This window comes from Dendropsophus ebraccatus, chromosome 8, assembly GCF_027789765.1.
Source record: "Dendropsophus ebraccatus isolate aDenEbr1 chromosome 8, aDenEbr1.pat, whole genome shotgun sequence".
Lineage (NCBI taxonomy): Eukaryota > Metazoa > Chordata > Amphibia > Anura > Hylidae > Dendropsophus > Dendropsophus ebraccatus.
In genome coordinates this window covers 5689735-5761823 of record NC_091461.1, presented here as the reverse complement: position 1 = coordinate 5761823, position 72089 = coordinate 5689735, and the positions used below count along the sequence as shown (strand labels likewise).

The 72089-nt window shown below is 46.0% G+C and overlaps 1 protein-coding gene across 1 annotated transcript; it reads left to right on the top strand.

Moving 5' to 3' along the window:
• Window positions 1-44056: 44056 nt before the first annotated feature.
• Window positions 44057-65092, top strand: EMX2 (empty spiracles homeobox 2). Its single transcript, XM_069979681.1, has 3 exons — window positions 44057-44572; window positions 59704-59888; window positions 64484-65092. The coding sequence occupies exons 1-3, from the start codon at window positions 44182-44184 to the stop codon at window positions 64649-64651; spliced, it is 744 nt and encodes a 247-aa protein (XP_069835782.1). The 5' UTR covers window positions 44057-44181; the 3' UTR covers window positions 64652-65092.
• Window positions 65093-72089: the final 6997 nt, after the last annotated feature.

Below are 72089 nucleotides of genomic sequence, written 5' to 3'. Positions count from 1 at the left end.
TCTGTGTAACCTGCATATGGTTGTGTTCAGACTGACCTATAGAGTAATAGTATCATGTCGCTGTTACCATATAGTGTATTACGTAGACACAGAAACCCCCCAAACGTTACCATATTGCATTCTTTTTTACGATTTTACCTATTTATCTTCATAAATAATATATTTGGAATTCCATCATACATGTTATGGTAAAATGAATGACGCCATTACACAGTACAACTATTCCTGTAACAAACAAGCACTTACATGGCTTGTAGATAGAAAACTGAGAGTGCTAGAGCTCTTAGAAAGGGGGGAGGGAAAAACGAAAACACTAAGATCAAAATTTGCGCGGTCCACTGGGTCATTTTGGGCCTGGTCCTCAAAGGGTTAAAGGGGTTATCCAGTGCTACAAAAACATGGCCACTTTTGCACCACTCTTGTCTCCAGATTGGGTGGGGTTTGAAACTCAGTTCCACTGAAGTAAATGGAGCTTAATTGCAAACCACACCTGAACTGGAGACAAGAGTGGAGCAAAAGTGGCCATGTTTTTGTGGCACTGGATAACCCCTTTAATGCCCCTCCCCCCAATAGTACAGATTTATCCATCTGCCTGATTTGCCCATAGTGACCAATCACAGCTCAGCTTCTGTTTTTAGACATTGCTAAGAGCAGTTTTACAATGCTCCAGATGTAGTAGTGACATGTACCAGTGTCCCTGCAAAAGATTCATGTAAGGTAAAGAGGAGTGTACGACCTATCCAGCAGGACCTGTTACACAGTCTACTCCTGTCCGGCCTAGTTTTGTCTTGTATAACTTTATTACAGTATTACTAGATCTGCCTCATTGTCTGTCACCATGTTAAGGACAATAAGGGTAACAAAGGTAAAGAGAAGAAAAGAATTGCATACAGGACATAGGACCAATGTAATTCAATGGCCCCGTCCACAGGTCCGTACATAGGACCTGCTGTGCACTCCACTGTTGTCCTGCTGTACACACTCTCCAGAAAGGAGAATGTCACTGGTTTTCTGCTGTACACACTCCAGGAAGGAGCTAGAAACTGGTGTCCTGCTAAACACTCCTCATAAAGGAGTGTGCTACTGGTGTCCTGCTGTACACACTATCCAGGAAGGAGCACGCCACTGGTGTCCTGCTGTACACACTCTTCAGAAGGGAGAATGTCACTGGTTTTCTGCTGTACACACTCTCCAGGAAGGAGTGCCACTTGTGTCCTGCCGTACACACTCTCCAGGAAGGAGCGAGACACTGGTGTCCTGCTGTACACTCCACTGTTGTCCCGCTGTGCACACTATCCAGGAAGGAGCGTGCCACTGGTGTCTTGCTGTACACACTTTTCAGGAAGTAGAGTGCCACTGGTGTCCTGCTGTACACACTCCCCAGGCACACATCGTTTGAATGCTCTCCAATTGTTTCTTCTTCTGCATCCACAGCCCAGCAGGCCTCCAGGTTGTCCTCAGGTTCCCTAGTACTTCCTGCTGTCTTTTAGGTCTAGCTGGATATCCATTTTCACTAGTCTCAAAGTTGTCTGATCAGACATGGGGGCAGATTATTTGGATCTTCAGGAACCATAAAGATTTATTCAGATAAAGGTAAATGAACGGATCTCATTTAACACAAACATTTTGTTACCAATTTCTTCTGGGATGTTATTTACCCGTGTGTTCTAGGATATCTTGTGTGTGAGTGCTGTACAGAGACCGTGAAGATTTTCCACATCTTTTCTTCTCTTTTTTTCTTAATGTAATGGACAGAAAGACTACAGTAGATCCTCAGCAGTTTCTTTGGACTTATGCCAACAATTCTCAAGACAACTAGCTGGATCTGTTCTCCAGCCATTGTTTGTCTATAACAACCATGTCTCTGTCTTCTCCAGTAAGATTCCTTTTATTACAGTCTACAGCCGAGGTCTGAATGCCCTCCTTCTGATCTTGACACAATCCCAGGTGCCCACTGTTGTGAAAGTCTAACATGATGTTCAGGACATCTGGATGGAAGTTCCCAAGTCTGGACACGACTGATGTTAGTGCCAAGATGATACTTACAGAAAGTGATGCCTGGGTCCCAAACCCAGCTCATGGTTCCATTGAGCAATACTAAGTGCTGAGTCAGATTAATGACACCACCCACATTCCCAGCTCTATTTCTATATCTTCCTCTTGCACACTCATGGATCCTGACCTTGACCTGATCCTGACTCCATTCCCGATTTCCTGGACAGTCCATGGCTGTTGCTAAACTTACCTATGTCCCTATAGCTCTACCCTCACTGATCGTTGCAGTCTTTTGTCTTTCAAACATGTTGAAAAACAAACGACTGTGATAGCAGCGATCTGCTGCCATCGCTCCGTAGAATAGGAGTGGCGGCAGCAGACTGCCGCTATCCTCTATGGGCTGCCCGGACGATCTAGTGATCACCCGGGCAGCCAACCCACCCCCCACCACAAACGCTCCCTGTTGCACATTCCGCACTCACCCGTCTCACCTGGTTATGGACGACTGGTCACTTGCAAGATGGTGATGAGTGACGCCACTGATGTAGTGGTTGGTCGGGATATAGCTCAGCAGATGATAGTTTGTGAAGGCACACCTGCTTTTAGTTTAGGGGGCTGCCTATATCCTTTTCCCTGTGGTCGGTGACCTGCCGGGCTGTGAGGGGGTCCCTTGGGTACATATCATGGTGGTCCGGAGGGGAGCTGTTACCCACCCAGACTATCGGCACTGCCACCCACAGAAAGGGGAGATGACTCAAGCATAGAGTAGTGGCTGTGTAGGTGCCAGAACAATAATCACTGAGTCCTGTTATCATGAATAAAATCTTCTTTACTGTGATAATACTTTGTACAATAGCTGATCACGACTGTAGACGTGACAGGAACAGAATCTGCGCTAAGAGCTATTGGAGTAGAAGAGCTGAGCTGACTTGGTTGTGTGCTAAGAAGTAGAGTGAGCTGAAAAGAGTAGAGAGGAGTTTGTGCTGCAAGTTCAGAGCATAGGAGAGGAGTTTGTGCCAAGAGTCCCAACCAAAGGTAGAAATGTGCTCTGCCGGAACTTTAGAAGAAGAAGAAAGAGAATACTGAAGAGTACTTGAAAATACAAGTATACTTGTGCCCGTGTTTCGTCCTTTGCTCTCGTGATACCACCTGTTGCCCTACATTGTCGGGTGACTCGTCCTATTAGGGTGACACAAGCCCCAGACCTTGTTACCTGAGTTGAGCAAAGTGGCCAAGTTTACCTGGTTACACCTGCGCTGCGAGATAGAGTGCGTAGGCTTGTAGCAACTTTGCTCTATGAGGAAACTGTCCTGCCCTTTTTTAAGTGTTCACGGCGTGGTTGGAGTGTTCTCTGACTTGTCCTCTCCTGAGTGGCTTAGCACTGCATACTAGGAATAGGTGTAGCTTTTGAAGAAAAAGTCTTGGTGTCTCTATCCACTATCCACTACCACACACTAGACTAGACTACACTGGACTGGTTCTTCTGTCCCTGACAGAGCAAGCATAAGCCAGCGCCCAGCTGGACTACAGCAGGGATTGTCTCGTCTTGCGTCCTCTCTCCACCAAGACTTAGATAAGATTCACTAAGTGTAGGCGTGTACTTTCTCTTCCCATGTGACAACTTCCTAAAGGAGATGTATTGTCCCCTGTGAGTGGTGGAGAAGAAAGTGTAAAGAGAATAGGAGAATCGAGATAGGTGGAAATGAGAAGAGGGCTCTCATTGGTGCGCAAATTATGACAATCCCCTTGTTCACTACAACTGTGCAATATAAAAGTGCATATACAGATAATAGTGACAAAACTTAGGTACTACTTCATTACCACGTTTACTTGAAGTACAGACTTTTGCGAGGGGTGTAAAAACTAATAACACCCGTGGTGGGACACTACAAGTGACCGATATCATAAACAGGCGAAGGGTCAGGGCATTTGACTGTAGAGGCAGGTCAGACAGTAGTTGGTAGCAGGAAAGGCAAATGTCAGGCAGACAGTTGTCAGGCAGGAAATGTAATCCTAAGAACAGGCACGGGTCAGGATACACAGGAATTCAGCAGACAGACACCTTCATAAACTCCAAAGTGTGACCGCTCTTACAGTATAGACTTCATAGTGTGACTGCTCTTACAGTATAAACTCCATAGTGTGACCGCTCTTACAGTATAGACTCCATAGTGTGACCGCTCTTACAGTATAGACTCCATAGTGTGACCGCTCTTACAGTACAGACTTCATAGTGTGACAGCTCTTACAGTATAGACTCCATAGTGTGACCGCTCTTACAGTACAGACCCCATAGTGTTACCTCTCTTACAGCATAGACTCCATAGTCTGACCGCTCTTACAGTATAGACTCCATAGTGTTACCACTCTTACAGTATAGACTCCATAGTGAGACCGCTCTTACAGTATATACACCATAGTGTGACCGCTCTTACAGTATACATTCAAGGCCAAAAGTTTGGAGAATGATACAAATATTAATTTTTACAGTCTACTGCTTCAGTTTTTAAAATGGCAATTTGCATATACTCCAGAATGTGAGAGTGATCAGCTTAACAGCAATTACTTGCAAAGTCAATATTTGCCTAGAAAATGAACTTTATCCCCCCAAACACATTTCAACATCATTGCAGCCCTGCCTTAAAAGGACCAGCTAACATTGTTTCAGTGATTGCTCCATTAACATAGGTGTCGGTGTTGATGAGGACAGGGCAGGATATCATTCTGTCATGATTAAGTAAGAATGACACCACTGGACACTTTAAGAGGAGGCTGGTGCTTGGCATCATTGTTTCTCTTCTGTTAACCATGGTTATCGCTAAAGAAACACGTGCAGTCATCATTGCACTGCAAAAAAATGGCCTAACAGGGAAGAGTATCGCAGCTAGAAAGATTGCACCTCAGTCAACAATCTATGGCATCATCAAGAACTTCAAGGAGAGAGGTTCCATTGTTGCCAAAAAGGCTCCAGGGCGCCCAAGAAAGACCAGCAAGTGCCAGGACCATCTCTTAAACGTGTGGTCAGCTGCGGGATGGGGCTACCAGCAGTGCAGAGCTTGGTCAAGAATGGCAGCAGGCAGGTGTGAGGGCATCTGCACTGTGAGACTGCAGAGACTCTTGGAGCAAGGCCTGGTCTCAAGGAGGGCAGCAAAGAAGCCACTTCTCCCCAGAAAAAAACATCAGGGACAGACTGATATTCTGCAAAAGGTCCAGGGAGTGGACTGCTGAGGACTGGGGGAAAGTCATTTTCTCTGATGAATCTCCTTTTCGATTGTTTGGGACATCTGGAAAACAGCTTATTCGAAGAAGACGAGGTGAGCGCTACCACCAGTCTTGTCTCATGCCAACTGTAAAACATCCTGAAACCATTCTTGTGTGGGGTTGCTTCTCAGCCAGGGGAATCGGCTCTCTCACAGTCTTGCCTAAAAACACAGTCATGAATAAAGAATGGTACCAGAATGTCCACCAAGAGCAACTTCTCCCAAACGTCCAAGAGCAGTTTGGCAATTAACAATGCCTTTTCCAGCATGATGGAGCACCTGGCCATAAAGCAAAGGTGATAACTAAATGGCTCAGGGAACAAAACATAAAGATTTTGGTTCCATGTCCTGGAAACTCCCCAGATCTTAATCCCATTGAGAACTTGTGGTCAATCATCAAGAGACGGGTGGACAAACAAAAACCAACAAATTCTGACAAAATGCAAGCATTGATTGTGAAAGAATGGACGGCTATCAGTCAGGATTTGGTCCAGAGGTTGATTGAGAGCAGCCGGGGAGAATTACAGAGGTCCTGAAGAAGAAGGCGAAACACTGCAAATATTGACTTGCTGCAGTAAAGGGGTTATCCAGCGCTACAAAAACATGGCCACTTTCCCCCTACTGTTGTCTCTAGTTTGGGTGTGGTTTTGAAACTCAGTTCCATTGAAGTAAATGGAGCTTAATTGCAAACCACACCTGAACTGGAGACAACAGTAGGGGGAAAAGTGGCCATGTTTTTGTAGCGCTGGATAACCCCTTTAACTCATTCTATCTGTCAGTATAAGCTTTTGTTACTCATGATTGCAATTATATTTCTGTATGTGATAAAAACATCTGACAAACACACATAAAAACCAGAGGGCAGCAGATCATGTGAAATTATAATATTTGTGTCATTATCAAAACTTTTGCCCATGACTGTAGACTCCATAGTGTGACCGCTCTTACATTAGAGACTCCATGGTGTGAGTGCTCTTACAGTACAGACTCTATAGTGTGACCGCTCTTACAGTATAGACACCATAGTGTGACCGCTCTTACAGTATAGACACCATAGTGTGACCGCTCTTACAGTACAGACTCCATAGTGTGATCGCTCTTACAGTATAGACTCCATAGTGTGACCGCTCTTACAGTATAGACTCCATAGTGTGATCGCTCTTACAGTATATACCCCATAGTGTGACCGCTCTTACAGTATATACCCCATAGGGTGACCGCTCTTACAGTATAGACTCCATAGTGTGACCGCTCTTACAGTATAGACTCCATAGTGTGACCGCTCTTACAGTAGAGACTCCATAGTGTGACCGCTCTTACAGTACAGACTCCATAGTGTGACCGCTCTTACAGTATATACACCATAGTGTGACCGCTCTTACAGTAGAGACTCCATAGTGTGACCGCTCTTACAGTATATACACCATAGTGTGACCGCTCTTACAGTAGAGACCTCATAGTGTGACCGCTCTTACAGTATATACACCATAGTGTGACCGCTCTTACAGTAGAGACCTCATAGTGTGACCGCTCTTACAGTATATACACCATAGTGTGACCGCTCTTACAGTATAGACACCATAGTGTGACCGCTCTTACAGTATATACACCATAGTGTGACCGCTCTTACAGTATATACACCATAGTGTGACCGCTCTTACAGTATATACACCATAGTGTGACCGCTCTTACAGTATATACACCATAGTGTGACTGCTCTTACAGTATAGACTCCATAGTGTGACCGCTCTTACAGTATATACCCCATAGTGTGACCGCTCTTAGGGTATGTTCACACTGATTAAAAGTAGCGGAACTCCGCTCAGAATCCCGCCTGCCTCAGTTTGTCAGTGTGATGCCTTGCGCACACCTCTACTCTCTGCCACTCTCCGCTCAAAGAATTGACATGGGAATTCTTTGAGCAGAGAGTGATGTAGCGCACAAGGCATCGCATTGACAAACTGAGGCAGGCGGGTTTCCAAGCGGAGTCTGTGGCAGGGGCCCCGTGTAGAATTCCGCTGCTTTTACTCAGTGTGACCAGAACCTTACAGTGTAGACAAACCCTCAGTTGTGAGCTGGTCAGAACAGGATGTACACAGCAATGCTTCGACTCACTGACAGCAAGCAGAGATCTTACAAATAATGGGAATAAAGACACAAAGTAGAACTGGCAGAACTTTCCCTTCTGCAGCATCTGGCACAGACCTGGTTTTCGCGTGGGGGGGGGGGGGGGGGGCACTTACTTTTCTGGTATCTCCTGGCACTGAGGAGTTACTGGGTGCAGCAGGGATGTCAGGTCCTGGCATTACATGTAATCCTACTGCTCCGAAGCCAATAATGCTGTGGCTGGCGGGATAATCCGGGGTTATTAAAGTGACATCGGGGAATGGCCGTGCTTGACCTCTGACCTCCCGGGGGCTCCTGTGCCCCTGAGTCTTCAGCAGTTATCTCCTATGTAATGACACTATATCCAGCAGCCCAGAGTCTAAATCCTCCCGGAGATTGGCACTCGCACATGTCCTGAGCGCCGGCGCTCTTAATAGCTTCAGAGCAGATGTTCAGGAGATTTCAGCCATTTATCCCCCAACCAAGTCTCCTGGACATGTTATGGGTCAGAACAAAGTGATGAAAAGACGAGAGATCAAAGTAATCCACCAAATCCAGAGAGTGACAGCATTAACCCAATCATAACCAGCACCCCCAAGAAGACAACTTACCCTATACCCTACTGGAGTGACCTTTACCTGCAGTCCTATGTAACACCACAGATAACATAATGATAACTCTGAGTACAGATAATGTAGTATATGTGGCATGCAGTCCTATGTAACACCACAGAAAACACAGTGATATCTCTCTGAGTACAGATAATGTAGTAGATGTCACCTGCAGTCCTATGTAACACCACAGATAAGACAGTGATATCTCTGAGTACAGATATTGTAGTATATGTGACCTGCAGTCCTATGTAACACAGATAACACAGTGATATCTCTGAGTACAGATAATGTAGTAGATGTCACCTGCAATCCTTTGTAACACCATAGATAACACAGTGATAACTCTGAGTACAGATAATGGAGTAGATGTGTGGTATCCCACCACAGGTGTTGCTATTGGTTACTCCCTTCGCAAAAGTCTGTACTTAAAGGGTAAGTGGTAATGTAGCAGTACCAAAGTTTTACCACTAGATGTTGTTGTTACGAGTAATTTTGTCCAGATTTTGCACAGCTGTAGTAACTAAAGGCTTATTGTTTTTCTTATGTACCACATGGATCTGTACACCAATGAAAGTTCTTTCTTCAAACGTATCACCTTTCTCTTTACATCTTACACACGCACTCCTCACCCACTCACAGCACAGTTTACACATGCTGTAGGAAGGAAGTCACATGGGTAGAGGAAGTGTGAGATCTTGTTGCCTTGGATTCTGTAGAGGAAGGACGCAAGATAGGACGCTCCCTATAGCAGTCAAGTTGGGCCCTGGCTCCTGCCAGGTCCCCAGTCCATAGTGTGTAGTCTATACGTTGAGCAGAGCACATGTATATGCGAGACCTAGACAGTTTTCCCTCAAGCAACCTTATTACACACTATGCAGTGTTAAGTCACTACTAGAGCGGACAAGTCAGGGATCATCTCAACCCATGCCGTGGGCATCACACCACAGTGCAGGACAGTATGTACAAGAAGTAAAGGAACTGATCCGGATAGAGCAAAGTTGCTAGAAGACTATGAACTCTATCTCGCAGTGCGGGTGTAAGCAGGGAACCCGCAACATTCTGCTCATCCCAGGTAACAAGATCTGAGGCTTGAGTCACCCTCTAGGATGGGTCACTGGTGGGCAATAGGTGGTGCAAACACCAAAGAGTCAAAACGCAGGCACAAGTATTCTCTTTCTCTTCTAAAGTATTCTTCTATTTCTACATCCGAAGTTCCGGCAGAGCACAGTTCTACAGTGGGTTGGGACTCTCGACAGCCTCCTCTCTACTCCTCTGATTTTCTCTATTACTTCTCATCACGCAACTCAGTCACCCCTTAAAATAAAAGCAGGTGTGCCACCATACCTGTGTGGCCAACCGGCACTGGTGTCACGACACAACATCACTGGGCAAAGCTATATCTCGGCCAACCACCAAAGAAGTGGTGTCACACCTAACTATCTACCAAGTGACCGGCCACACCTCCTCCATACCACCGGAGGGATACACCACATTTGTATAACAGACATTTCCAAATCAGTCAGTAGTATTATATATCCAAATCAGTCAGTCAGTATTATATATATATTTTATGTATGGACAGTGCATTATGTGTCGTGTGTGTGTGCATTTATATATATATATATATATATATATATATATATATATATATATATATATATTATGTATGGACAGTGCATTACATGTCTTTCTACTTCTGATAAGTTGGACGATTGAGCATTTGTTTTGTTATAGACTGATCACTGTCAGCACTGCTGCATTACTGGATGATACGTTTATTCTATGAAGGATTACGATACATTTGTTAAATTTAATTTATTTATTAAAGGATTCTGTAAGCATCTTGTGACATCATATTCAGTTTGTGTACTGTAAACAGAAGCTAAACATTTTATAGTTGTCACTCTGTAAAGTTTACTACCAGAGGAGATGCCTAACATGGGTATGCTGGTAACTGGGAGGGGGTGTCAACTAACAGGGAGGAGTACCTGCAGGGGGATGCCTACATCAGAAATACTACATACCTTTAGGCTAGGGGCGTAGCTAGGGGTTCAGCCTGGGGGGGGGGGGGGGCGAGTGAGTCTCAGTGAGCCCCCAACCGATTGTGTTACCCTTAGGGAACCTCAGCAGATGACAATGCTTTCCAAATAATAAAGGGTATTTTCTACTACATTATTCATAGTTAACAGGGACTGAGAACAGTGGAAAAGACTTTCTACATTTCACATATATAACCATGTAAAAATTAAAGGGGTTATCCAGCATTGCAAAAACATAGCTGCCTTTTTTCCAGAAACAGGGCCAGTTCTCCTCCAAAGCTTGGATGTGGTAGTGCAGCTCAGTTCCACTAAAAGAGAATGGAACCAAGTTGTAATACCACAAACAACATGGAGGAAGCTATGGCGCTGTTTCTGTTTTCTATCTAGTCATCCATCCATTCTTCTATCTCTTTATCTCTGATCTATCTGTCTAATATCTATTGGGCAGCATGAGGACTACACCATAGCTAATGGTCAATGACCAAATTAGCAACACCCGAAGGGTATACCCGCAGTACCAATAGAGTAAATGTACAGTACAAATGCTGGGTAATAACAATAAATAGTCCCATGGAGTTCAAGGCAACTATACTAAATAAGCTATATACAAAAAAGCCAGACTACAGCAACATAACTAAATGGAATAATTACTTTATTAATTCATAGAAACAATACATGAAAAATGTAGGAGAAATCAGCACCGATAATCATGGTGTACAGGCTACATATGAGAGCAGCCAATTTATGCCTCCATGTAGTATTTAGACCCAATTTTAGCCCTCATATAGTTCCCAGGGTCTCTCTATGCTCTTATATAGTAAAAAGGCCACCATCTATACCCTAACATAGTAGATTTTCCCCCTTGTTCCTCCATATAGAAGATAGACCCTCCCAGTGCACCCCCGATATAGTAGTCAGGCCCCTCTGTACCTTCATGTTGAAGTTTAGATTCTCTGTGCATCCATATGGTAGTTAGGCCTTCTGTGCCCCAATATAGTAATTATTTCCCTCCGTTTCCATGTAGTAGTAGTTAGGGCCCTCTGTGCCCTCATATAGAAGTTAGACTCCCCTCTGTGCATCTATCTAGCATTAAGACCTCTCTGTGGAGGCCAAAAGGTAGTATCCTCCATTAGGCATCCCCTCAAGCACCATCTCATGTAGGTAATCCCCCCTGGTATGTATTCCTCATGCATCACCCCCTTCCCCAGCAGTATTTTCCTTGGTAATCCTCCTGGTGGTTAGACACCACCCCCACCCCCACCACTGTGAGTAGACTGTACCTCCAAATTAGGTAACCCCTTTTCAGTTAGCCAGCACATCCCATACCCCAACCCCCATGGATAACATCCTTCCGAGGAGTTAGCCCCACCCACCCACATAGATGACATACTTCCCAGGAGTTAGCCCCACCCACCCCTATAGGTCTCCTCTATAACGAAGGGAAAAAAAGCCATACTTACCTGATGTGCGGTTGCAGTACTGTAGTCTTCTGATGTCAGCTCTGTGAGCACACGAGTGACATCACTCATGTCCTGCAGCTCTAAGGGAGGGAACAGCCTCTTGTGGCCACAGAAGTTATTGGCAGGCTGGAGAGCCAATGCTCTCCTCGCCTTGTCAATCACCCTGCTGCATTCAACTGCATGTTTTCCTCGCATACAAGCTTATACAGCTAAATGGTCAGACACAACATTCGGTAGCTGTGTGGGCCCCCCAGGAGCCCTGGTTGCTCGCCAGGGGCCACCTACAGCCAAAAGACATTTGTTAAGTCTGTCTGCAAACAGCATTACCTGGCAAAATCTACATCGGGCCCCCTGCCTGTGTGGGCCCGGGAGCCGCCGCCCCCTCTGCCCCCACCAAATTACGCTACTGCTTTGGGCTTAGTACAAGGGGGTGAATAGGTACATGGGGGACACTTGTGGCCGCTCTCGCCTGTTTTAGTGCCCAACCTAGGGTGGGTGTTATGTCGGTGGTTGGAATATAGCTCAGCCAGTGATGGTACTGTTGTGATGGTATACCTGCTTTGTTTAGTGGCTAGCTATAATAATACCTAATGGTCTGTAACCTGCCGGGTTGTGATTGTTCCCTTGAACTCTTATCATGGTGGTCCGGAGTGAGAAGTTGACCCACCCAGACTGTTGGTACTGCCAGCCACAGAAAGGGGAGATGACCCAAGGATGGCGTAGCCGCTGTGTTTAGGTGCTGGTGCAATGATCACAGTCCCAGTAGAATAATTAAAGTGGTTTTACTAAAAGTCTCTTACAATACTGAGTAACTCTTCACTAGGAGACTTCTGTGATACAGACTCAAGCTCACTGAATCTGTGCTGGGAGATGCTTAAATGCTGAAGTGGAGTAGCACTGCTGTTTCGGTTTAGTGCTAATAAGAGTAGAAGAGCTTACAGAAGTTGAGAGGAGTTTGTCAGGAGAATAGAGGAATTTATCGGGAGAGCCCCAACCCAGTGTAGTAATGTGCTCTGCCACAACTTGTGAAGAAACACTTGAAGAAGAATACTTGAGAAGAGAATACTTGTGCCCGTGTGTCGACCTAACTGTCACTAGAACCACCTTCTGCCCTGCAGTGTCGGGTTACCCATCCTACATAAGCCCCAGTCTTGGTTACCTGAGAGTAGCTAAGTGTCCGAATTCATCCAGTGTCACCTGCGCTGCGAGATAAGAGTATGTAGACCTTTATATGGTTGCTTTGCTCTATACGGGTCAGTTCCTCTGTCTAGGATACCACCCTGCTCCGTTAAGAGAGAGGTTCTCGGCTTGGGCGATCTCTGACTTGTCCTCTTTTAGCTGCTTAGCACTGCATAGTGTCTGTAGGTATAGTTGGTTGAAAGAAAGTCTCTGTGTTCTCCATACACGTGTGTCTGTCCACTACCACAGCTGGTCTTTCCCAGACAGGGAACATGGCAGAGCCAGGCCCTGGCTAAGTACAGCAGGGATGCCTGGTCTTTGTGTTTCCTACTCTTCAGAGAATCAGAGGGAAACTGTCTAAGTGACGCTACACTTCCTCTCCTCATGTGACCTCTTCCTACAGGGTGTGTAAGGATCCCTGTGAGTGGTGGAGAAGAGAGTGTGCAGAGGAAGGAGGATAGAGATAGGTAGAAGAGAAAGAGCATCTTCCATTGGTTCACAAAATCATATAACTAGTTAGTAACCCTATAGTGACTACAGCTGTGCAATACATACAAAGTTATACATAGTGACATCTGGTGGCGAAACTCATATACAACCTCATCACCACTCCACTTTAGAGTACAAGGCTTTTGCAAAAGGTGTTCTGACTAGAAACACCTGTAGTGGGAGACCACACACTAACTCCTGTATGGATGCACAGAGGGGGGCCTTACTATGATTTAGATGCACAGAGAAGGCCTAACTACTAAATCTGGGCACAAAGGGGCCTAACTGTTATATGAATGCACAGAGAAGGCCTAACTACTATATGGCATAGAGGAGGCCTAATAAATGGGGGGACAGAGGTGCTATATAGAAACTAAGTCATTTAACTACTATATTAAGGCACAGAGAAGCCTAACTATTATATGGAAAAAAGAGGGTTCTAAGTGCTGTATGGGAGAGAGAATGGCTTTACTATTATATGGGGGGGGGGGGGATAGGGAGGCCTAGCTACTACATGGGAAAGACAAGGGGGTCTAACTACTGTATGAAGGCACAGAAGGGGCTTATCTACTATATGAGGGCATAGAGGGGCCTAAGTACTATTTGAGGGTCCACAGTGTGCCTAAACACTACGTGGTAGCATACAGTGAGCACTGTTACAGTTTAGAGTAATATAGAATAGAAAAAGTGAGCAATTCAGTTCAGATCAGTATGGGGAGATACTGGTCTTTGTATAGTGGGTGTTATGTAGTAATGGTATGGGAGTATAAATCACTATGTGGTGATAATATTTTATTCTTATATAATGGTAATAGGTGATGTGAATATGGGGGCATGACTATAGGGGGCGTGGTGCATTGCCGTGAATGTCCCTCTTTCCTTCCAGCAAAAGTTGGGAGTTATGCATTAGGTACCGCGATGAGATCCTCAGAGCCCTTGTGAGACCATATGCTGGTGCAGTTGGGGTTCCTCCTAATGCAGGACAATGCTAGACCTCATGTGGCTGGAGTGTGTCAGCAGTTCCTGCAAGATGGAGGCAGTGAAGCTACAGACCGCCCATTTCCCAGACCTGAATCCCATTGAGCACATCAGGGACATCTTGTCTCCTCCATCCACCAACATCAAGTTTCAGCACAGACTGTCCAGGAGTTGTCGGATGCTTTAGTCCAGATCTGGGAGGAGGTCCCTCAGGAGACCATCAAGAGCATGCCCAGGCCTTGTAGGGAGGTCATACAGGCACGTGGAGGCCAAACACATTACATATATAATATATACAGTATATAAGGACATTACAGCAAAGTTGGATCAGCCTGGAGGGTGTTTTTCCACCATTGGGTAATACATGGGATTTCCAGTGATGATATGTATGGGATTTTGTTGGCAGCACATTCAGATTTGTACAGAACAAAGTATCACTTAGAAGATTTCATTCATTCAGATCTAGGATGTGTTGTTTGAGGGTTCCCTTTATTTTTTGTGCAGTGTAAATATATAGACACCATGTTGTATAGAGTACATGATGACATTTACCTATGTGATATATGGTAATATAAGTACATGATATACATAATGTACATGATGGTATAGATACCATGTACATTATGACATTTATTTATGTGATATATGATAATGTTCAGATACTGTGTAGTATAGAGAATATGATGACACGTACATCTCCTCTTTCTTTTGTCATTGTTCTGTCACATTTAGTGGTTATTATTACTATTTGTTGCACTTTATGAAGTGCTCCTGGCAGCAGTACATGCTATTGTACACTAGGTGGCACTCCAGACACACAGACTGCTCTCACTGATTCTGATAGATGCTTCCTCAACAGTGCAGCTACAGGAGCTCTAGGAGCGCAGCAAACGCTGAAAGCCAAGTTCCCACAAAGTATTTTTGCTCAGTAATCAGGAGTAGATTGAAAAAAGGCAATGTTCATGTTCACTTACCGTTAAAATTTAGTTGATGGCCGTCATTTGCCAAATACTGAGCAAAAATACTGTGTGGCAACATAACCTAAATGTGTATGATCCTGTGTATCTGGATAGGGGAAGGTCTGGTAGGTAAGGACAGTGACATAGGAGAAGGTTTGGTAGGTAAGGATAGTGACATAGGAGAAGGGTTGGTAGGTAAGGATAGTGACATAGGAGAAGGGTTGGTAGGTATGGATAGTGACATAGGAGAAGGTCTGGTAGGTAAGGATAGTGATATAGGAGAAGGGTTGGTAGGTAAGGATAGTGACATAGGAGAAGGGTTGGTAGGTATGGATAGTGACATAGGAGAAGGGTTGGTAAGTAAGGACAGTGACATAGGAGAAGGTCTGGTAGGTAAGGATAGTGACATAGGAGAAGGGTTGGTAGGTAAGGATAGTGACAGGAGAAGGTTTGGTAGGTAAGGATAGTGATATAGGAGAAGGGTTGGTAGGTAAGGATAGTGACATAGGAGAAGGGTTGGTAGGTAAGGATAGTGACATAGGAGAAGGTCTGGTAGGTAAGGACAGTGACACAGGAGAAGGGTTGGTAGGTAAGGATAGTGACACAGGAGAAGGGTTGGTAGGTAAGGATAGTGACATAGGAGACGGGTTGGTAGGTAAGGAGAGTGATATAGGAGAAGGGTTGGTAGGTAAGGATGGTGACATAGGAGAAGAGTTGGTAGGTAAGGATAGTGACATAGGAGAAGGGTTGGTGGGTAAGGATAGTGACATAGGAGAAGGGTTGGTAGGTAAGGATAGTGACACAGGAGAAGGGTTGGTAGGTAAGGATAGTGACATAGGAGAAGGGTTGGTAGGTAAGGATAGTGACACAGGAGAAGGGTTGGTAGGTAAGGATAGTGACATAGGAGAAGGGTTAATAGGTAAGGGTAGTGACATAGGAGAAGGTTTGGTGGGTAAGGATAGTGACATAGGAGAAGGGTTGGTAGGTAAGGATAGTGACAGGAGAAGGTTTGGTAGGTAAGGATAGTGATATAGGAGAAGGGTTGGTAGGTAAGGATAGTGACATAGGAGAAGGTTTGGTAGGTAAGGATAGTGACATAGGAGAAGGGTTGGTAGGTATGGATAGTGACATAGGAGAAGGTCTGGTAGGTAAGGATAGTGATATAGGAGAAGGGTTGGTAGGTAAGGATAGTGACATAGAAGAAGGGTTGGTAGGTAAGGATAGTGATATAGGAGAAGGGTTGGTAGGTAAGGATAGTTACATAGGAGTTTTGTCTGTTGCTGATTCCAAAATAGAGCAAGGTTACTTACCAAGAAAAATTATGATTTTGGGATGCCACCTAGGTTTTTTTAAACAAACCAAAATGTCTCACAAGGATAGAAAAAGCATATATGTGGTTCACCCTCAATTAATACAACTATATCACAGTAAATCAAATCTTATTAAAGAAAACATATGAAAAACAATTTTACAAAACACACTAGAGAAGCTTAAAAACACTTAAAACACCCAAACTGGGTAAACCATTACTGGGAAGCAGTGAAGGTCCACATACTTCCCACCGGAGAGCTGTCCATAAGCACTCAATGTTCCAGAGATCTCATGCTATGCAAATATACGATAAACACCACACATATTGTACAAAAAATCCTAATGATCCTAATACATGTATATACAACCCAAATATAAATATTTATGCAATTCAATAAGTGTGCAAAGTGCAACTAATTCTAATTAATATATATACACCTAAAACATAAATATATGTGCAATGCAAATATATAAACAATAATGTCAAATGATCCAAAATAGCAAAATGCCAATACAGATCTGACATAAATAATATAAGCCAAGCCTGTAAAAAGTGAATCCTTTCGCACTCCTAGCCTAGATCACACACTAATAAACCTCCAGGGGAAAGAGTAAGCTAATATGATATACAAAAAAGGTATCACCCAGGGCTCTGTCAGGTCACTCCGGTCTAGACCCTAAGTGTACCGTCACACCCAAATCAGTGACTTCTTCAGGGGAAATGGTTCCTATCTTTTGCCTAGCTTATATTCAACAAGTTTCGGAAATACTTTAAACACTAACAAACTAATAATTAATCACCTGTATGGTCAGAGGGAAACTGTTCTGTACATCCATCATGGCGCTTGCTGGCATGCGCTCCAGTTGAGCACATATGCGTTCCAAAGACTGAAACTTATTCTAGTATCCATTCCCCCCTTTATCGTGCATGCGCTGACCGCTTCACAAACCAGCGGTATGCTTCCGCCCAGCCCTCTCACTACAGCGCATGCGCTTACACATTGCGTTCCATACATGCGCTTAACCGTAACTGTCCCTCACAGACCAATATCCATCCACGCATGCGCTAAAATGCACAATAAACCATGACATCCATCTATCTTATAGTTAATTAAAGCTCATCTGTATTAACCAAATAATATAAAATATAGATAATAAATAAGCAAGTAAATGCAGGAACAAAAGTAGGATTATTCGTATAGTAAAACGCATCAATCATATGGTCCCAAACCGCACAATATGGATTGGGACTAGAGATGAGCGAACCTGGAGCATGCTGGAGTCCATCTGAACCTGAACGTTCGGCATTTGATTAGCTGGGGCTGCTGAACTTGGATAAAGCTCTAAGGTTGTCTGGAAAACATGGATACAGCCAATGACTATAGCCATGTTTGCCACATAGCCTTAGGGCTTTATCCAACTTCAGCAGCCACCGCTAATCAAATGCCGAACGTTCAGGTTCAGATGGACTCCAGCATGCTCCAGGTTCGCTCATCTCTAATTGGGACCAAACTCAGCATATGAGCAGGTAAGCACAGAGGCAAGATCAGTCCCAAAACATATATCATTATAGCCCACCTCATATAGCATATAGACCTGTGCTCACATGTCAGTACCTCATGTTTTTCCCATTGTCTGCAGCAGTGGTGGTGAGTGTAATACCATGTTCATACTTGTGTTGTTTGGGGGCAGCCTTCTCCGCCTGTGGTACCTGCTGGGTATTGGTGGGTCATTTTGGGTTTGGTCCTGTGACATTTGGGTTGCAGGGCCATTCCATGGCCTCCCTTCCCTGCATGTGCACGCTTTGCGGGGTTGGCAGTCGCTGACCAACACGGTGTGGAGTTAGCGTAGGGACCCGTGTGGACCAGAGGACCTGCACGGTGGTACATGGGGCAATATGGTTTGATCAAATTATATACCAACATCCTGGTGTTGGTTTTTAAAATTAGCCGAGCGGCATTAGTATGAGCCATAGGTGTGATGTGCAGTAGCACTCTTCTATCCATGTCTCATTTTTAGCATATAGACTGTTGTACTACCATTACTATTAGGTCTCAATCGCAAAATATCGTAGGTTATTACTTCAGTGTAACCACACTGGGAATAACCCCTCGGGTTCACCCATGCAAGCCCCCAGGTTAATAAGCATGCTTATTAATTACCAACAGTATAACCAATTCAGTATAAACAGTGTAAGCAATTATTACAAAGTGTCCATACATACCTGTGAATATTTAGAGTATACCTTGCTGATACTTAGCATTTGTGTCACCTTTTTTTTTTTTACCTCTGCGTTTACATGTCACATGCAATATCACATGTTCTACCACACAATGTCCAACATGACAGTTACAGAATCAGTGTTCTTCCGTGCATACCACATATAGGAATAATGTCACTTATGACCCTACGACGAATACCTAGTAAATATATAAAATGGTATGATGGGCTGTATATTTATACTACCATTCAAAAGTTTGGGGTCACCCAAACAATTTAGTGTTTTCCATGAAAAGTCACACTTCTTTACCACCATACATTGTGAAATGAATAAAAAATAGAGACAAGACATTGACAAGGTTAGAAATAATGATTTGTATATGAAATAACATTGTTCTTCCATCAGACTTTGCTTCCGTCCCAGAATCCTCCTTTTGCAGCAATTCCAGCATTGCACACCTTTGGCATTCTAGCTATTAATCTGTTGGGGTAAGCTGGAGAAATTGCCCCCCCACACTTCTAGAAGCAGCTCCCACAAGTTGGATTGGTTGGATGGGCACTTCTGGCGTACCATACGGTCCAGCTGCTTCCACAACAGCTCAATGGGGTGGTGATCTGGTGACTGCGCTGGCCCCTCCATTACCTATGATAGAATACCAGCTGCTGCTTCTGCTGTAAATAGTTCTTGCACAATTTGGAGGTGTGTTTAGGGTCATTGTCCTGTTGTAGGATGAAATTGGCTCCAACCAAGCGCTGTCCACTGGGTATGGCATGGCGGTGCAGAGTGATCGCCTTCCTTATTCACAATCCCTTTTACCCTGTACAAATCTCCCACCTTACCAGCACCAACCCCAGACCATCACATGATCTCCACCATGTATAACAGATGGCGTCAGGCATTCTTCCAGCATCTTCTCATTTCTTCTGCATCTCACAAACGTTCTTCTTTGTCATCCAAACACCTCAAACTTGGATTCATCCGTCCACAACACTTTTTTCCAGTCTTCCTCTGTCCAATGTCTGTGTTCTTTTGCCCATCTTAATCTTTTTCTTTTATTGGCCAGTCTCACATATGGCTTTTTCTTTGCCACTCTGCCCTGAAGCCCAAAATCCGGCAGCCGCCTCTTCACTGTAGATGGTGACACTGGTGTTTTGCGGGTACTATTTAATGAAGATGCCAGTTGGGGACCTGTGAGGCGTCTGTTTCTCAAACTAGAGACTCTAATGTGCTTATCTTCTTGCTTAGTTGTGCAACGCGGCCTCCCACTTCTTTTTCTACTCTGGTTAGAGCCTGTTTGTGCTGTCCTCTGAAGGGAGTAGTACACACCGTTGTAGGAAATCTTCAATTTCTTAGCAATTTCTCGCATGGAATAGCCTTCATTTCTAAGAACAAGAATAGACTGTCGAGTTTCAGATGAAAGTTCTCTTTTTCTGGCCATTTTGAGCGTTTAATTGACCCCACATATGTGATGCTCCAGAAACACAATCTGCTCAAAGGAAGGTCAGTTTTGTAGCTTCTGAAACGAGCTAGACTGTTTTCAGATGTGTGAACATGATTGCACAAGGGTTTTCTAATCATCAATTAGCCTTCTGAGCCAATGAATAAACACATTGTACCATTAGAACACTGGAGTGATAGTTGCTGGAAATGGGCCTCTATACACCTATGTAGATATTGCACTAAAAACCCGACATTTGCAGCTAGAATAGTCACTTACCACATTAGCAATGTATAGAGTGGATTGGTTTAAAGTTAGGACTAGTTTAAAGTGAGCCCCTGCACCTGTGGGTTGCTGTTGTACCTTCTGTTTTTTTGTTTGTCTAAATAAAAAAAATTATATATAATGGTATGCTGGGGTGTATATATATATATCTATATATATATATATATATATATATATATATATATATATATATATATAATGGTATATATATATATATATATATATATATATATATAATGGTATGGTTGTGTGGCGTGCTGCTCGGCCGGCTGGTACAGCCTTGCCCTTTGGTTCTTTGTTATGATGCCAGTGCTGTTTGGGTACACAGGTATGTGGAAACACCTGCTTTTATTTTGAGCGGTGCAGGCTATACCTTTTTCCCCTGTGGACAGTGTCCTGCCGGGTGTGGGGGTCCCTTGGGCAATTATCAAGGTGATCCGGAGTGGAGTGGTACAACATCCAGACTCATGGTACTGCCACCCACAGAATGGGGAGATAACCCAAGGAAGTGAATACTGTGTCTGTGTTTGGTGAAAAACCACAGAGTTCCGTTATAATTTTGTTTACTGTGAAGATACTTTATACAGGAGAATATAGTGTACTTTTGTCTTGTTAAGTTACTTTACACTCAATAAACCAAATTTGTACTAAAGGAGTGACACAGCTGTGCTGGCTGGGTTGTGTGCTGAGAGATAGAATATGATCAGAAGAGTAGAGAGGAGGAGAGGTCGAGAGAGTCCCAACCCAAGTAGTACTGTACTCTGCCGGAACTTCAGAGGTAGAATAAGTAGAATACTTGTGCCCGTGTTTTGACTCTTTTGGTCTTTGCACCACCTATTGCCCACTAGTGTCAGGTGACCCATCCTAGATGGTAACACAAGCCCCACACCTTGTTACCTGGGATGAGCAGAGTGGTGAGAGTTCTCTGATTACACCCAAGCTGCGAGATAGAGTACATAGGCTTCTAGCAACTTGTCTCTATCCGGATCAGATCCTTTACTTCTTTGTGGATACTGTCCTGCACTGTGTTCCTCTTTGTCCACAGTGTGGGTTAGGATGATCCCTGACTTGTCTTTTCTAGTAGTGGCTTAACACTGCATAGTGTATAGTGAGGTTGCTTGAAGAGAGACTGTGTCTAGGTACATTTGCTCTATACAACGTCTAGACAACAACTTAGACCAGGGATCCTGGCAGGAGCCAGGGCCCAACTTGACTGCTGTAGGGAGCATTCTAGCTTGCATCCTTCCTCTACAGAATCCAAGGCTAAAGACCCTACACTTCCTTTACCCATGTGACTTCCTTCCTACAGTATGTGTAAAGTGTGCTGTGAGTGGGTGAGGAGTGCATGTAAAGAAGTAAAGAGAGAGATGATAGGTTAAGAGAAGAAAGAACTCTCATCGGTGTACAGATTCATGTGATACATAAACAAACAATAACCCTTTAGCTCCTACAGCTGTGCAATATCTGGATATACATACTTATAACAACTACACCTAGTGATAAAACTCTGGTACTGCTACATTACCACTTACACTTAAAAGTACAGGCTTTTGTGAAGGGTGTAACCAATAGCAACACCCATGGTGGGAAACCACATTTGGCTGTGTATACATATATATATATATAATGGTATGCTGAGCTCTATATAATGGTATGCTGGGGTGTATATATATATAATGGTATGCCCTGCTGTATATATATAATGGTATGCCCTGCTGTATATATATAATGGTATGCTGGGCTCTATAAATAATGGTATGCCGGGCTATCAGGAAAGACTTAAAGGACAACTCCCGCGGGACCCCCAAAAAAAAAAAAAAACACAGACACACACAGACACCATACTCACCATCTCTCCGGTGACGATCGCCACTCGATTCGCCCGCCGTCCACCTCTCCGTCGCCGCCGTCCGCCATCCAGCGATGTCTCCGACTTCCGGGTCCAGGGGATGGAAAAGGCTGAGCAAGCTGGAAGCCATGTGATGCGCTCCAGCCAATGAAAAGGCTGCTGGTGCGCATGTGCACCAGCAGCCTTTTCATCCCCATTCACTTTGCATGAAGACGCCGAGGAGGAAGAAGACCCGGACCGCCCCTCGGCTCTGACGTCGTCGTCACCAGATGCCGCCCCGGAGAAGAGGACCGTGACGATCGTAATAGGTAATGTATACATTCTTTAACTTCCGGGGTGGGGGGTCGGGGGTCCGAAAGTGGGGGAAGGGGGCCAGGCCGGGTATTTAACCACATTACAAAGTTATATAACTTTGTAATGTGTGTTAAATGAGCAAAAAAAAATTTTTGTGGGAGTTGTCCTTTAAGGATCTTAATCTGTGTGTGTATATTATATATACAGCCTAGCATATCATAATTACACAGCGCTCCACCATCTGTTACACAGCCCTCCATCATTCTTTGCACAGTGCTCCACTATCTATTACACAACCCTCCACCATCTATTACCCAGCGCTCCCCCATCTATTACACAGCGCTCCCCCATCTATTACACACAGCTACACCTTATATTACACAGCGCTCCACCATCTATTACACCAGTATTACACAGCACTTTACCATCTCTTACACAGCACTCCACAATCTATTACACAGCACTCCAACATCTAATACTCTTCGCTCAACCATCTATTACACAGCGCTCCACCATCTTTTACACAGCACTTTTACACACTGTCTATTACAGATTGCTCAACTATCTAAAACACAATTCTCCACCGTCTATTACACAGTGCTCCACCGTTTATTACACATCGCTCCATCATCTATGACACAGCGCTCCACAATCTATTATATATTGCTCCACCATCTATGACACAGTTCTCCACCATCTATTACAAAGCACTCCAACATCTTTTACACAGCCCTCCACCATCTATTACACCAGTATTACACAGCACTTTACCATCTATTACACCGCACTCCAACATCTAATACTCTGCCCTCCACCAACTATTACACAGCACTCCACCATCTATTACTCAGCACTCCAACATCTAATACTCTGCCCTCCACCAACTATTACACAGCACTCCACCATCTATTACTCAGCGCTCCACAGTTTATTACACAGTGCTCCATTTATTACACAGCACTCCACCATCCATTACACAGCACTCCACAAACTATTCCACAGCACTCCACCATCCATTACACAGCACTCCACAAACTATTCCACAGCACTCCACCGTCCATTACAAAGCACTCCACAAACTATTCCACAGCACTCCACCGTCCATTACACAGCACTCCACCGTCCATTACACAGCACTCCACAAACTATTAAACAGCACTCCGACATCTAAAACTCTGCGCTCAACCATCTATTACGCAGCACTCCACCATCTATTACGCATCTATGATTTCATGTGGTGAAAGTGAAGACAATGGACGAGTAGGAGACAAATATCCTATTTGTTGCAAAAATATAAGCAACCCATAAGGACATGTTTCAGCCTCTCACTGGCTCGAAAATGGCTGCAAGAAGGCAGTGAGACGTCCCTTTATGTTCTGCTGTATGATGGAATTAAAGACATTCACTTTTTTCCCAATTTGAGTGCTGCAGGGTTTTTTTGTATAGATAAATATGAGTTAGATACAATGAGGCGAATAAGTATCTGATCCGCTGCCGACCACCTACATAGAATGGAGCTGGGAGTAATATGGTCGTTAACTTCACCTGTGAGAGAGAGAATCTATAGAACATTCCAGATAATCACATTGTAGGATTTATAATTATTCGCCATTTTATTCCATGAAATAAGGATGTGATACAATAGAAGGAGAGAAGTTTCTATTTGGTGCAGAAATCTTTGCAGTTACAGAGGTCGGACGTTTCCTGGAGGTCTTGGCCAGGTTTGCAGACCCTGCAGCAGGGATTGTGTCCCCCTCCCCCATACACATCTTCTCTACACCTTTCAGGTTTCGGGGCTGTTACTGGGGGCAAAACTGAGATTCAGCTCCTCCAAAGATTTTTTTATTGGGTTCAGGTGTGGAGACTGGCGGCCGCTCCAGGACCCTGAAATGCTTCTTAGTGCTTCTTAGTTGTCCCAGCTGTGTGTTTCCTCCTTAGTTGTCCCGGCTGTGGGTTTCCTCCTTAGTTGTCCCGGCTGTGTGTTTCCTCCTTAGTTGTCCTGGCTGGGGGTTTCCTCCTTAGTTGTCCCGGCTGTGGGTTTCCTCCTTAGTTGTCCCAGCTGTGTGTTTCCTCCTTAGTTGTCCCGGCTGTGGGTCTCCTCCTTAGTTGTCCTAGCTGTGTGTTTCCTCCTTAGTTGTCCCGGCTGTGGGTCTCCTCCTTAGTTGTCCCGGCTGTGTGTTTCCTCCTTAGTTGTCCCAGCTGTGTGTTTCCTCCTTAGTTGTCCCAGCTGTGTGTTTCCTCCTTAGTTGTCCTAGCTGTGTGTTTCCTCCTTAGTTGTCCCGGCTGTGGGTCTCCTCCTTAGTTGTCCCGGCTGTGGGTTTCCTCCTTAGTTGTCCCGGCTGTGGGTCTCCTCCTTAGTTGTCCCGGCTGTGGGTCTCCTCCTTAGTTGTCCCGGCTGTGGGTCTCCTCCTTAGTTGTCCCGGTTGTGAGTTCCCTCCTTAGTTGTCCCGGCTGTGGGTTCCCTCCTTAGTTGTCCCGGCTGTGTGTCTCCTCCTTAGTTGTCCCGGCTATGTGTTTCCTCCTTAGTTGTCCCGGCTGTGGGTTTCCTCCTTAGTTGTCCCGACTGTGTGTTTCCTCCTTAGTTGTCCCGGCTGTGTGTTTCCTCCTTAGTTGTCCCAGCTGTGTGTTTCCTTCTTAGTTGTCCCAGCTGTGTGTTTCCTCCTTAGTTGTCCCGGCTGTGGGTCTCCTCCTTAGTTGTCCCGGCTGTGGGTCTCCTCCTCAGTTGTCCCGGTTGTGAGTTTCCTCCTTGGTTGTCCCGGCTCTGTGTTTCCTCCTTAGTTGTCGCGGCTGTGGGTTTCCTCCATAGTTGTCCCGGCTGTGTGTCTCCTCCTTAGTTGTCTCGGCTGTGTGTCTCCTCCTTAGTTGTCCCGGCTGTGGGTCTCCTCCTTAGTTGTCCTGTGTGTCTCCTCCTTAGTTGTCCCGGCTGGGTGTCTCCTCCTTAGTTGTCCCGGCTGTATGTCTCCTCCTTAGTTGTCCCGGCTGTGGGTTTCCTCCTTAGTTGTCCCGGCTGTGTGTTTCCTCCTTAGTTGTCCCGGCTGTGGGTCTCCTCCTTTGTTGTCCCGGCTGTGGGTCTCCTCCTTTGTTGTCCCGGCTGTGGGTCTCCTCCTTTGTTGTCCCGGCTGTGGGTCTCCTCCTTTGTTGTCCCGGCTGTGGGTCTCCTCCTTTGTTGTCCCGGCTGTGGGTCTCCTCCTTTGTTGTCCCGGCTGTGGGTCTCCTCCTTAGTTGTCCCGGCTGGGGGTTTCCCCCTTAGTTGTCCCAGCTGGGGGCTTCCCCCTTAGTTGTCCCGCTGTATGTCTCCTCCTTAGTTGCCCCGGCGGTGGGTTTCCTCCTTAGTTGTCCCGGCTGTGTGTTTCCTCCTTAGTTGTCCCGGCTGTGTCTCCTCCTTAGTTGTCCCAGCTGTGGGTCTCCTCCTTAGTTGTCCCGGCTGTGGGTCTCCTCCTTAGTTGTCCCGGCTGGGGGTTTCCTCCTTAGTTGTCCCGGCTGGGGGTCTCCTCCTTAGTTGTCCCGCTGTATGTCTCCTCCTTAGTTGTCCCGGCTGGGGGTCTCCTCCTTAGTTGTCCCGGCTGTGGGTTTCCTCCTTAGTTGTCCCGGCTGTGGGTTTCCTCCTTAGTTGTCCCGGCTGTGTCTCCTCCTTAGTTGTCCCGGCTGTGGGTCTCCTCCTTAGTTGTCCCGGCTGTGGGTCTCCTCCTTAGTTGTCCCGGCTGTGGGTTTCCTCCTTAGTTGTCCCGGCTGTGGGTTTCCTCCTTAGTTGTCCCGGCTGTGACAGGGCAGGACACAGGACTTGTTAAAGCTAGCATCGGCATGCCCAGACCTTATGCTGGTAAATTATTACATTGGTCTTATCTCATACCCTAGATGCATGCTGTTTATGCTGCCAATGCAGCGACACAGCACAGCCCTAATACAGGTCATAGGAACACACAGTGAATAACCCACCAGGGATTTTATTATTATCATACAACAACTTTGTACCTGCTGGTAAAACTGTGTATTATTATTTTAATTACAGCGTCTCATGTGCACTTACACCCCACATGGTACTAACAAGGGCCAGTGAGTAGCCGCATAACACACTGCCAAGCCCTTACTATTCACAATACTATACCCTGTTAAAATAGGCACATATACACATATAAGTGTGCAGTGTAGAGATGAGAGAATACGATTCGATCGAGTAGGTATTCGATCGAATATTGCAGTATTCGAAAGATTTAAATTCAATCAAGTTATACGCAGGAAACATTCGAAAGCCCTCCCATCGCAGTTGGCGCTTTTTTTAATCCAATGACCACGCAGGGAGGCCGTGAGGGACCCTGGGAGGACGCACGCAGCTCGTAAATGGCGTCTACCCTCATTGGACGGCTGAACCACATGACCTCGAATCTTAAATACTCGGCTCCCGCCCAGTGTCGGACTGGGGTACCTGGGGCCCACCAGAGGAAATGATCCTTGGGGCCCACCAAAGAAGAATCGGTAAAAAGCGATATATTGACCCCGCCCTATCCTGGAATAATCTGGATCTGCGACAACTTCCTTGTGAATGACATGTTTTCAGTCGAACTATAACTCTCAGAATACCCTACAATTATGAAGCTTTAATGAAGGGTATGTTGGGAGTTGTAGTTTCAGACAGAACAAACCTTTAATAATTGATTGTTGTGCAGAAGCTTCTGGTGGCCGTAATCTGTTACAACCATCAGCCCTAAAGGTCCAGCACTATATGTCTCTACAGTGGCAGCTCATATGTACTACAACTCCAAGCATATCTTGAGGGATGCAGACTATCAGTAAATGCTGGGAGTTGCAGTGCTTTCAGCTGTTGTACCTGGAGGATTCTTGGTGTATTGTATACTGGAGGCTTTGTGGGAGATCAGAATACAGAGTTATGTGGGGGCTCAGTGTGTGGAAGTGACCCCAGAACAGCACTAATATATATATTATCACCATACTGTACCTCTCAACATACTATCACACTATTACTGACCAAATCATCCATCATCATACTACTACCCCCTTGATCCTCCTGCACCTCCATCATCATACTACTACTCCTTCATCCTCCTGCACCTCCATCATCATACTATTACCTCCTTCATCATCCTCCTGCACCTCCATCATCATAGTACTACCCATCTCATCCTCCTGCACCTCCATCATCATACTATTACTTCCTTCATCATCCTCCTGCACCTCCATCATCATAGTACTACCCCTCTCATCCTCCTGTACCTCCATCATCATACTATTACCTCCTTCATCATCCTCCTGCACCTCCATCATCATAGTACTACCCCTCTCATCCTCCTGTACCTCCATCATCATACTATTACCTCCTTCATCATCCTCCTGCACCTCCATCATCATAGTACTACCCCTCTCATCCTCCTGCACCTCCATCATCATACTATTACCTCCTTCATCATCCTCCTGCACCTCCATCATCATAGTACTACCCCTCTCATCCTCCTGTACCTCCATCATCATACTATTACCTCCTTCATCATCCTCCTGCACCTCCATCATCATAGTACTACCCCTCTCATCCTCCTGTACCTCCATCATCATACTATTACCTCCTTCATCATCCTCCTGCACCTCCATCATCATAGTACTACCCCTCTCATCCTCTTGCTCCTCCATCATCATACTACTACCCCTCTCATCCTCCTGCTCCTCCATCATCATTTTCCTGCACATCCAAAATCATACTACTACCCATTCATCTTTCTGCCCCTCCATCATCATCATACTACGCCCTTTATCATCATACTACTACCCCTTCATCCTCCTGCCCCTCGATCATATTACTACCCCTCCATCATCCTCCTACCCCATCATACTACTACCCCCTTCATCCTCCTGCCCTTCCATCATCATAGTAGTACCCCCTCATCCTTTTGCCCTTCCATCATCATAGTAGTACCCCCTCATCCTTTTGCCCTTCCATCATCATAGTAGTACCCCCTCATCCTTTTGTCCTTCCATCATCATAGTAGTACCCCCTCATCCTTTTGCCCCTCATCAGCATACCAGTACCTCCCTCATCATTTTCCTGCCACTCCATCTATATTTAAAACAACAAACAGCTATACTACCTCACCTGTAAGGTTCCTCTTGTGCCCCAGCGACTCCTCTCCCCGCTCTGCTTGAGGGAGAACGATCGCCGAAGGGGGCGCAGCTTCCTGCGACGTGGGCGGAGATTCCCGGGACTACCCAGGACATGGTTTTGCCGGAGCTGTCTCCTCAGAGTCGGGCAGACCCGGCAAAACCATATATGTATCCTGCTGCAGCTGGGGGCCCACTGAGGACAGGCAGCATCATCCTATAGCTGTCTGGGGACCCCAGCTGCTGGACAAGCAGGGAGTGGGGGAGGGGCCCACCGGAGGATCCTCTGGTCCTCCGGTGGCCCAGTCCGACACTGCTCCCGCCTCTCGACCACAGATGCACTTTCAACCTAGCCAGGGAGAGATCTTGTAGCAGGGAGAGAGGTTTTAGTAGCGTTTTGGTTAGGCAGGCTTACTGTAGAACCCAAAAGTCCTTTTCAGGGCTAAAATCCAGCGAAAATGTCATCTCTGAATCCAAAGCTTCTCAGTGCTAAGAAATAGATAATATAACAGCAGCATCAGCAGGTGTATTCATTCCAGTACCCTGTGTGTACAAGTGACTTATAGTGTCCCTGGTTTAGTCCACTAAGGGCACGTTATACATATTGTTCCAGTAGCCCAGTAAGGGCACTTGATATATACTGTTCCAGTAGCCCAGTAAAAGGCACGTGATACATACTGTTCCAGTAGCCCAGAAAAAGGCACGTCATACATACTGTTCCAGTAACGTTCGTACAGCATTACGTGTGATACGCGCGAATAACATGACGCTCTACGGACGCACATTGGAATCATGTAACACTGCGCAAGAAATACGAACGAAATGTGTGAACATTGCCATAAATGTTCGTAAAGCGTTCACAAATATTTTTCCTTCGCAATTGCAGAGAATGCCATTATACTGCGATTTTGGGGTGTTGGGTGTACCCGGCATGCTCCCCCTAATGTCCCAGTGTCATTCCGGAGGTGTTTGCATTGTTTAGGGAGGTTTCATGGGGGACTTGGTCACCTTCAAGTGGTCGAATTTTGATTTCCAAGTGCCGCAAATTTTTTTCCTATAGACTATAATGGGATTGAATAGTCGAATATCGGTGCCTATTCGATTCGAATTCTTGAAAGTCAAATATTCCACTACTCTCTCATCTCTAGTGCAGTGTAACCAATAGTGGGTAAAATTGTGTTATTATTTATAAGCATTATGTGTATCCACTGTATGTGGCATTTTGCTGGTTTCACTCCCCTGATGACGCCACAGTGACCAGTGGCAGAAACACGTTGGAAGATCACAGCTTATATTTGGATACTGATCTGGGGCAGATTGGCCTCAGTATTTTATAATATAATTTTAAAAGAATTTTTTGGTATTGCACACATTCCGGATGTGCGACGATCCAAATAAGATCGTTAATATTAGTAGCTTTGGTGTTGGGTAACTGTCATTGGTGTATCTTAACTGTATCTATTAAAAGTTACGTTTGAGGCACTATTCCTTTCTTTTCATATATTATTATTTGCAGAGATAGACTCTTGGCCTTTTCCCCATATTGTACAGCCACATAATACAGGTAGACTGCTCAGTGTGTGGATACTGTGTCCAAGTAGAGTGGCCAGTCTGTGGATACTGTGTCAAAGTAGAGTGCCCAGTCTGTGCATATTGTGTTCAGATAAAGTGCCCAGTATGGGTGTAGTGCCCAGATAGAGTGCCTAGTTAGTGGATACTGTGTCCAGGTAGACTGCCCAGTCTTTGGATGCTGTGTCCAAGTAGAGTGCCCAATATGTGCAAATAGGGGGGGATTTATGAAGACCGTCATACAAGTACGCCGGTCTTATATTAGGCCCTGCCCCCTTTTCCCCGGCAGGATTCACTAAGAGGCGCATGCCTCTTAGTGAATCCGGCCAGCCGGGCACCCAAACCTGCGCCCGGTGTACTAAACCTACACCTTCTTCCAGCAGGTGTAGATTTGGATTATGATTTACGTCTGCGAGCAGGCGTAAATCATCATAAATGAGGCGCAGGAGGAGGACAAGCTCCCCCAGCCCGCTTATGGGGTCAGCGGGGTGTACGGAAGGCGTACGCCAGGGAGAAGGTGCGAATCTGCACCTTCTCCCTGGCATATGCCTCGGGCGGACATTTCATAAATGTCCCCCATTGTGTTCAGATAAAGTGTCCAGCATGTGGGTGTAGTGTCCAGGTAGACTGTCCAGTCTGTGGATACTGTGTCCAAGTAGAGTGCCCAGTGTGTGGCTACTGTGTCCAAGTAGAGTGCCTAGTCTGTGCATATTGTGTTCAGATAAAGTGCCCAGTCTGTGGGTGTAGTGCCCAGGTAGAGTGCCCAGTGTGTGCTCTGCCAAGATAAAGTACTCTGGGTGTAGTGTATAGGTAGAGTGCTCAGTTTGTGGGTGTATTGCCCAGACAGAGTGATCAGTGTGTTTGATCAGAGTGCCATTGTGTGTGCTGTGCCCAGTCTGTGAGTGTAGTGCTCAGGTAACGTGCTCAATGTGGTTGTAGTGCCCAGGTAGAGTGATCAGTGTGTGGGTGTAGTGCCCAGGTAGAGTTTCCAGTGTGTGGGTGTAGTGCCCTGGTAGAGTGCTCAGTGTGTGGGAGCAGTGCTCAGGTACAGTGCCCGGAGTGTGCTGTGTCCAGGTAGAGTGCAAAGTGTGTGAGAGCAGTGCCCAGGTAGAGTGCTCAGTGTGTGCTGTGCCAAGTCTGTAAGTGTAGTGCCCAGGTAGTGCTCAATGTGTGGGTGCTTTGCCCAGTCAGAGTGCACAGTCTGTGGGTGTAGTGCCCAGGTAGAGTGCTCAGTGTGTGGTTGCCCAGTTTGTGGGTGTAGTGTCCAGGTAGATTTCTTAGTCATTAGGTGTAATGCCCAGGTAGAGTGCTCAGTGTGTGGGTGCTGTGTCCAGGGAGAGTGCTCAGTGTGTGGGTGCTCAGTGTGTACTTTGCCCAGGTAGAGTGCCCAGTCTGTAGGTGTAGTGTCCAGGTAACATGCTTAGTGTGTGGGTGTAGTGCCCAGGTAGAGTGTGTGTGAGTGTGAACTGTGTCCAGGTAGAGTGCTCAGTGTTTAGGTGCAGTGCCCTGGTAGAAAGCCTGGTGTGTGTTCTGTGCCCAGGTAGAGTTCTCAGTCTGTGGGTGTAGTGCCCAGGTAGAGTGCTCAGTGTTTTGGTGTAGTGCCTGGTGTGCTGGGTCCTGGCAGAATGCTCAATGTTTGTGTGTGCTGTGCTCAGTGTGTGGGTGCAGCGCTCAGTTACAGTGCCCAGAGTGTGGGTGTAGTGCCCATGTAGAGTGTTCAATGTGTGGGAGCAGTGCCCAGGTAGAGTGTTCAGTGTGTGGGAGCGGTGCCCGGGTAGAGTTCTCAGTGTGTACTTTGCCCAGGTAGAGTTTCCAGTGTGTGGGTGGAGTGCCCTGTTACAGTGCTCAGTGTGTGGGAGCAGTGCTCAGGTACAGTGCCCGGAGTGTGCTGTGTCCAGGTACAGTGCAAAGTGTGTGGGTGCAGTGTCCAGGTAGAGTGCTCAGTGTGTACTTTGCCCAGGTAGAGTGCCCAGTCTGTAGGTGTAGTGTCCAGGTAACATACTTAGTGTGTGTTTGTAGTGCCCAGGTAGAGTGTGCGTGAGTGTGATCTGTGTCCAGGTAGAGTGCTCAGTGTGTGCTATGCTCAGGTAGAGTTCTTAGTCTGTGGGTGTAGTGCCCAGGTAGAGTGCTGTGTTTTGGTGTTTTGTAGTGCCTGGATAGAGTGTCTGGTATGCTGGGTCCTGGCAGAATGCTCAATGTTTGTGTGTGTGTGTGTGTGCTGTGCTCAGTGTGTGGGTGCAGTGCTCAGTTACAGTGCCCGGAGTGTGGGTGTAGTGCCCAAGTAGAGTCTTCAATGTGTGGGAGCAGTGACCAGGTAGAGTGTTCAGTGTGTGGGAGCAGTGCCCAGGTAGAGTGTTCTGTGTGTGGGTGCAGTGCCTTAGTAGACTGCCTGGTATGTGTGCTGTGCCCAGGTTAAGTGCCCAATTTGTGAGTGTAGTGCTCAGGTAGAGTGCTTGGTGTGTGGGAGCAGTGCCAAGGTAGAGTGCCTGGTGTGTGTGCTGTGACCAGGTAGAGTGTTCAGTGTTTGAGTGGAGTGCCCATGTAGAGTGTCTAGTGTGTGCTGAGTCCAGGCAGAGTACTGTGTGAGTGTGGGTGCGCTGTGCTCTGTGTGTGCTGTGCCCAAGTAGAATGCTCAGTTTGTGTATGTGTGCTGTGCCCAGGTAAAATGCTCAGTGTGTGGTTGCAGTGCCCACATAGAGTGCTCAGTGTGTGGGTGTAGTGGCCAGGTAGAGTGCTCAGTGTGTGCTTTGCCCAGGTAGAGTGCCCAGTCTGTAGGTGTAGTGCCCAGGTAGAGTGCCCAGTCTGTGGGTGTAGTGGCCAGGTAGAGTGCTCAGTGTGTGCTTTGCCCAGGTAGAGTGCCCAGTCTGTAGGTGTAGTGCCCAGGTAGAGTGCTCAGTGTATGGGTGCAGCGCTAAGGGGTGCAGTGCCAAAAGTGTGCTGTGTCCAGGTAGACTGCTTAATGTAGGGTTGTAGTGCCCAGGTACAGTTTCCTTCGTGTGTGCTGTGCCCAGGAAGAGTGTCCAGTCTGTAGGTGCAGTGCCCAGGTAGAGTGCTCAGTGTGTGGGTGCAGTGCCTAGACAGAGTGTCTGATATGTGTGCTGTGCCCAGGTAGAGCTCTCAGTCTTTGGTGTAGTGTCCAGGTAGAGTGCTCAGTGTGTGCCCAGGTAGAGTGCCCAGTCTGTAAGTGGTGTGCCCAGGTAGAGTGCTCATTGTGTATGTGCTGTGCCCAGTCTGTCGGTAAAGTGCCCAGGTACAGCACTCCATGTGTACTTTGCCCAGGTAGAGTGCCCAGTCTGTAGGTGTAGTGCCCAGTGTTTGTGTGTGTGTGCTGTGCCCAGCTACAGTGGTCAGTGTGTGCTGTGGGTGTAGTGCCCAGGTAGAGTGCTCAGTGTGTGGGTGCAGTGCCCAGGTAGAAAGCCTGGTGTGTGTTCTGTGCCCAAGTAGAGTGCCCAGTTTCTGAGTGTAGTGCCCAGGTAGAGTGCCCGGTGTGTGCTTGATGCAGGCAGAGTGCTCAGTGTGTGCGTGTGTGTGCTGTGTCCAGGCAGAGTGGTTAGTTTGTGTGTGTGTGTGTGTGTGTGTGTGTGTGTGTGTGTGTGTGTGTGTGCGCGCCCAGGTAAAGTGCTCAGTGTGTGAGTGTAGCACCCAGGTAGAGTGCTCAGTGTGTTGGAACAGTGCCCACGTAGAGTGCTCAGTGTGTGCTGTGCCCAAGTAGGGTTCTCAGTCTGTAGGTGTAGTGTCCAGGTAGAGTTTCCAGTGTGTAGGTGGAGTGCCCAGCTAGAGTGTTCAGTGTGTGCTGTGCCCAGGTAGAGTGCTTAGTGTGTGGGTGCAGCATTCAGTAGAGTGCCTATTGTGTGTGCTGTGCCTAGTCTGTGAGGATAGTGTTCAGGCAGAGTGTGTGTGTGTGTGTGTGTGTGTGTGTGTGAGCAGTGCCCAGGTAGAATGCTCAGTGTGTGGGAGCAGTGCCCAGGCAGAATGTCCATTGTGCTGGGTCCAGGCAGAGTGCGCAGTGTGTGTGTGCTGTGCCCAGGTAGAGTGCTCAGTGTGTGAGTGCAGTGCCTAGGTAGAGTGCCCAGTGTGTGCTGTGCCCAGGTACAGTGCTCAGTGTGTTGATGTAGTGCCCAGGTAGAGTGTCCATTGTGCTGGGCCCAGGCAGAGTGCTCGGGGTGGGGGGGGGGGTGCGCTGTGACCAGGTAGAGTGCTCAGTGTGTGGGTGCAGGGCCCAGGTAGAGTGCTCAGTGTGTGTGTGTGTGTGTGTGTAAGGCTCAGTGTGTGCTGTGCCTGGGTAAAGTGTCGAGTCGTGGGTGTACTGCCCAGGAATTGTGCTTAGTTTGTGGGTGTGGTTCCCAGGTATAGTGCCCAATGTGTGCTGGGTCCAGGCAGAGTGCTCGGGGTGGGGTGGGGGGGGTGCGCTGTGACCAGGTAGAGTGCTCAGTGTGTGGGTGCAGGGCCCAGGTAGAGTGCTCAGTGTGTGTGTGTGTGTGTGTGTGTGTGTGTGTGTGTGTAAGGCTCAGTGTGTGCTGTGCCTGGGTAAAGTGTCCAGTCGTGGGTGTACTGCCCAGGAATTGTGCTTAATTTGTGGGTGTGGTTCCCAGGTATAGTGCCCAATGTGTGCTGGGTCCAGGCAGAGTACTCAGAGTGCGTGTGTGCGCTTGCGCGTGCGCGCTTCGATCAGAGAGAGCGTTCAGTGTGTGGGTGCAGTGTCCAGGTAGAGTGCTTGGTGTGCTGTGCCCAGGTAGAGTGCTCAGTCTGTGAGTGTAAAGCTCAGGTAGAGTGCTCAGTGTTTGGGTATAGGGCCCAGGTAGAGTGTCCGGTGTGTGCTGGGTCCAGGCAGAGTGCTCAGTGTTTGTGTGTGTTTGTACTGTGTCTGAGTAGAGTGCTCAGTTTGTGTGTGTCTGTTGTGCCCAGGTAAAGTGCTTAGTGTGTGAGTGCCCATTGTGTGTGCTGTGCCAAGTCTGTGAGCATAGTGTTCAGGTAGAGTGCCTGGTGTGTGTGCTGGGTCCAGGCAGAGTGCTCAGTGTGTGTGTGTGTGTGTGTGTGTGTGCTGTGCCCAGGTAGAGTGCTCAGTGTGTGAGTGCAGTGCCTAGGTAGAGTGCCCGGTGTGTGCTGTGCCCAAGTACAGTGCTCAGTGTGTGGGTATTGTGCCCAGGTAGAGTGTCCATTGTGCTGGGTCCAGTCAGAGTGCTCTGTGTGTGTGTGTGTGTGTGTGTGCTGTGCCCAGGTAGAGTGCTCTGTGTGTGTGTGGTGCTCAGAAATAGTGCTCAGTGTGTGCTGTGCCCAAGTACAGTGCTCAGTGTGTGAGTATAGTGCCCAGGTAGAGTGTCCATTGTGCTGGGTCCAGTCAGAGTGCTGTGTGTGTGTGTGTGTGTGTGTGTGTGTGTGTGTGTTGTGCTGTGCCCAGGTAGAGTGCTCAGTGTGTGTGTGGTACTCAGGTATAGTGCTCAGTATGTGCTGTGCCTGGGTAGAGTGCCCAGTCTGTGAGTGTAATGCTCAGGTAGAGTGCTCAGTGTTTGGGTGTAGTGCCCAGGTAGAGTGTCCGGTGTGTGCTGGGTCCAGGGTGCTCAGTGTTTGTGTGTGCTGTGTCTGAGTAGAGTGCTCAGTTTGTTTGTTTGTGTGTATCTGTTATGCCCAGGTAAAGTGCTCAGTGTGTGGGTGTACCGCCCAGTTAGAGTGCTTAGAATATTGGAACAGTGCCCTAGTAGAGTGCTCAGTGTGTGCTGTGCCCAGGTAGGGTTCTCAGTCTGTAGGTGTAGTGTCCAGGTAGAGTTTCCAGTGTGTAGGTGGAGTGTCCATCTAGATTGTTCAGTGTGTGCTGTGCCCAAGTAGATTGGCCAGTGTGTGCTGTGCCCCGGTAGAGTGCTCAGACTGTGTGCAGTGCTCATTCTGTGTGATGTGCCCAGGTAGAGTGCTCAGTGTGTGTGTGGTGCTCAGGTAGAGTGCTCAGTGAGTGTGCTGTGCTTGGGTAGAGTGCCCAGTCTGTGGGTGTAGTGCTTAGGAATTGTGCTTAGTTTGTGGGGGTGGTTCCCATTTATAGTGCCCGATGTGTGCTGGGTCCAGGCAGAGTGCTGTGTGTGTGTGTGTGTGTGTGTGTGTGTGTGTGTGTGTGTGTGTGTGTGCACACGTGCGTGTGCTGTGATCAGATAGAGTGTTCAGTGTGGGGGTGCAGTGTCCAGGTAGAATGCTCAGTCTGTGTGCTGTGCCTAGATAGAGTGCTCAATATGTGTGCTGTGTCCAGGTAGAGTGCTCAGTCTGTGTGCTGTGCCCAGGTGGAGTGCTGAGTCTCTGTGCTGTGCCCAGGTGGAGTGCTGAGTCTGTGTGCTGTGCCCAGGTGGAGTGCTGAGTCTGTGTGCTGTGCCCAGGTGGAGTGCTCAGTCTGTGTGCTGTGCCCAGGTGGAGTGCTCAGTCTGTGTGCTGTGCCCAGATGGAGTGCTCAGTCTGTGTGCTGTGCCCAGGTGGAGTGCTGAGTCTGTGTGCTGTGCCCAGGTGGAGTGCTGAGTCTGTGTGCTGTGCCCAGGTGGAGTGCTGAGTCTGTGTGCTGTGCCCAGGTGGAGTGCTCAGTCTGTGTGCTGTGCCCAGGTGGAGTGCTGAGTCTGTGTGCTGTGCCCAGGTGGAGTGCTCAGTCTGTGTGCTGTGCCCAGGTGGAGTGCTCAGTCTGTGTGCTGTGCCCAGGTGGAGTGCTCTGTCTGTGTGCTGTGCCCAGGTGGAGTGCTCAGTCTGTGTGCTGTGCCCAGGTGGAGTGCTCAATATGTGTGCTGTGTCCAGGTAGAGTGCTGAGTCTGTGTGCTGTGCCCAGGTGGAGTGCTGAGTCTGTGTGCTGTGCCCAGGTGGAGTGCTGAGTCTGTGTGCTGTGCCCAGGTGGAGTGCTGAGTCTGTGTGCTGTGCCCAGGTGGAGTGCTGAGTCTGTGTGCTGTGCCCAGGTGGAGTGCTGAGTCTGTGTGCTGTGCCCAGGTGGAGTGCTGAGTCTGTGTGCTGTGCCCAGGTGGAGTGCTGAGTCTGTGTGCTGTGCCCAGGTGGAGTGCTGAGTCTGTGTGCTGTGCCCAGGTGGAGTGCTGAGTCTGTGTGCTGTGCCCAGGTGGAGTGCTGAGTCTGTGTGCTGTGCCCAGGTGGAGTGCTGAGTCTGTGTGCTGTGCCCAGGTGGAGTGCTGAGTCTGTGTGCTGTGCCCAGGTGGAGTGCTGAGTCTGTGTGCTGTGCCCAGGTGGAGTGCTGAGTCTGTGTGCTGTGCCCAGGTGGAGTGCTGAGTCTGTGTGCTGTGCCCAGGTGGAGTGCTGAGTCTGTGTGCTGTGCCCAGGTGGAGTGCTGAGTCTGTGTGCTGTGCCCAGGTGGAGTGCTGAGTCTGTGTGCTGTGCCCAGGTGGGAGTGCTGAGTCTGTGTGCTGTGCCCAGGTGGAGTGCTGAGTCTGTGTGCTGTGCCCAGGTGGAGTGCTGAGTCTGTGTGCTGTGCCCAGGTGGAGTGCTGAGTCTGTGTGCTGTGCCCAGGTGGAGTGCTGAGTCTGTGTGCTGTGCCCAGGTGGAGTGCTGAGTCTGTGTGCTGTGCCCAGGTGGAGTGCTGAGTCTGTTGTGACTGTGTGCCCAGGTGCGAGTGCCTGAGTCTGTGTGCTGTGCCCAGGTGGAGTGCTGAGTCTGTGTGCTGTGCCCAGGTGGAGTGCTCAGTCTGTGTGCTGTGCCAGGTGGAGTGCTTGAGTCCTGTGTCTGTGCCCCAAGGTGGAGTTGCTGAGTCTGTGTGCTGTGCTGAGTCCTGTGTGCTGTGCCCAGGTGGAGTGCTCAGTCTGTGTGCTGTGCCCAGGTGGAGTGCTCAGTCTGTGTGCTGTGCTGAGTCTGTGTGCTGTGCCCAGGTGGAGTGCTCAGTCTGTGTGCTGTGCCCAGGTGGAGTGCTCATCTGTGTGCTGAGCCAGGTGGAGTGCATGTGGCCAGGTGGAGTGCTCAGTCTGTGTGCTGTGCTGATTCTGTGTGGCTGTGCCCAGGTGGAGTGCTGAGTCTGTGTGCTGTGCCCAGGTGGAGGCTGAGTCTGTGTGCTGTGCTGAGTCTGTGTGCTGTGCCCAGGTGGAGTGCTGAGTCTGTGTGCTGTGCCCAGGTGGAGTGCTGAGTCTGTGTGCTGTGCCCAGGTGGAGTGCTGAGTATGTGTGCTGTGCTGAGTCTGTGTGCTGTGCCCAGGTGGAGTGCTAAGTCTCTGTGCTGTGCCCAGGTGGAGTGCTGAGTCTGTGTGCTGTGCCCAGGTGGAGTGCTGAGTCTGTGTGCTGTGCCCAGGTGGAGTGCTGAGTCTGTGTGCTGTGCTGAGCCTGTGTGCTGTGCCCAGGTGGAGTGCTGAGTCTGTGTGCTGTGCTGAGTCTGTGTGCTGTGCTGAGTCTGTGTGCTGTGCCCAGGTGGAGTGCTGAGTCTGTGTGCTGTGCCCAGGTGGAGTGCTGAGTCTGTGTGCTGTGCCCAGGTGGAGTGCTGAGTCTGTGTGCTGTGCCCAGGTGGAGTGCTGAGTCTGTGTGCTGTGCCCAGGTGGAGTGCTGAGTCTGTGTGCTGTGCCCAGGTGGAGTGCTGAGTCTGTGTGCTGTGCCCAGGTGGAGTGCTGAGTCTGTGTGCTGTGCCCAGGTGGAGTGCTGAGTCTGTGTGCTGTGCCCAGGTGGAGTGCTGAGTCTGTGTGCTGTGCCCAGGTGGAGTGCTGAGTCTGTGTGCTGTGCCCAGGTGGAGTGCTGAGTCTGTGTGCTGTGCCCAGGTGGAGTGCTGAGTCTGTGTGCTGTGCCCCAGGTGGAGTGGCTCAGTCTGTGTGCTGTGCCCAGGTGGAGTGCTGAGTCTGTGTGCTGTGCCCAGGTGGAGTGCTGAGTCTGTGTGCTGGTCTGGTGCTGAGTCTGTTGCTGTGCCCAGGTGGAGTGCTCAGTCTGTGTGCTGTGCCCAGGTGGAGTGCTCAGTCTGTGTGCTGTGCTGAGTCTGTGTGCTGTGCCCAGGTGGAGTGCTCAGTCTGTGTGCTGTGCCCAGGTGGAGTGCTCAGTCTGTGTGCTGAGCCCAGGTGGAGTGCTGTGCCCAGGTGGAGTGCTCAGTCTGTGTGCTGTGCTGAGTCTGTGTGCTGTGCCCAGGTGGAGTGCTGAGTCTGTGTGCTGTGCCCAGGTGGAGTGCTGAGTCTGTGTGCTGTGCTGAGTCTGTGTGCTGTGCCCAGGTGGAGTGCTGAGTCTGTGTGCTGTGCCCAGGTGGAGTGCTGAGTCTGTGTGCTGTGCCCAGGTGGAGTGCTGAGTCTGTGTGCTGTGCCCAGGTGGAGTGCTGAGTCTGTGTGCTGTGCTGAGTCTGTGTGCTGTGCCCAGGTGGAGTGCTAAGTCTGTGCTGTGCCCAGGTGGAGTGCTGAGTCTGTGTGCTGTGCCCAGGTGGAGTGCTGAGTCTGTGTGCTGTGCCCAGGTGGAGTGCTGAGTCTGTGTGCTGTGCTGAGCCTGTGTGCTGTGCCCAGGTGGAGTGCTGAGTCTGTGTGCTGTGCTGAGTCTGTGTGCTGTGCTGAGTCTGTGTGCTGTGCCCAGGTGGAGTGCTGAGTCTGTGTGCTGTGCCCAGGTGGAGTGCTCAGTCTGTGTGCTGTGCTGAGTCTGTGTGCTGTGCCCAGGTGGAGTGCTCAGTCTGTGTGCTGTGCCCAGGTGCAGTGCTCAGTCTGTGTGCTGTGCCCAGGTGGAGTGCTGAGTCTGTGTGCTGTGCCCAGGTGGAGTGCTGAGTTTGTGTGCTGTGCCCAGGGTGGAGTGCTGAAGTCTGTGTGCTGTGCCCAGGTGCAGTGCTCAGTCTGTGTGCTGTGCCCAGGTGGAGTGCTGAGTCTGTGTGCTGTGCCCAGGTGGAGTGCTGAGTCTGTGTGCTGTGCCCAGGTGGAGTGCTGAGTCTGTGTGCTGTGCCCAGGTGGAGTGCTCAGTCTGTGTGCTGTGCCCAGGTGGAGTGCTGAGTCTGTGTGCTGTGCCCAGGTGGAGTGCTGAGTCTGTGTGCTGTGTCCAGGTGGAGTGCTGAGTCTGTGTGCTGTGTCCAGGTGGAGTGCTCAGTCTGTGTGCTGTGCCCAGGTGGAGTGCTGAGTCTGTGTGCTGTGCTGAGTCTGTGTGCTGTACCCAGGTGGAGTGCTGAGTCTGTGTGCTGTGCCCAGGTGGAGTGCTGAGTCTGTGTGCTGTGCCCAGGTGGAGTGCTCAGTCTGTGTGCTGTGCCCAGGTGGAGTGCTCAGTCTGTGTGCTGTGCTGAGTCTGTGTGCTGTGCCCAGGTGGAGTGCTCAGTCTGTGTGCTGTGTCCAGGTGGAGTGCTCAGTCTGTGTGCTGTGCCCAGGTGGAGTGCTGAGTCTGTGTGCTGTGTCCAGGTGGGGTGCCCAGTCTGTGTGCTGTGCCCAGGTGGAGTGCTGAGTCTGTGTGCTGTGCTGAGTCTGTGTGCTGTGTCCAGGTGGAGTGCTCAGTCTGTGTGCTGTGTCCAGGTGGAGTGCTCAGTCTGTGTGCTGTGCCCAGGTGGAGTGCTCAGTCTGTGTGCTGTGCCCAGGTGGAGTGCTCAATATGTGTGCTGTGTCCAGGTAGAGTGCTCAGTCTGTGTGCTGTGCCCAGGTGGAGTGCTGAGTCTGTGTGCTGTGCCCAGGTGGAGTGCTGAGTCTGTGTGCTGTGCCCAGGTGGAGTGCTGAGTCTGTGTGCTGTGCCCAGGTGGAGTGCTGAGTCTGTGTGCTGTGCCCAGGTGGAGTGCTCAGTCTGTGTGCTGTGCCCAGGTGCAGTGCTCAGTCTGTGTGCGCTGTGCCCAGGTGGAGTGCTGAGTCTGTGTGCTGTGCCCAGGTGGAGTGCTGAGTCTGTGTGCTGTGCCCAGGTGGAGTGCTGAGTCTGTGTGCTGTGCCCAGGTGCAGTGCTCAGTCTGTGTGCTGTGCCCAGGTGGAGTGCTGAGTCTGTGTGCTGTGCCCAGGTGGAGTGCTGAGTCTGTGTGCTGTGCCCAGGTGGAGTGCTGAGTCTGTGTGCTGTGCCCAGGTGGAGTGCTCAGTCTGTGTGCTGTGCCCAGGTGGAGTGCTGAGTCTGTGTGCTGTGCCCAGGTGGAGTGCTGAGTCTGTGTGCTGTGTCCAGGTGGAGTGCTGAGTCTGTGTGCTGTGTCCAGGTGGAGTGCTCAGTCTGTGTGCTGTGTCCAGGTGGAGTGCTCAGTCTGTGTGCTGTGCCCAGGTGGAGTGCTGAGTCTGTGTGCTGTGCTGAGTCTGTGTGCTGTGCCCAGGTGGAGTGCTGAGTCTGTGTGCTGTGCCCAGGTGGAGTGCTGAGTCTGTGTGCTGTGCCCAGGTGGAGTGCTCAGTCTGTGTGCTGTGCCCAGGTGGAGTGCTCAGTCTGTGTGCTGTGCTGAGTCTGTGTGCTGTGCCCAGGTGGAGTGCTCAGTCTGTGTGCTGTGTCCAGGTGGAGTGCTCAGTCTGTGTGCTGTGCCCAGGTGGAGTGCTGAGTCTGTGTGCTGTGTCCAGGTGGGGTGCCCAGTCTGTGTGCTGTGCCCAGGTGGAGTGCTGAGTCTGTGTGCTGTGCTGAGTCTGTGTGCTGTGTCCAGGTGGAGTGCTCAGTCTGTGTGCTGTGTCCAGGTGGAGTGCTCAGTCTGTGTGCTGTGCCCAGGTGGAGTGCTCAGTCTGTGTGCTGTGCCCAGGTAGAGTGCTCAATATGTGTGCTGTGTCCAGGTAGAGTGCTCAGTCTGTGTGCTGTGCCCAGGTGGAGTGCTGAGTCTGTGTGCTGTGCCCAGGTGGAGTGCTGAGTCTGTGTGCTGTGCCCAGGTGGAGTGCTGAGTCTGTGTGCTGTGCCCAGGTGGAGTGCTAAGTCTGTGTGCTGTGCCCAGGTGGAGTGCTGAGTCTGTGTGCTGTGCCCAGGTGGAGTGCTAAGTCTCTGTGCTGTGCCCAGGTGGAGTGCTGAGTCTGTGTGCTGTGCCCAGGTGGAGTTCTGAGTCTGTGTGCTGTGCCCAGGTGGAGTGCTGAGTCTGTGTGCTGTGCTGAGTCTGTGTGCTGTGCCCAGGTGGAGTGCTGAGTCTGTGTGCTGTGCTGAGTCTGTGTGCTGTGCCCAGGTGGAGTGCTCAGTCTGTGTGCTGTGCCCAGGTGGAGTGCTCAGTCTGTGTGCTGTGCTGAGTCTGTGTGCTGTGCCCAGGTGGAGTGCTCAGTCTGTGTGCTGTGCCCAGGTGGAGTGCTCAGTCTGTGTGCTGTGTCCAGGTGGAGTGCTCAGTCTGTGTGCTGTGTCCAGGTGGAGTGCTCAGTCTGTGTGCTGTGCCAGGTGGATTGCTCAGTCTGTGTGCTGTGCCCAGGTGGAGTGCTCAGTCTGTGTGCTGTGTCCAGGTAGAGTGCTCAGTCTGTGTGCTGTGCCCAGGTGGAGTGCTGAGTCTGTGTGCTGTGCCCAGGTGGAGTGCTGAGTCTGTGTGCTGTGCCCAGGTGGAGTGCTGAGTCTGTGTGCTGTGCCCAGGTGGAGTGCTGAGTCTGTGTGCTGTGCCCAGGTGGAGTGCGTGAGTCTGTGTGCTGTGCCCAGGTGGAGTGCTGAGTCTGTGTGCTGTGCCCAGGTGGAGTGCTGAGTCTGTGTGCTGTGCCCAGGTGGAGTGCTGAGTCTGTGTGCTGTGCCCAGGTGGAGTGCTGAGTCTGTGTGCTGTGCCCAGGTGGAAGTGCTGAGTCTGTGTGCTGTGCCCAGGTGGAGTGCTGAGTCTGTGTGCTGTGCCAGGTGCAGTGCTCAGTCTGTGTGCTGTGCCCAGGTGGAGTGCTGAGTCTGTGTGCTGTGCCCAGGTGGAGTGCTGAGTCTGTGTGCTGTGCCCAGGTGGAGTGCTGAGTCTGTGTGCTGTGCCCAGGTGGAGTGCTTGAGTCTGTGTGCTGTGCCCAGGTGGAGTGCTGAGTCTGTGTGCTGTGCCCAGGTGGAGTGCTGAGTCTGTGTGCTGTGCCCAGGTGGAGTGCTGAGTCTGTGTGCTGTGCCCAGGTGGAGTGCTCAGTCTGTGTGCTGTGCCCAGGTGGAGTGCTGAGTCTGTGTGCTGTGCTGAGTCTGTGTGCTGTGCCCAGGTGGAGTGCTGAGTCTGTGTGCTGTGCCCAGGTGGAGTGCTGAGTCTGTGTGCTGTGCCCAGGTGGAGTGCTCAGTCTGTGTGCTGTGCTGAGTCTGTGTGCTGTGCCCAGGTGGAGTGCTCAGTCTGTGTGCTGTGCTGAGTCTGTGTGCTGTGCTGAGTCTGTGTGCTGTGCTGAGTCTGTGTGCTGTGCCCAGGTGGAGTGCTCAGTCTGTGTGCTGTGCTGAGTCTGTGTGCTGTGCTGAGTCTGTGTGCTGTGCTGAGTCTGTGTGCTGTGCTGAGTCTGTGTGCTGTGCCCAGGTGGAGTGCTGAGTCTGTGTGCTGTGCTGAGTCTGTGTGCTGTGCCCAGGTGGAGTGCTGAGTCTGTGTGCTGTGCTGAGTCTGTGTGCTGTGCCCAGGTGGAGTGCTCAGTCTGTGTGCTGTGCTGAGTCTGTGTGCTGTGCTGAGTCTGTGTGCTGTGCCCAGGTGGAGTGCTGAGTCTGTGTGCTGTGCTGAGTCTGTGTGCTGTGCCCAGGTGGAGTGCTGAGTCTGTGTGCTGTGCTGAGTCTGTGTGCTGTGCCCAGGTGGAGTGCTCAGTCTGTGTGCTGTGCTGAGTCTGTGTGCTGTGCCCAGGTGGAGTGCTGAGTCTGTGTGCTGTGCCCAGGTGGAGTGCTGAGTCTGTGTGCTGTGCTGAGTCTGTGTGCTGTGCCCAGGTGGGGTGCCCGGTGTGCAGACAGGTGAGGCAGCAGGGTGGGCAGTATCCTCCGTCCCGTCTAAGCTCCTGACAGCCAGTGACAGGCGGAGGCTCGGAGGGCGGCCGGGCCTCCCTGCCCATCCCCGATGAGTGGCTGCGCTCTCCGGGCTGAGCACTCTGACGCACGGAGGAGCCTCCCCTGTGGCGCAGCGGCCAATCAGAGCGGGCGACATCTGCGCAGGAAGCCGGAGTGTCAGCGCCCGCTAATTACCCGCAGCAACTAACAAATCGTTCGCACAAGTTGTGGAGAGTCCGGCTCTTCCATGGATCGGCTGCCACTGGGCACCGGAGGAGGACGGTGACCGCACTGCCGCCCGCAATCACTGCCCGCCGGGGCCCCGCGCTGCCGGACACCATGTTCCAGCCCGCTCCAAAGAGATGCTTCACCATCGAGTCCCTGGTGGCCAAGGACAGTCCGCTGCCGGCCTCCCGCTCCGAGGAGCCCCTCCGACCCGCTGCCCTCAGCTATGCCAACTCCAGCCCCATCAACCCCTTCCTCAATGGCTTCCACTCCACGGGCAGGGGCGTCTACTCCAACCCGGACTTGGTGTTTGCAGAAACTGTTTCCCACCCGCCGAACCCGGCTGTGCCCGTGCACCCGGTGCCCCCTCCTCACGCGCTGGCAGCGCACCCCCTGCCCACCTCCCACTCCCCACACCCGCTATTCTCCTCACAACAAAGGGACCCCTCCAGCTTCTACCCCTGGCTCATCCACCGATACAGATATCTGGGACACCGGTTCCAAGGTAAGTGGCGGATCCGCTCCGCGCCCCCCGACAGCCGCTCCGGCTCTGCCGCAACTTCACCCAACTTGTTACTTTGTAGCCCGGAAAGTTTCCCTTCTTGGCTCCGCAGCTCTGGGGGGATCCGCGGTTTTGGCTCCCGGTTCCGCAGCTCTGGGGGGCTCTGGCTCCCGGTTCCGCAGCTCTGGGGGGCTCTGGCTCCCGGTTCCGCAGCTCTGGGGGGCTCTGGCTCCCGGTTCCGCAGCTCTGGGGGCTCTGGCTCCCGGTTCCGCAGCTCTGGGGGGCTCTGGCTCCCGGTTCCGCAGCTCTGGGGGGCTCTGGCTCCCGGTTCCGCAGCTCTGGGGGGCTCTGGCTCCCGGTTCCGCAGCTCTGGGGGGCTCTGGCTTCCGGTTCCGCAGCTCTGGGGGGATCCGCGGTTTTGGCTCCCGGTTCCGCAGCTCTGGGGGGCTCTGGCTCCCGGTTCCGCAGCTCTGGGGGGCTCTGGCTCCCGGTTCCGCAGCTCTGGGGGGCTCTGGCTCCCGGCTCCGCAGCTCTGGCTCCCGGCTCCGCAGCTCTGGGGGCTCCGCCGGGACCCGCACAGGATTCTGCACACCATCCGCAGCAACTAAAGGAAACGAAATCTGGGGGATCCGGGTGTCCAGGACCAGGGGGGAGGGGGCCAAAGACCCGGGCACAGATCCGCAGCTCCGGAGGACAAGTTCACTCTCAAGTCCCGGGGACGGATTCGCACATCACTGTTCTTCTACTTGCGTCTCTTGGTTCTGTCTCCGAGCGTGCGGTTTTTGTTGATGCTGCAGGCGCAGTGTATACACGGATGGATCATATAGGAGCGGCTGTATATAATATATATTTATATCTAGCTTGTGTCCTGTCTACAAAATGTATCAACGAGGATATCTGGTATATGTGTGATTGTTTAATATGGCTGTATATTATATGTGTGTTTGTGTAATACGGCTGTATATTATATGTGTGTTTGTGTAATACGGCTGTATTTTATATATGTGATTGTGTAATAAATATCGGACTGTATTGCTACATATCCGGGAGTATGTAATATATTTGTGTGTTTGTGTACCATATACATAACTGTGTATAGTATCATGTATGTAATTGTGTGAGACGGTATAATAATAATTAACTGTACATGTGTGTGCGCTTGTAATAAATGACTGTGTGTGTGTATATATGTATATGTGTGTGTGTGTGTATATATGTATATGTGTGTGTATATGTATTTATATATGTGTGTGGTGTGTAAATAGTGGCAGTGTACTCGGTGCTGTGTGTGTATGTGTAAGTATATATATAGATATGGATAGATATAGATAGATATTTATAGATATATATTAGGTGTGTGTGTATGTATGTATGTATATATATATATATATATATGTGTGTGTGTGTATATGTGTGTGTGTATATGTATTTATATGTGTGTGTGTGTGTAAATAGTGGCAGTGTACTCGGTGCTGTGTGTGTGTGTGTGTGTATATATATAGATATATAGATATAGATATAAAGATAGATATTTATAGATATATATTAGGTGTGTGTATATGTATGTATAGATATATATATGTGTGTGTGTGTGTGTGTGTGTGTGTGTGTGTAAATAGTGGCAGTGTACTCGGTGCTGTGTGTGTACATATATATATATATATATATATATATATATATATATATATATATATATATGTATGTGTGTATGAGTGTGCAAATTTATAGTAAATGGTGTATATTATAGAGGATGATGCTTTATATAGAGAGATATTTATGTCTCACATTATAGCCGGTATATAGAGCGGCAGCTGCGCTGGGGTCACCCCCGCTCCTGTATACACTGTATATAGCTGGTTCCTGTATACTCTGTGTTATACACTGTATATAGCTGGTTCCTGTATACTCTGTGTTATACACTGTATATAGCTGGGCTCCTGTATACTGTGTTATACACTGTATATAGCTGGGCTCCTGTATACTGTGTTATACACTGTATATAGCTGGGCTCCTGTATACTCTGTGTTATACACTGTATATAGCTGGGCTCCTGTATACTGTGTTATACACTGTATATAGCTGGGCTCCTGTATACTGTGTTATACACTGTATATAGCTGGGCTCCTGTATACTCTGTGTTATACACTGTATATAGCTGGGCTCCTGTATACTGTGTTATACACTGTATATAACTGGGTTCCTGTATACTCTGTGTTATACACTGTATATAGCGGGTGTGGAGGATGCGGTATAATATACCGGGGATTTATATCAGTATGAGAGAATTAAATGCTGCATATTTGTCTGACTGGGGAAATATATTATATACTGGGCAGTTATATGGGCGTATATTATATATTCGGCATTTATCTGACTGGAAGTATATATTATATACTGGGTATTTATCTGACTGGGAGTATAAATATACTGGGTATTTTTGTATGCTGAATATTTTCCATACCGGGTATTTATACTACTGTGAGTGTGTAGTATGTGTTGCTATTATATTATATACACGGTATTAGTCTGTTATATACTGATTGTTTCTATGGCTGCCTATGTAGCTGAATACAGGTAATTATATGGCGAGGCTATTATATTATTACATTCTGGGGATATATTACTCGTTGGGTATTTATTGTTCTGTGAATATAGGAATTTTATTATATCTTCTATATTTTTACTGTAAATTATATACATTGTTATATGGGTGTTTATACATATATACGTATATTCTATACTGGCCATTTATATCGCTGAAAGGGTATCGTGTACCGGGTGCTTATATTACCGTATGGCTTAATATACCGGGTGTTTATATTACTGTAATTCTATAATACACCGGGTGTTTATATTACTGTAATTATATAATACACCGGGTGCTTATATTACTGTAATTGTATAATACACCGGGTGCTTATATTACTGTAATTGTATAATACACCGGGTGCTTATATTACTGTAATTCTATAATACACTGGGTGTTTATATTACTGTAATTATATAATACACCGGGTGCTTATATTACTGTAATTATATAATACACCGGGTGCTTATATTACTGTAATTGTATAATACACCGGGTGCTTATATTGTAATGGTTTAATATATCGGGTGTTTATATTACTGTAATGATATAATATACCGGGTGTTTATATTACTGTAATGGTTTAATATATCGCCGCGAGGATTACGGGTGTTTTTATTACTGTGTTGGTTTTATATAGGGGGGTATCTATATGTTTTATATGATATATATGTCTTGTTTTGTTGGTGATTCCTTTATATCTTATTTGGAGTAAATGTTTGACAATGCTGATATGTGTGTGTGACGTGCGGTGTCTGTGTATACTGTGCAGTAGTAGTATACTTGTATATAGTGTTGTGTCTGTGTATATATGTATATAGTGTTGTGTCTGTGTATACTGTGCAGTAGTAGTATACTTGTATATAGTGTTGTGTCTGTGTATACTGAGCAGTAGTAGTATACTTGTATATAGTGTAGTGTCTGTGTATACTGAGCAGTAGTAGTATACTTGTATATAGTGTTGTGTCTGTGTATATATGTATATAGTGTTGTGTCTGTGTATACTGTGCAGTAGTAGTATACTTGTATATAGTGTTGTGTCTGTGTATACTGAGCAGTAGTAGTATACTTGTATATAGTGTAGTGTCTGTGTATATATGTATATAGTGTAGTGTCTGTGTATACTGTGCAGTAGTAGTATACTTGTATATAGTGTTGTGTCTGTGTATACTGAGCAGTAGTAGTATACTTGTATATAGTGTTGTGTCTGTGTATACTGAGCAGTAGTAGTATACTTGTATATAGTGTAGTGTCTGTGTATATATGTATATAGTGTAGTGTCTGTGTATACTGTGCAGTAGTAGTATACTTGTATATAGTGTTGTGTCTGTGTATACTGTGCAGTAGTAGTATACTTGTATATAGTGTTGTGTCTGTGTATACTGTGCAGTAGTAGTATACTTGTATATAGTGTTGTGTCTGTGTATATATGTATATAGTGTAGTGTCTGTGTATACTGTGCAGTAGTAGTATACTTGTATATAGTGTTGTGTCTGTGTATACTGTGCAGTAGTAGTATACTTGTATATAGTGTTGTGTCTGTGTATATATGTATATAGTGTAGTGTCTGTGTATACTGTGCAGTAGTAGTATACTTGTATATAGTGTTGTGTCTGTGTATATATGTATATAGTGTAGTGTCTGTGTATACTGTGCAGTAGTAGTATACTTGTATATAGTGTTGTGTCTGTGTATACTGTGCAGTAGTAGTATACTTGTATATAGTGTTGTGTCTGTGTATACTGTGCAGTAGTAGTATACTTGTATATAGTGTTGTCTGTGTATATATGTATATAGTGTAGTGTCTGTGTATACTGTGCAGTAGTATATATATGTATATTGTGTAGTGTCTGTGTATACATGTGTGTAGTGTCTGTATATACATGTATATACTGTAGTGTCTGTGTGTCTGTGTGTGTATATATATATATATATATATATATATATATATATATATATTATATATATATACACAATGTAGTGTAGTGTCTGTATACATGTATATAGTGTAGTGTCTGTATATACTGTGTAGTTGTATATATGTATATAGTGTAGTGTCTGTGTATACTGTGTAGTAGTATATATGTATATAGTGTAATGTCTGTATATATATATATATATGTATATAGTGTAGTGTCTGTAAATACATGTATATAGGGTAGTGTCTGTGTATACATGTATATAGGGTAGTGTCTGTCTGTGTGTGTGTGTATATATATATATATATATATATATATATATATTCTAGTGTCTGTATATACATGTGTGTGTATATAGTGTAGTGTCTGTGTATATTGTGTAGTGTCTGTATATACATGTGTGTGTATATAGTGTAGTGTCTGTGTATACTGTGTAGTAGTATATATGTATACAGTGTAGTGTCTGTATATACATGTGTGTGTATATAGTGTAGTGTCTGTGTATACTGTGTAGTAGTATATATGTATACAGTGTAGTGTCTGTAGATACATGTGTATATAGTGTAGTGTCTGTATATACATGTGTGTGTATATAGTGTAGTGTCTGTGTATACTGTGTAGTAGTATATATGTATACAGTGTAGTGTCTGTAGATACATGTGTATATAGTGTAGTGTCTGTATATACATGTGTGTGTATATAGTGTAGTGTCTGTGTATACTGTGTAGTAGTATATATGTATACAGTGTAGTGTCTGTAGATACATGTGTATATAGTGTAGTGTCTGTATATACATGTGTATATAGTGTAGTGTCTGTGTATACATGTGTGTGTAGTGTGTGTGTGTGTGTATGTATATATATATATATATATAGTGTGTGTGTGTGTATATATATGTATGTATATATATATATATATATATATATATATATATACACACACACACATACTACACTATATACACATGTATACACAGACACTACACTATATACACAGACACTACACTAATTTTATAAATGAGTGTAGTGTCTGTGTATACTGTCCTGTAGACCTGCAGTGATGATGCGCTGTATTACTAGGTGCTGTATCTTGTAGTTTATACTGTACTACATATATACCGTCCCTTATACTGGCCTAGTAGTTTGTAGTCCAGTATCTGTATATAGGTGTGTAGTTTCTGTGGACTGTATATAGTTGAGCCTTCTGTATAGTGTAGTATATACAGCGTGAATGTAGTGTGTAGTATAATGTATGTGGTGTGTATACAGTGCAGTGTCTATGTATGTTGTATATAGGGCCCTGTAATGTATCTCCACCTCTTCTATACCATGTAGTGTATACCGTATTATCATGTGTACATTGCAGACTATTGGAGTATATATATAGATGTGGAGTGTATATTGTGTACACTATTCTGTAATGTATGGCTGTAATATACAGTGTCTCTATGTACTATATACAGGGGTGCAGGGTCTCTATGTACTATATACAGGGGTGCAGGGTCTCTATGTACTGTATATACAGGGGTGCAGGGTCTCTATGTACTGTATATACAGGGGTGCAGGGTCTCTATGTACTATATACAGGGGTGCAGGGTCTCTATGTACTGTATATACAGGGGTGCAGGGTCTCTATGTACTGTATACAGGGGTGCAGGGTCTCTATGTACTGTATACAGGGGTGCAGGGTCTCTATGTACTATATACAGGGGTGCAGGGTCTCTATGTACTATATACAGGGGTGCAGGGTCTCTATGTACTATATACAGGGGTGCAGGGTCTCTATGTACTATATACAGGGGTGCAGGGTCTCTATGTACTGTATACAGGGGTGCAGTGTCTCTATGTACTGTATATACAGGGGTGCAGGGTCGCTATGTACTGTATACAGGGGTGCAGGGTCTCTATGTACTATATACAGGGGTGCAGGGTCTCTATGTACTGTATACAGGGGTGCAGGGTCTCTATGTACTGTATATACAGGGGTGCAGGGTCTCTATGTACTGTATATACAGGGGTGCAGGGTCTCTATGTACTGTATATACAGGGGTGCAGGGTCTCTATGTACTATATACAGGGGTGCAGGGTCTCTATGTACTGTATACAGGTGTGCAGGGTCTCTATGTACTGTATATACAGGGGTGCAGGGTCTCTATGTACTATATACAGGGGTGCAGGGTCTCTATGTACTATATACAGGGGTGCAGGGTCTCTATGTACTATATACAGGGGTGCAGGGTCTCTATGTACTATATACAGGGGTGCAGGGTCTCTATGTACTATATACAGGGGTGCAGGGTCTCTATGTACTATATACAGGGGTGCAGGGTCTCTATGTACTGTATATACAGGGGTGCAGGGTCGCTATGTACTGTATATACAGGGGTGCAGGGTCTCTATGTACTATATACAGGGGTGCAGGGTCTCTATGTACTATATACAGGGGTGCAGGGTCTCTATGTACTGTATATACAGGGGTGCAGGGTCGCTATGTACTGTATACAGGGGTGCAGGGTCTCTATGTACTATATACAGGGGTGCAGGGTCTCTATGTACTATATACAGGGGTGCAGGGTCTCTATGTACTATATACAGGGGTGCAGGGTCTCTATGTACTGTATATACAGGGGTGCAGGGTCTCTATGTACTATATACAGGGGTGCAGGGTCTCTATGTACTGTACTTCCTGCCTGTAGTATATAGTGCAGTATCTATATATACAATTTTTTGCTTATAGTATATATCTCGCAGTGTGTATATATATATAATATATCGCAGTGTCCTGGACGTGGTCAGTATAGATGAAGGATATATAGCGCAGTCTCTGTACATTGCAGTTTATGCCTGTAGGGTATATATTGCACTATTTCTGTATGTTGGAGTTTATGCTGGTGGTGTGTATACAGTGCCGGGTGTATACAGTGCCGGGTGTTATAGGTGTAGGGTGTATACAGTGTAGTGTGTATACAGTGTAGGGTGTATACAGTGTAGTGTGTATACAGTGCCGGGTGTTATACGTGTAGGGTGTATACAGTGTAGTGTGTATACAGTGCCGGGTGTTATACGTGTAGGGTGTATACAGTGCCGGGTGTTATACGTGTAGGGTGTATACAGTGTAGTGTGTATACAGTGCCGGGTGTTATACGTGTAGGGTGTATACAGTGTAGTGTGTATACAGTGCCGGGTGTTATACGTGTAGGGTGTATACAGTGTAGTGTGTATACAGTGCCGGGTGTTATACGTGTAGGGTGTATACAGTGCCGGGTGTTATACGTGTAGGGTGTATACAGTGCCGGGTGTTATACGTGTAGGGTGTATACAGTGCCGGGTGTTATACGTGTAGGGTGTATACAGTGCCGGGTGTTATACGTGTAGGGTGTATACAGTGCCGGGTGTTATACGTGTAGGGTGTATACAGTGCCGGGTGTTATACGTGTAGGGTGTATACAGTGCCGGGTGTATACAGTGCCGGGTGTTATACGTGTAGGGTGTATACAGTGCCGGGTGTATACAGTGCCGGGTGTATACAGTGCCGGGTGTTATACGTGTAGGGTGTATACAGTGCCGGGTGTATACAGTGCCGGGTGTTATACGTGTAGGGTGTATACAGTGCCGGGTGTATACAGTGCCGGGTTCAATGTCTTCATAAGAACCTGAAACTTCTGTTATCTGCATATAAAGTACAGGGCAGTGATCACACAGACGCGGTACCGTGTGTTAGATCGCGCGCGCGTATGAGCAAGTTTATGTTGTAACACCAGGTGTGTGTGTGTGTGTGTGTGTGTGTGTAATTTATAGTGTAACACCAGGTGTGTGTGTGTGTGTGTGTGTGTGTGATGTATAGTGTAACACTGTGTGTGTGTGTGTGTGTGTGTGTGTGATGTATAGTGTAACACTGTGTGTGTGTGTGTGTGTGTGTGTGTGTGTGTGTGTGATGTATGGTGTAACACCAGGTATATATGTATGTGTCTGTGTGTAATGTATAGTGTAACACCAGGTGTGTGTGTGTGTGTGTGTGTGTGTGTGTGTGTGATGTATAGTGTAACACTGTGTGTGTGTGTGTGTGTGATGTATAGTGTAACACTGTGTGTGTGTGTGTGTGTGTGTGTGTGTGTGTGTGATGTATGGTGTAACACCAGGTATATATGTATGTGTCTGTGTGTAATGTATAGTGTAACACCAGGTGTGTGTGTGTGTGTGTGTGTGTGTGTGTGTGTGTGTAATGTATGGTGTAACACCAGGTATATATGTATGTGTGTGTGATGTATAGTGTAACACTGTGTGTGTGTGTGTGTGTGTGTGTGTGACATGTATAGTGTAACACCAGGTATATATGTATGTGTGTGTGTGATGTATAGTGTAACACTGTGTGTGTGTGATGTATAGTGTAACACCAGGTGTGTGTGTGTGTGTGTGTGTGTGTGTGTGTAGTTTATGGTGTAATAGTATTTGTAGTGTAATCTTGTATAGTGACCTGTACAGTGTATTTTGCACCGGCAGATCGCGGTTTCTATAATACACGGTGCGGTGTTATTATACTATATACTCCTATAGCTGATGTGTATATAGGCTGCAGTGTATGGGAGGTCACTATATACTCCTATAGCTGATGTGTATATAGGCTGCAGTGTATGTAATGTCACTATATACTCCTATAGCTGATGTGTATATAGGCTGCAGTGTATGGGAGGTCACTATATACTCCTATAGCTGATGTGTGTATATAGGCTGCAGTGTATGTGAGGTCACTATATACTCCTATAGCTGATGTGTATATAGGCTGCAGTGTATGTAATGTCACTATATACTCCTATAGCTGATGTGTATATAGGCTGCAGTGTATGGGAGGTCACTATATACTCCTATAGCTGATGTGTATATAGGCTGCAGTGTATGGGAGGTCACTATATACTCCTATAGCTGATGTGTGTATATAGGCTGCAGTGTATGTGAGGTCACTATATACTCCTATAGCTGATGTGTATATAGGCTGCAGTGTATGTAATGTCACTATATACTCCTATAGCTGATGTGTATATAGGCTGCAGTGTATGGGAGGTCACTATATACTCCTATAGCTGATGTGTATATAGGCTGCAGTGTATGTAATGTCACTATATACTCCTATAGCTGATGTGTATATAGGCTGCAGTGTATGGGAGGTCACTATATACTCCTATAGCTGATGTGTGTATATAGGCTGCAGTGTATGTGAGGTCACTATATACTCCTATAGCTGATATGTATATAGGCTGCAGTGTATGGGAGGTCACTATATACTCCTATAGCTGATGTGTATGTGAGGTCACTATATACTCCTATAGCTGATGTGTATATAGGCTGCAGTGTATGTAATGTCACTATATACTCCTATAGCTGATGTGTATACAGGCTGCAGTGTATGGGAGGTCACTATATACTCCTATAGCTGATGTGTATATAGGCTGCAGTGTATGGGAGGTCACTATATACTCCTATAGCTGATGTGTATATAGGCTGCAGTGTATGGGAGGTCACTATATACTCCTATAGCTTATATGTATATAGGCTGCAGTGTATGGGAGGTCACTATATACTCCTATAGCTGATGTGTATATGGGCTGCAGTGTATGGGAGGTCACTATATACTCCTATAGCTGATGTGTATATAGGCTGCAGTGTATGTAATGTCACTATATACTCCTATAGCTGATGTGTATATAGGCTGCAGTGTATGTAATGTCACTATATACTCCTATAGCTGATGTGTATATAGGCTGCAGTGTATGGGAGGTCACTATATAGTCCTATAGCTGATGTGTGTATATAGGCTGCAGTGTATGGGAGGTCACTATATACTCCTATAGCTGATGTGTATATAGGCTGCAGTGTATGGGAGGTCACTATATACTCCTATAGCTGATGTGTATACAGGCTGCAGTGTATAGGAGGTCACTATATACTCCTATAGCTGATGTGTGTATATAGGCTGCAGTGTATGGGAGGTCACTATATACTCCTATAGCTGATGTGTATACAGGCTGCAGTGTATAGGAGGTCACTATATACTCCTATAGCTGATGTGTGTATATAGGCTGCAGTGTATGGGAGGTCTCTATATACTCCTATAGCTGATATGTATATAGGCTGCAGTGTATGGGAGGTCACTATATACTCCTATAGCTGATGTGTATATAGGCTGCAGTGTATGGGAGGTCACTATATACTCCTATAGCTGATATGTATATAGGCTGCAGTGTATAGGAGGTCACTATATACTCCTATAGCTGATGTGTATATAGGCTGCAGTGTATGTAATGTCACTATATAGTCCTATAGCTGATGTGTATATAGGCTGCAGTGTATGGGAGGTCACTATATAGTCCTATAGCTGATGTGTATATAGGCTGCAGTGTATGGGAGGTCACTATATACTCCTATAGCTGATGTGTATATAGGCTGCAGTGTATGGGAGGTCACTATATACTCCTATAGCTTATATGTATATAGGCTGCAGTGTATGGGAGGTCTCTATATACTCCTATAGCTGATATGTATATAGGCTACAGTGTATGGGAGGTCACTATATACTCCTATAGCTGATATGTATACAGGCTGCAGTGTATGGGAGGTCACTATATACTCCTATAGCTGATGTGTATATAGGCTGCAGTGTATGGGAGGTCTCTATATACTCCTATAGCTGATATGTATATAGGCTACAGTGTATGGGAGGTCACTATATACTCCTATAGCTGATATGTATATAGGCTGCAGTGTATGTAATGTCACTATATACTCCTATAGCTGATATGTATATAGGCTGCAGTGTATGGGAGGTCACTATATAGTCCTATAGCTGATGTGTATATAGGCTGCAGTGTATGTAATGTCACTATATACTCCTATAGCTGATGTGTATATAGGCTGCAGTGTATGTAATGTCACTATATACTCCTATAGCTGATATGTATATAGGCTGCAGTGTATGGGAGGTCACTATATACTCCTATAGCTGATGTGTATATAGGCTGCAGTGTATGTAATGTCACTATATACTCCTATAGCTGATATGTATATAGGCTGCAGTGTATGGGAGGTCACTATATAGTCCTATAGCTGATGTGTATATAGGCTGCAGTGTATGGGAGGTCACTATATACTCCTATAGCTGATGTGTATATAGGCTGCAGTGTATGTAATGTCACTATATAGTCCTATAGCTGATGTGTATATAGGCTGCAGTGTATGGGAGGTCACTATATACTCCTATAGCTGATGTGTATATAGGCTGCAGTGTATGGGAGGTCACTATATACTCCTATAGCTGATATGTATATAGGCTGCAGTGTATGGGAGGTCACTATATACTCCTATAGCTGATGTGTATATAGGCTGCAGTGTATGTAATGTCACTATATACTCCTATAGCTGATGTGTATGTGAGGTCACTATATACTCCTATAGCTGATGTGTATGTGAGGTCACTATATACACTTAGTGAGTCCACATTTTGGCACATATATTGTATGGACCTCTGTGTGTGTATTGTATATTTTATATACTGTTTTTGGAGTAAGTATATTTCATATATGTTGTAGCAGTTATATGTACAGTTATATTAAGTATATATATTGTACCTTTAGCTTGGGTGTAGTATTTATGGTATATATTATATACTGTATGCTAAAGCTTGTATATAATTGTATGATGACTATATAATATATATATATATATATATATATATATATATATATATATATATATATATATATATTATAGCTTGGATGTGTATTTTTGTTTATATATTATGCATATACTGTATGCTATAGCCTGTATATTATTGTATGATGACTATATATATATATATATATATATATATATATATATATATATATATATATATATATATATATTATAGCTTGGATGTGTATTTTTGTTTATATATTATGTATATACTGTATGCTATAGCCTGTATATTATTGTATGTAATACATATATAGTCTATTATAGCTTGTGTGTGTATAGTATATAAAATATCTGTTATAGCTTGTGTGTGTGTGTATTGTATAACACATGTATATGTAGTCTGTTTTATTTGGTGCCTATATGTTGTATATTATAGATGGTATGGGTATATTGTATTTGTTTCTATAAATTGTTACAGTCTTATAGCTGCTGCAGGTGTGTAATGTAGCTGGTTTGGGTTTATTATATATTGTAGCTGGTGTGTGTATATATTATATGTTGTAGCTGGTGTGTGTATATATTATATGTTGTAGATTGTTTTGATATATTATATGTTGTAGCTTTTGTTTTATATATTGTAGCTGGTTTGTGTATATATTATATAGTGTAGCTGGTTTGTGTATATATTATATAGTGTAGCTGGTTTGTGTATATATTATATAGTGTAGCTGGTTTGTGTATATATTATATAGTGTAGCTGGTTTGTGTATATATTATATAGTGTAGCTGGTTTGTGTATATATTATATGTTGTAGTAGGTTTGTGTATATATTATATAGTGTAGCTGGTTTGTGTATATTATATAGTGTAGCTGATTTGTGTATATTATATATTGTAGCTGGTTTGTGTATATATTATATAGTGTAGCTGATTTGTGTATATTATATATTGTAGCTGGTTTGTGTATATATTATATAGTGTAGCTGGTTTGTGTATATATTATATAGTGTAGCTGGTTTGTGTATATATTATATAGTGTAGCTGGTTTGTGTATATATTATATGTTGTAGCTGGTGTGTGTATATATTATATGTTGTAGCTGGTTTGTGTATATATTATATGTTGTAGCTGGTTTGGGTATATATTATATAGTGTAGCTGGTTTGTGTATATATTATATGGTGTAGCTGGTTTGTGTATATATTATATGTTGTAGCTGGTTTGTGTATATATTATATGTTGTAGCTGGTTTGTGTATATATTATATAGTGTAGCTGGTTTGTGTATATATTATATATTGTAGCTGGTTTGTGTATATATTATATAGTGTCGCTGGTTTGTGTATATATTATATAGTGTAGTTGGTTTGTGTATATATTATATAGTGTAGGTGGTTTGTGTATATATTATATAGTGTAGCTGGTTTGTGTATATATTATATAGTGTAGTTGGTTTGTGTATATATTATATAGTGTAGGTGGTTTGTGTATATATTATATAGTGTAGCTGGTTTGTGTATATATTATATAGTGTAGGTGGTTTGTGTATATATTATATAGTGTAGGTGGTTTGAGTATATGTTATATGTTGTAGCTGGTTTGGGTATATATTATATAGTGTAGTTGGTTTGTGTATATTATATAGTGTAGTAGGTTTGTGTATATATTATATAGTGTAGCTGGTTTGTGTATATATTATATAGTGTAGCTGGTTTGTGTATATATTATATATTGTAGCTGGTTTGTGTATATATTATATAGTGTCGCTGGTTTGTGTATATATTATATAGTGTAGCTGGTGTGTGTATATATTATATGTTGTAGTAGGTTTGTGTATATTATATAGTGTAGCTGGTTTGTGTATATATTATATAGTGTAGCTGGTTTGTGTATATTATATAGTGTAGCTGGTTTGTGTATATTATTATATAGTGTAGCTGGTTTGTGTATATATTATATAGTGTAGCTGGTTTGTGTATATATTATATAGTGTAGCTGGTTTGTGTATATATTATATATTGTAGCTGGTTTGTGTATATATTATATAGTGTCGCTGGTTTGTGTATATATTATATAGTGTAGCTGGTGTGTGTATATATTATATGTTGTAGTAGGTTTGTGTATATTATATAGTGTAGCTGGTTTGTGTATATATTATATAGTGTAGCTGGTTTGTGTATATATTATATAGTGTAGCTGGTTTGTGTATATATTATATAGTGTAGCTGGTTTGTGTATATATTATATAGTGTAGCTGGTTTGTGTATATATTATATAGTGTAGCTGGTTTGTGTATATATTATATAGTGTAGCTGGTTTGTGTATATATTATATAGTGTAGCTGGTTTGTGTATATATTATATAGTGTCGCTGGTTTGTGTATATTATATGTTGTAGTAGGTTTGTGTATATATTATATAGTGTAGCTGGTTTGTGTATATACTATATAGTGTAGCTGGTTTGTGTATATATTATATGTTGTAGTAGGTTTGTGTATATATTATATAGTGTAGCTGGTTTGTGTATATATTATATAGTGTAGCTGGTTTGTGTATATATTATATGTTGTAGCTGGTTTGTGTATATATTATATAGTGTAGCTGGTTTGTGTATATATTATATAGTGTAGCTGGTTTGTGTATATATTATATAGTGTAGCTGGTTTGTGTATATATTATATGTTGTAGCTGATTTGTGTATATATTATATAGTGTAGCTGGTTTGTGTATATTATATAGTGTAGCTGGTTTGTGTATATATTATATGTTGTAGTAGGTTTGTGTATATATTATATGTTGTAGTAGGTTTGTGTATTATATGTTGTAGCTTTTGGCTGTGTTTGTACTGTGTGTTGTATGTGTGCATTGTATGATATAGTTGTGTGCATGGATTGTATGTAGCAGTGTTGGCTGCTTTGGGGGTCTTCCTGCCCCGGCTGACTTTGCCCCCTGCTCTCTTTGCAGGTAATGACACAAGTGCGGAGAGTTTCCTATTGCACAATGCTCTGGCGCGGAAACCCAAGCGGATCCGCACAGCCTTCTCCCCATCCCAGTTACTGCGGCTGGAGCACGCCTTCGAGAAGAACCACTATGTGGTGGGCGCAGAGAGGAAGCAACTGGCGCACAGCCTGAGCCTCACCGAGACCCAGGTACTGACCCCTGAGTGTGCACTCACAGCCTGCTACTGACCCCTGAGTGTGCACTCACAGCCTGCTACTGACCCCTGAGTGTGCACTCACAGCCTGCTACTGACCCCCACCGCAAAAAAGGACTGAGAGCGAGAATATCATTACTGATTATTATTATTATTATTATTATTATTATTATTATTATTATTATTATTATTATTATTCCTCGGCCGGCGCTGCGGTTCCGCACTCTGTTATCTTGGTTGTCAGTGCGGTAATTGCTGTAATGAGTTTACTTTGCAGGTCGCTCTCGTTCATTACCGGCATTGTGTATTGTGGAGGTGATAAACGACGAGTGACGTATCGTCCATTATACTCCCGGGAGACTCCGCCTTATTACAGGCTACAAGTCATTATAACAGGGGGGGGTCGAGTGTAGCAGAGTATACAGGGGGGGGGGCGAGTGTAGCAGAGTATACAGGGGGGGGGGGGCAGGGAGTGTAGCAGAGTATAAAGGGGGGGGGGGCGAGTGTAGCAGAGTATAAAGGGGGGGGGGGGAGTGTAGCAGAGTATACAGGGGGGGGGGGCAGGGAGTGTAGCAGAGTATACAGGGGGGGGGCGAGTGTAGCAGAGTATAAAGGGGGGGGGGGGAGTGTAGCAGAGTATACAGGGGGGGGGGCAGGGAGTGTAGCAGAGTATACAGGGGGGGGGCAGGGAGTGTAACAGAGTATACAGGGGGGGCAGGGAGTGTAGCAGAGTATACAGGGGGGGCAGGGAGTGTAGCAGAGTATACAGAGGGGCAGGGAGTGTAGCAGAGTATACAGGGGGGGCAGGGAGTGTAGCAGAGTATACAGGGGGGCAGGGAGTGTAGCAGAGTATACAGGGGGGGCAGGGAGTGTAGCAGAGTATACAGGTGGGGGGCAGGGAGTGTAGCAGAGTATACAGGGGGGGGCAGGGAGTGTAGCAGAGTATACAGGGGGGGCAGGGAGTGTAGCAGAGTATACAGGGGGGGGCAGGGAGTGTAGCAGAGTATACAGGGGGGGGCAGGGAGTGTAGCAGAGTATACAGGGGGGGGCAGGGAGTGTAGCAGAGTATACAGGGGGGGCAGGGAGTGTAGCAGAGTATACAGGGGGCAGGGAGTGTAGCAGAGTATACAGGGGGGCAGGGAGTGTAGCAGAGTATACAGGGGGGGGCGGGGAGTGTGGCAGAGTATACAGGGGGGCAGGGAGTGTAGCAGAGTATACAGGGGGGCAGGGAGTGTAGCAGAGTATACAGGGGGGGGGCAGGGAGTGTAGCAGAGTGTACAGGGGGCAGGGAGTGTAGCAGAGTATACAGGGGGGGGGCAGGGAGTGTAGCAGAGTATACAGGGGGGCAGGGAGTATAGCAGAGTATACAGGGGGCAGGGAGTGTAGCAGAGTATACAGGGGGGGGCAGGGAGTGTAGCAGAGTATACAGGGGGGCAGGGAGTATAGCAGAGTATACAGGGGGGGCAGGGAGTGTAGCAGAGTATACAGGGGGGGGGCAGGGAGTGTAGCAGAGTATACAGGGGGGGGCAGGGAGTATAGCAGAGTGTACGGGGGGGCAGGGAGTGTAGCAGAGTATACAGGGGGGCAGGGAGTATAGCAGAGTATACAGGGGGCAGGGAGTGTAGCAGAGTGTACGGGGGGGCAGGGAGTGTAGCAGAGTATACAGGGGGGCAGGGAGTATAGCAGAGTATACAGGGGGCAGGGAGTGTAGCAGAGTATACAGGGGGGGGGGGCAGGGAGTATAGCAGAGTATACAGGGGGGGGGGGCAGGGAGTGTAGCAGAGTATACAGGGGGGCAGGGAGTGTAGCAGAGAATACAGGTGGGGGGGGCAGGGAGTGTAGCAGAGTATACAGGGGGGGGGGCAGGGAGTGTAGCAGAGTATACAGGGGGGGGGCAGGGAGTGTAGCAGAGAATACAGGTGGGGGGGGCAGGGAGTGTAGCAGAGTATACAGGGGGGGGGGGGCAGGGAGTGTAGCAGAGTATACAGGGGGGGGGCAGGGAGTGTAGCAGAGAATACAGGTGGGGGGGGCAGGGAGTGTAGCAGAGTATACAGGGGGGGCAGGGAGTGTAGCAGAGTATACAGGGGGGGCAGGGAGTGTAGCAGAGTATACAGGGGGGCAGGGAGTGTAGCAGAGTATACAGGGGGAAAGGGAGTGTAGCAGAGTATACAGGTGGGGGGGCAGGGAGTGTAGCAGAGTATACAGGGGGGGGCAGGGAGTGTAGCAGAGTATACAGGGGGGGCAGGGAGTGTAGCAGAGTATACAGGGGGGGGGCAGGGAGTGTAGCAGAGTATACAGGGGGGGCAGGGAGTGTAGCAGAGTATACAGGGGGCAGGGAGTGTAGCAGAGTATACAGGGGGCAGGGAGTGTAGCAGAGTATACAGGGGGGGGGGGCGGGGAGTGTGGCAGAGTATACAGGGGGGCAGGGAGTGTAGCAGAGTATACAGGGGGCAGGGAGTGTAGCAGAGTATACGGGGGGGCAGGGAGTATAGCAGAGTATACAGGGGGGGGCAGGGAGTGTAGCAGAGTATACAGGGGAGGCAGGGAGTATAGCAGAGTGTACAGGGGGGGGCAGGGAGTGTAGCAGAGTATACAGGGGGGCAGGGAGTGTAGCAGAGTATACAGGGGGGGCAGGGAGTGTAGCAGAGTATACAGGGGGGGGGCAGGGAGTATAGCAGAGTATACAGGGGGGGGCAGGGAGTGTAGCAGAGTATACAGGGGAGGCAGGGAGTATAGCAGAGTATACAGGGGGCAGGGAGTGTAGCAGAGTATACAGGGGGGGGGCAGGGAGTATTGCAGAGTATACAGGGGGGGGCAGGGAGTGTAGCAGAGTATACAGGGGGCAGGGAGTGTAGCAGAGTATACAGGGGGGGGGCAGGGAGTATTGCAGAGTATACAGGGGGGGCAGGGAGTGTTGCATTGTATACAGGGGGGGGCAAGGAGTGTAGCAGAGTATACAGGGGGGGGCAGGGAGTGTAGCAGAGTATACAGGGGGGGGCAGGGAGTGTAGCAGAGTATACAGGGGGGGGGCAGGGAGTGTAGCAGAGTATACAGGGGGGGGGGCAGGGAGTGTAGCAGAGTATACAGGGGGGGCAGGGAGTGTAGCAGAGTATACAGGGGGCAGGGAGTGTAGCAGAGTATACAGGGGGGCAGGGAGTGTAGCAGAGTATACAGGGGGGGCAGGGAGTGTTGCATTGTATACAGGGGGGGGGCAGGGAGTGTAGCAGAGTATACAGGGGGGGGCAGGGAGTGTAGCAGAGTATACAGGGGGGGGCAGGGAGTGTAGCAGAGTATACAGGTGGGGGGGCAGGGAGTGTAGCAGAGTATACAGGGGGGGCAGGGAGTGTTGCATTGTATACAGGGGGCAGGGAGTGTAGCAGAGTATACAGGGGGGGGCAGGGAGTGTAGCAGAGTATACAGGGGGGGGCAGGGAGTGTAGCAGAGTATACAGGGGGGGGGGGCAGGGAGTGTAGCAGAGTATACAGGGGGGGATTTGGGGTCTAAGAAGAAAGTGGAAGCTGTTGAGGTGAGGGGGGATTATTGCAGGGTCTTTTTTCTAATCCGGAGGTGCGGATGTTTAATCTACTAAAGTGAGATCGGCCGATCAGGACAGGCGGTGGGGGTGGCAGGAGAGAGCTGCCCCCTGCGAGTATGTAGCAGTATTATCGTGTTACTATTATTATTATTATTATTATTATTATTATTATTATTATTATTATTATTATTATTACCGCTGTGTTGTAATGTTCCCAACCTGCGTTTGCAGCTGTTGCAGAGAATGATGGGAGTTGTAGTTTTAAAAGCTAAAGGCACAGGTTGGAAAAGAGGGGTTAAAGGATAATAAGAATTCATCATCATCATCATCGTCGTCATGATTATTATAATTTCCGCTCAGTTTCTGCTCTCCGGGATCGGATCTCCTCTTCTCCCAATCAGGATTCTGTCTTTTTACGGCTGCTGTCCTGATGTTGACCGATCCTGCTGTACATGTGACCGATCCTGCTGTACATGTGACCGATCCTGCTGTACATGTGACCGATCCTGCTGTACATGTGACCGATCCTGCTGTACATGTGACCGATCCTGCGGTTTATTATCTCTGGATGACCGTCTTCACACTGTCCTGTTTCTGGGCGGGGGAAGCCTCCTCCTCCTCCTCTTCCCCCGGTTTTCAGCCTTTTATATTTCTATTACTTTGTTACTTTTTTTTTTTTTTACTTTAATATTTTTATTATCTTTTTATTTAATGTTTCAGTTTCAACAAAAAGTAGAAAACCGCACTGGACGCGGAGATTCTCGTCTATTATCGATTATTACCCGTCTGTGTCTGATCGGTCCCATCACTCATTACTGATAGCGATGGCTGCTGGTTGTCGGGTGGCAGATAATTAGCTGTGAGTTGTCAGGGGAGCAGCTGCTCGGTGGTTGTCAGGTTGGGCCCAGTATATAGGCAGGTTTATGTAGACAGATATAGGGATCGATCTATGTATACTACAACTCCCATCGTGCCAGGGAACTCTGGGTAATAGAATCCAATAACGCAGAGATGAATCCAAGACTGTGCGTTAACGCTGCGCTTTGTGTCTCCAGGTAAAAGTATGGTTCCAGAATCGCAGGACGAAGTTTAAACGGCAGAAGCTGGAGGAGGAAGGGTCCGACTCGTCCCAGAAGAAGAAGGGCACGCACCACATCAACCGCTGGAGGATCGCCACCAAGCAGGCCAGCCCCGAGGAGATCGACGTCACATCGGACGATTAACGGCCGCGACAATCAGCACTTTTGTATCCGGAGAGCGGGAGCCGAGCTCGGGATTATTGTACAGGACTCGGGGGGCCCGGGAGACACGATCGGCGGCGATCCATCGGCCGATCATGTGGATTATCTGTGGATAGGGCTGGATCCCCCCCGGACATTGGGGGCTGCGCCCGGGAACCGCAGGAGAGACGCGTGAAAGACGCAGCGACTGGCAGCAGTGGTTTGGCCGCGGTAGCGGATTGTACAGACGTCTGTGTGTTGTGGTGACTTGTAGGATTCATATACTTCCGAGAAGTATGATGGCGGCGACGACGATGATGATGATGATGACCTTGTCAATATTTTGTCAATAAAGAGTTATTATTATCCAGATGCGGTACCGCAGTGAGCGATGTGTGCGACCCCGGAGCCGCAGGGCTCGGGCAGTGTGGTGCGGTACCGCAGCCCCCCGTTGTCTGTTCGCCCCTCCTCATTAGCGCAGGGCTCGGGCAGTGTGGTGCGGTACCGCAGCCCCCCGTTGTCTGTTCGCCCCTCCTCATTAGCGCAGGGCTCGGGCAGTGTGATGCGGTACCGCAGCCCCCCGTTGTCTGTTCGCCCCTCCTCATTAGCACAGGGCTCGGGCAGTGTGGTGCGGTACCGCAGCCCCGGCCGCTCTCTCTTCTCTCTCTTCCTTCATGAGTTTCAGCCATTATCCCGGTAATCGGGCCGCCGGACACCCCTCCCCCTCCCGGGCCGCCGGACACCCCTCCCCCTCCCGGGCCGCCGGACACCCCTCCCCCTCCCGCTGGATGTGGCGCACGGAGTTGTCGCACGTTAGCCGGCCGCAGTGGGGCGTTAGGGGGGGGGGGGGTCGCAGCGACATTGGGCGCAGATAAGGGGGATTAGCGCCTTTCTCTCAGCACACAGAGCACTATTAGCTGCAGAAGCTTCATTACTCCGAGGCTTTGAATGCGGGGGGATTAGAGGGGCTGAAAGGGGGCGCCGAGGGTCCATGCTAATGAGGTGAGTGGCCTTTGTGTCCCCGGCTGCACAGCTCCATTATGCGGGGCCCCTGCAGCCCCCTCCCCGCGCCCGCCGCTCCTGCTCAGCGCTGATAATCGCACCAGGCGGCCGGCTGCGGCTTTCATGTCCCGGAGCAGATAACGAGGGAGCGGCTCCTCCGCGGCAGCTGGGGACCCCCGGGATGTGGGGGGGGGTGAGGACCCGACAACTGGCGCAAGAGGCCGACAACCGCAGCCCCAACCTCCACCGACAGGGGGCAGCCGCAGCCCCTATCCCCACAGACGCGGGAGGATAACCGCAGCCCCTATCCCCACAGACGCGGGATAACCGCAGCCCCTATCCCCACAGACGCGGGATAACCGCAGCCCCTATACCCACAGACGCGGGAGGATAACCGCAGCCCCTATACCCACAGACGCGGAGGATAACCGCAGCCCCTATACCCACAGACGCGGGAGGATAACCGCAGCCCCTATCCCCACAGACGCGGGAGGATAACCGCAGCCCCTATCCCCACAGACGCGGGATAACCGCAGCCCCTATACCCACAGACGCGGGATAACCGCAGCCCCTATACCCACAGACGCGGGATAACCGCAGCCCCTATACCCACAGACGCGGGAGGATAACCGCAGCCCCTATCCCCACAGACGCGGGAGGATAACCGCAGCCGCAGCTCCCACACAGGGGGCGCCATCCCATCCATCCGCTGATTTCAAGTCACATCCAATTTGATCGCCCGACCGATTGGCCATTGTCGTCTGTCGGTGTTTTTGCCTTCCAGGATCGGTGTCCCTGATATTTTCTCCCGCACAAAACGAAAGGAAAATGGAAACCAGAGGAAAGATGGACGAAACCTTCCGTATTGATTATTGATGAGCAGATGATTACATCCCGGGATTGTGGAGATTTCTATAGGTGCAAATAATACGGATTGTTTCTATATTCAATCACGTGCCTCTCTATATCTGACATATATACTCATACCCCTATGTATACATCCATGCTTATACACCTGTATATACTCTCCTGGTACTATAACCCATACACCTGTATATACTCTCCTGGTACCCATACACCTGTATATACTCTCCTGGTACTATAACCCATACACCTGTATATACTCTCCTGGTACTATAACCCATACACCTGTATATACTCTCCTGGTACTATAACCCATACATATATACAGGACACCCCAGTGGGATGCTATATGGCAGGCTGTTCTAAGGCTCAGGTATATACAGGACACCCCGCTGGGATGATAGTAACAGATCACTATATGGCTGTGTTCACACAGGACTGGGCTGACTACAACAGCAGCTCTGCAGATGGGAATCCTATATGTGATACCTGCTTCTCTATACACCAGTGGTAGCTATAATACCCCAGAAGATGAGTGACTATACAGAAGCTATCATCATCATTCATCATCATCATCATCATCATCATCATCATCATCATCATCCTAACATGGATCATTCCAGTAATGTCACAGTCCCCTGCTGCAGATCTCCACATATCACAGTAGGAGATTATATACCTGATCCCCTATAGATGACCCCTAACCTATTCCTGCCCCCATATACACAGGGCCTCCTATGAGACACAGACGTTTCCTCAGTCCCCATACACACCAATGCCTCCAGCACAGATCACTATATACCCTCCTGTAATACAGTGATATAGTCGCCTATAGATCGGTTATAAGTGATATGTGATGGAGTTTGCTCTATGGTTTTCCCTCCCTATGTAGTTATCTATAAGCTACAAGCAGCACATTGATGCTGATCTCATCACTATATACATTCCTCTATATACTGTATAGATTACATTATATATCCTATATTCAGTGTATATCATATTATATTCCCTATATCCTTTATATATCATATTATATACCATATCCTGTACATATTATATATTCCCTATATCCTTTATATATCATATCCTGTACATATTATATACTGTATATTCCCTATATATCATATCCTGTACATATTATATATTCCCTATATCCTTTATATATATCATATCCTGTACATATTATATATTCCCTATATCCTTTATATATCATATCCTGTACATATTATATATTCCCTATATCCTTTTTATATATCATATCCTGTACATATTATATACTGTATATTCCCTATATATCATATCCTGTACATATTATATATTCCCTATATCCTTTATATATATCATATCCTGTACATATTATATATTCCCTATATCCTTTATATATCATATCCTGTACATTTTATATACTGTATATTCCCTATATAATGTAAATATTATGTATCTACTATATATTCTAATATATTTATCTTATATACCATATCCTGTACATATTATATATTATATCCTGAACATATTATATATTCCCAATATCCTGTACATATTATATATTACCTATATTATGTATATGTCATATTATATACTATATCCTGTACATATTATATACCATAACCTGTACATATTATGTATTCCCTATATCCCTTGTATATATCATTATGTACCTTTATCCTGTACATATTATTTATTATATCCTGCATATATCATATTATATATCCTTATCCTGTACATATTATATATTATATCCTGTAAATATATCTATATCTATTACAGCACAATTATACTCCTCACTACTGTATTAGACCCAAATATATAAATATCACTTAAGCAGTACATCCATACACCTCACACAGACTGATGTATTGGAGGATTAAAATTATTTCTATTTTATATTGCTATAATATTATAGTAGAACAATTCTATACAGACTGACAGAAACACTGGTACATTATAATCTTCTATTCTAGACTGGTATGACACACTGGTATATTATAATCATACACTGATGTAGTAGACTGGTATATTATAATCAGACCTTGATATAACACACTGGTATATTATCAGACATTGATATAACACACTGGTATATTATCAGACATTGATATAACACACTGGTATATTATAATCAGACATTGATATAACACACGGGTATATTATAGTCAGACATTGATATAACATACTGGTATATTATAATCAGGCATTGATATAACATACTGGTATATTATAATCAGACATTGATATAACACACTGGTATATTATAATCAGACATTGATATAACACACGGGTACATTATAATCAGGCATTGATATAACACACTGGTATATTATAATCAGACATTGATATAACACGCTGGTATATTATAATCAGGCATTGATATAACATACTGGTATATTATAATCAGACATTGATATAACACACTGGTATACTATAATCAGACAATGATATAACACACTGGTATACTATAATCAGACACTGATATAACACTGGTATATTATAATCAGACATTGATATAACACACTGGTATACTATAATCAGACACTGATATAACACTGGTATATTATAATCAGACATTGATATAACACACTGGTATACTATAATCAGACACTGATATAACACTGGTATATTATAATCAGACATTGATATAACACACTAGTATACTATAATCAGACAATGATATAACACACTGGTATACTATAATCAGGCATTGATATAACACACTGGTATATTATAATCAGACATTGCTATACCACACTAGTATATTATAATCAGACATTGCTATAACACGCTGGTATACTATAATCAGACATTGATATAACACACTGGTATATTATAATCAGACATTGATATAACACACTAGTATACTATATAAGACAATGATATAACACACTGGTATATTATAATCAGAAAAAAAGACAAATTTGGTCAGCTCTCCTAGAACACCATTCACAGTAGGCAGGAGCATGTTTCTATGGCTGAAATTGCAAACACACAAAAACACAGAAAATATATTGATACAGTAGACTGGTATATTATAATCATATATTGACATAAGACACTAGTATACTATAATCATACATTGATAAAACACACTGGTATATTATAATCATATATTGATATAACACAAGTATATTATAATTAGACGTTGACATAACACACTGGTTCATTATAATCATACATTGATTTAATAAACTGGTATATTATATCAGACATTGATATAACACACTAGTATATTATAATCAGACATTTATATAACACACTAGTATATTATAGTCAGACATTGATATAACACACTAGTATATTATAGTCAGACATTGATATAACACACTAGTATATTATAGTCAGACATTGATATAACACACTAGTATATTATAGTCAGACATTGATATAAAACACACTGGTGTATTATAATTAGACATTGATATAGTACACTGATGTATTATAATGCTTTTTATGTTTTAAAATACTAATGTGCTATAACAGTTTTTTTTATATATAGAATTACATAATACTTTGGTGTAATATTGCTATTATAGACTAATATAATGCCCTGGTATATTATAATGATTTTATTGTAATACAAACTGATTTACTGGTATAATAATGATTTTTCTATTATAGACTGATAGAATGTACCTGGTGCATTATAATTAATTACTATTATAGACTGATAGAATGGACCTGGTGCATTATAATTAATTACTATTATAGACTGATAGAATGGACCTGGTGCATTATAATTAATTACTATTATAGACTGATAGAATGGACCTGGTGCATTATAATTAATTACTATTATAGAATGGACCTGGTGCATTCCAATTGTTATATAACGACTGATACAGCATTTTATATTTTTCTATTATAGGCTGATATGATCTACTGGTATGTAGATAGATAGATAGAGATAGATAGATATATTTATTTATTCATTCAATAATTTTAAAATATCATTATTAACAATAACAATTATATTATTGTTATTACATATATTTTTTTAATATATTCAGTAAAAGTTTTTTTAAGCAATTGTAAACAGATGTGTACAGATATAATATGAATCGTTTATTATAAACGATTTAAAATGATTACATGTAGCATGCAGGTATAAATATTATAAGTGAACATTGTAATAGACATAATATAGAGAGCAGTAAATTATTACTGCTAAATAGTAAAATAAATACATTATTATTATTATTATTAATAATAATAATAATAATAATAATAATAATAATATACAGGATGATGCACAGAGAGGAGACTGTATAATCACACAGTGTACAGGACCATCAGGACTCCTCACAGAGGAGCTAATAGAATATACTGGGCAATCCTCTAGAGAGCAGCAAATATAATTATATAATGTACAGAGAGGTGAATATAATAATATAATCTACAGAACAGTAAATATAATTATATAATGTACAGAGCAGTATATAAAATCATATAATGTACAGAGCAGTAAATATAATATAATATACAGAACAGTAATTATAATCATATAATGTACAGAGCGGTGAATATAATTATATAATATACAGAGCGGTGAATATAATCATATAATGTACAGAGCAGTATATATAATCATATAATGTACAAAGCGGTGAATATAATCATATAATATACAGAGCAGTATACAGAGCGTGTATAATTATATAATGTACAGGACGATTCTCTACAGAGCAGTTTATTCTATAATTTACAGAGGAGGTAAATCGTACATGGCAAGTCTCTACAAAGGAGCAAATATAATGATGTAATGTACAGCATGGTAAATATAATCATATAATGGATGGGGGCGATCATCCACTGCGCAGGAGATATACCCGTGTAATGTACAGAGGAGTATATATATATATATATATATATATATATATATATATATATATATATATATATATATATATATAGTGTACATGACGATACCAGGTAGTAGATATACCCGTATATTGTACAGGGGAGTATATACATAATTATATAATATACAGGACGATACCAGATAGTGGATATAACGGTATAATGTACAGAGGAGTATATATATATATAATATAAACAGGACGATACCAGGTAGTGGATAAAGCCGTACAGGGGAATATATATATATAGTGCAGGACGATACCAGGTGGTGGATATACCCATATAATGTACAGGGAGTATGTGTGTGTGTGTGTGTGTATATATATATATATATATATATATATATATATATATATATATATAATGTTATATATAATGTTATGCCCGTATAATGTACAGGTGAGTATATATATATGTATATATATATATATATATATATACATACAGAATACAGAACGATTCCTCAATGGAGTATTTATATATAATATGTACAGAACGATTCCTTAGTAGGATAAATATATATATACATACATATATATAATCATATAATGTACACAGCAGGATTAGTCATTTAATTCTGAATGTAGAATTACATTATTATTATTATATTATTATTACACAGCTCTCTCCCATACCTCTCTATATAGTGTTATATTATTATACCCCCCATACATCTCTATATAGTGTTATCATAGTATTATACCTCCCATACATCTCTGTATAG

Coding starts and splice junctions, on each gene's coding strand:
- EMX2 (XM_069979681.1), top strand. CDS start 44,182: ATGTTCCAGCCCGCTCCAAAGAGATGCTTCACCATCGAGTCCCTGGTG. Junction 44,573..59,703: donor TCTGGGACACCGGTTCCAAG/GTAAGTGGCGGA, acceptor CTCTCTTTGCAG/GTAATGACACAAGTGCGGAG. Junction 59,889..64,483: donor TGAGCCTCACCGAGACCCAG/GTACTGACCCCT, acceptor TTGTGTCTCCAG/GTAAAAGTATGGTTCCAGAA.